Here is a 72,089-nt window from a genome sequence, read left to right on the forward strand (position 1 = left end):
CACAAGTGGGGAGGGAGGGAGGGACCTGGGAGGAAAAGTAGACAGGGGTGGGGGGATTGGCAGGAAAAGGGGAAACCTAATCTGGTATTGGGTGAGGGAAAAGGACTGAAGCCTTGGGGGCCAGGAGAAAGAATATAAACAGGAAACCTCAGGAGTTAGGAGGTTGGAGAGACCCTCCAGAATGTACCAGAGACCTGGGAGGTGAGAGATTCTCAGGACTCAAAGGGAGGGACCTTAGATGAAATGCCTGACAGTATGGAGAGGGAACCTATAGAGCCCACCTCCAGCAGAAAGACACGGCATCAAATGAGGGAGGGAGTTGCTATCTCATAATCAAAACGCTCACCCATAATTGTTCCTGTCTGAAAGAACTACAGCATTGGAAGTGGAGAGAAGCCTAAGGAAAAGAAGGTCCAGCAATAGGCCCATGGTGGAATCCATCTCAAGGAGAGGTTCCCAAGGCCTGACATTATTCCTGAGGATATGGAGAGTTCACAAAGAGGGGCATAGCATTATAGCACTCTGACAAGACCCAATGACCAGCTGAAAGAGTCAGATACAAATATTTGCATCCAACCACTGGACAGAAGCTGCTGACCACTGTGGTTGAATTATGGCTGAAAGAAGCTGAGAAGGACAACCTTGTAGGAGAACCAGCAGTCTCAATTAATCTTGATCCCCAAGATTTCTTAATCACAGCCACCAACCAGGCAACATACACCAGCGGATATGAGGCCCATAACACACACAGTAGAGGGCAGCTGGGTCTGTGTTCAATCAAAGATGAACTAACCCTCAAGAGACTGGAGGCCCCAGGGAATTTAATATCTTTCCAAAACTGAAGAATACACTTCTATATTTCTTGCAAGGAATCTATCAACATGGCACTTGATAACAAATCAAAAAATAGTTCCTGTGAGTTAAATATCACCCTATAGCAACTGAGGATATAGAAATTCAGAAGGATTTGATAAGGAGTCACATGTGAAATTGGTAAAAAATCTTTTAAACAAACTTCATTTTGTTCTAAAATCAAAAAAGGAATATTTTTCTTCACATTTCATCAAACATAGGAGTTATGTGGAGAGACCTGAACCTGTTGAGCTCCTGTGATTTGCAACAATATAGATAGAACTTGAATTAATTGTGTTAATGGCACAGCCAACCAATGGATGAAAGTTCCCCTGGCATTACATGGACATCTAACAATTGGAATCTGAAAAGGTCTGTCTATGATAAGGAAGAGTAGAATGGTGGCTGCCAGGGACTTAAAGTAGAGGTGGCATAGGGCACCAAGGGTACCAAGTAGTAGACTGCCACAGTGTTCTTCAGAGCAGCCTGCTATGAATAAGAATCTAAGACATCTCTGAAAGTACACTCATTAGAATTTAATGGCGTATTATTTTTATGTACATACATAAATATGACTTGGTGTTTTAACTGATGTTAATCATAATGGTGTTATGTTTTAAACTAAAGGTAGCTGATTGTGTTATTTATTATTTTACATGAAGAACTTAATTAGCTTCTGTGACCTGAATGCCTCATAGGCAGCAACTTTAATTCAAGAATTTCAATATAATTTCTCCCCTCACAAGAATATGTTTATTGAAATTTAAACTCAAATTTAAACATACATGAAGCTAGAAAATATCTGAAAGAGTTTTCAACTCCCTGAATTTATAGAAATCCAAAGAAAGTATAAATTTTTTTTCCACAGTAATGAAACAAGAAAGGTTGTAAGGAAAAAAGACGGAGGATTACCAGAGGTGAGGAATAAACATCAGAACAGGGAAAGCCAGGGGGGATGTGCAGTCTAACCAATTTTCAGCCAGACCTAAACTTGAAATATCCAAAAAGACAACTCTATCTACATAAGACACAGGTATCTAGTGTTCCTGACTCCAAGGTTGTGCTGACCTCCTTTAAATGATCCACATTTCACACTCCTTCTCCGACTAAAATTCATCTGACTAAGCAGCAGTGACCTTAATTCTGTTGCCCTTTGTTTTCCTTTATAAAACCTCAATAAAGGGGACACGTATATGGATTGAAATCAGGGGTATGACATACCTTCTTTAAATTCTTTATCTGCATGAAGTCCATCTTCTTAGACGGACTTCAGTAGTTTGCTGGCTTGCATCCTTCTGACAGTTTTCAAAGGATGGCGTTCTTATCAAATGAGGTGAAATCACTTCTCACAGGGTTACAGAGCTAAGCAAGGGCCAAGGGCCAGGTGCAAGCCTAGAGTGTGGCTCTAGTACTCACATACATGGACATTTGAACTGCTGATCCCAATAGAGCAGAGCAGTGACAGCAGCTGTCATTTATACACTGCTTGCCAACCACTGTTGGCTAACGAAAATGATGCATACCTCAATTTTAAATTGTATATAATTATCCCCAATTTACCGATACTAATTTATAGAATCTAATCTTAATATGGTTCAAATAACTAAATCCGAACTAAGTATCAGAGTCAGATATGTCTAAACACTGAAAATGTTTTAGCAACAACAAAAAATTAAAAATAAACTAAAGTCCTAATTGTAGCTTAATCTGTGACAGTACGACTAAAAAGCATCACTTAATCTTCAATACTCAGCTCATCTCTCTTGTAAAGGAGGAATTTCCTACCAGGATTAATAGTAATAAGAAAACTCATGAGAAATGCAGGTAGCTGGGACCCTGGAATGAATGAAAATGGAGACTGAGCTGAGCTCTGATTAGTTCGTCGCTTTCTGTTCCTGACTATGAATGTGATTTGAGCGGTTGCTTCAAGTTCCTGGAACATTTGTGTCCGAAAATTGATTGGCTTTAACCTACAAGTGGAAGCCAAATGAACCCTTTCACCCACTAAAATAATACAGAAAAAAAGAAACATGCTTCTTAAATTGGAATACTTTGAAGCTTCGATGGTAGGATGTGCTATATTATAACATAGCTATTCCTCACATCAGGCCCTCCAATATGTGATTTCGTAGATATGATTTGACGATCTAATTGGTAACCCAGAGACTACCTTTGATTTGTTTTGTAACGACTTTAAGTAAAACTTGACAATAACGTTAGATATTTAAATGTAATAGATTTAAAATTTATCTGACTTCCTGAACTTCTGGACGCAGAGAGTTGGACTAATTACATGGTCGATGGAAAAGGTCTCTTCTTTCTCATGCCTCCAGATTCATCATGCTTCTGTGGATCTAGCTCATTAACCTATATACAGCATATTTGATTTTAATTTTTTCATTGATAAATGTAGCAGTAACAAACACATTCGAAAATCTTGGTGTAACTTCAACTTTCTTATGTCCGTGTTGCCTATTGTAGTCCAAACATCTCTACTAGTAGCCTTTAATAGGTAGATGTTGTAAATTAGAGTATATTTTCATCAGGTCTGATATGGGTATTTAAAGTGATATTACTTTTTCTCTATAAATATTATCTCTTCTCCTTGTGGAAATATGCATAGCCTTTTCCTTGGCCTCCACATGCTTCTACATTATTTTTACAGTGGGTTGTGTAAAGTTTGTAATAAATATTAGTTTAATAAATTAACAAAACATTACATTTCACTTTATTTCATGAAGTTTTAAAATGATTCAATGAAAAGCGATGCATATGACAGTTAGCTTTTCTGTACTATGACAAATCGCCTGAGAGAAATAAACTTAGATAAAATAGTTGAGATGAATGCCCATTTCAGAGTTTTCACCCTAGGATCATCTTGCCTCATTGTTCAGGATCTGTGGTGAATCAGAGCTTCATGCAGGGAGAAGGCACAGTGGAGCAGAACTGTTGACCTGATTTCAGATGTGGAGAGAAAAGATGAAAAGTCTGGGGACAAGATGTTACATTCAAAGTTACTCGGTTTTAATTCAATTTCTGCAACAAGACAACATATCATATAAAAATAAAGTTATCTTACAATGAATCTATCATTGAAGCAATTTATTGATTAAGGTGAGGCCTTCAACTTCCGATAAGTTTTCAAATCCTTATTTCAGAGAATTGTACTAAGGTCAAAGCCTCCAACACATGAGCCACCCCCATAGGAAATACCATTTTGAAATTTTTCTGCAGTCTTATTTTAAAAAAATATGTGTTGTATATCCCTCTATTTGTAAATAATCAAGAAAATGAAAATAAAATTAAAATAAAATAGACTTTCTTGACATCACCCAATTAGATTATATTCATTGACATTAGAAATGGTATCTTGGTGTGACTCTAACCAAACAAGTGAAAGATCTATATGACAAGAACTTCAGGTCTCTGAAGAAGGAAATCAAAGAAGACCTCAGAAAATGGAAAAAATCTTCCATGCTCATATTTGGCAGGATTAATATAGTTAAAATGGCCATCTTGCCAAAAGTGATCTACAGATTCAATGCAATCCCCATTAAAATCCCAACTCAGTTCTTCACAGAGTTAGAAAAAGCAATTCTCAAATTCATCTTGAATAACAAACAAACAAACAAAAAAACCCAGGATAGCTAAAACTATTCTCAACAGGAAAAGAACTTCTAAGGGGAAGAAGTATCCCAGACCTCAAGCAATACTACAGAGCAATAGTGTTAAAAACTGCATGGTATTGGGACAGTGACAGGCAGGTAGATAAATGGAATAGGATGGAAGACCCAGAAATGAATACACACACCTATGGTCACTTGATCTTCGACAAAGGAGCAGAAAATATCCAGTGGAAAACAGATAGCCTTTTCAACAAATGTTGCTAGTTCAACTGGATGTCAGCATCCAGAATACTGCAAATTGATCCATTCTTATCTCCTTGTAATAAGGTCAACTCCAAATGGATCAAGAACCTCCATGTAAAACCAGACACACTGAAACTAATAGAAAAGAAACTGGGGAAAATCCTTGAGGACACGGGCACAGGGAAAATGTTCCTGAACAGAACACCAATAGCTTATGCTCTTAGATTAAAAATTGACAAATGGGACCTCATAAAATTACAAAGTTTCTGTAAGGCAAAGGACACTGTCAAAAGGACAAAACGGCAACCAACACATTGGGAAAAGATCTTCACCAACCCTACATCCGATAAAGGGCTTATCCAATATATACAAAGAACTCAAGAAGTTAGACCCCAGGGAAGCAAATAACTCTATTAAAAATGGGGTACAGCTCTAAACAAAGAATTTTCACCTGAAGAAGTTCGGATGGCTGAGAAGCACTTTAAGAAATGCTCAACTTCATTAGTCATTAGGGAAATGCAAATCAAAACCACCCTGAGATTTCACCTCACACCAGTCAGAATGGCAAAAAAAAAAAAAAAACAGGAGACAGTAGAGTAGGTATTGGCGAGGATGTGGAGAAAGAGGAACACTCCTCCACTGCTGGTGGGATTGTAAGATGGTACAACCACTATGAGAATCAGTCTGGAGGTTCCCCAGAAAACTGGACATGACACTTCTGGAGGACCCTGCTATACCTCTCTTGGGAATATATCCAGAGGATTCCCCAGCATGCAATAAGGACGCATGCTCCATTATGTTCATAGCAGCCTTATTTATAATAGCCAGAAACTGGAAAGAACCTGGATGTCCCTCAGTGGAGGAATGGATATAGAAAATGTGGTTTATTTACACAATGGAATACTACTCAGCAATTAAAAGCAATGAATTCATGAAATTTGTAGGCAAATGGTTGGAAGTGGAAAATATCATCCTAAGTGAGGTAACCCCATCACAAAAGAATACACATGGAATGCAATCTCTGATAAGTGGATATTAATTAGCCCAGAAGCTCTGAATACCCAAGGCACAATTAGCATAACAAATGACTCCCATGAAGAAATAAGGAGAGGTTCCTGATCCTGGAAAGCCTTGATCTAGCATTGTAGGGGAGTACCAGGACAGAGAAAAAGGAGGGAGGTGATTGGAGAATGGGTGGAGAGAAGAAGGCTTATGGGACATATGGAGAGGGGGGAACTGGGAAAGGAGAAATCATTTGGAATGTAAACAAAGAATATAGAAAATAAAAAAAAATGAAATGGCTGCTATGGCCCATCTATCCCTGGATTCATTCCTTCAGAATGCATTCTCAATATTTCATCCAATTAAATGCTAATGTTTCAATTTTACATTTCTAATAATCAAAATATGTAATTGTTCTCTCTAGTTCCTCCTATATTATGAAGGAACCTATATTTCTCACATTCGGCTGTTGTTATTCTTTTTTCTTTTTTTTCTTTTTTTTAATATTTTTATTTTCTATATTCTTTGTTTACATTCCAAATGATTTCCCCTTTCCCGGATCCTCCCTCCCCATATGTCCCATAAACCTTCTTCTCTCCATCTCTTCTCCAATCACCTCCCTCCTTTTTCTCTGTCCTTATATTCCCTTCCCATGCTAGATCAATCCTTTCCAGGATCAGGACCCTCTCCATACTTCTACATGGGAGTCATTTGTTATGCAATTTGTGCCTTGGGTATTCAGGGCTTCTGGGCTAATTAATATCCACTTATCAGAGATTGCATTCCATGTGTATTCTTTTGTGATTGGGTTACCTCACTTAGAATGATATTTTCCAGATCAAACCATTTGCCTAAAAATTTTGTGAATTAATTGTTTCTAATTGCTGAGTAGTATTCCATTGTGTAAATATACCACATTTTCTGTATCCATTCCTCCTTTGAGGGGCATCTGGGTTCTTTCCAGCTTCTGGCTATTATAAATAAGGCTGCTATGAACATAGTGGAGCATGTTATTCTTATTAAAGTTATCTCATCTGTAATTTGTCTGCTTTAATAGAATATATAGGCTTTAACTAGAATTGGCATTCCAACTACTATATAAATGGTTGTGTCATTACCCTGTGTTCTGTTTTTTTTTTTTATGTCTGATTTATACTTGTTCTTATTCATTGGAATTATCTTATCATTTGATATCAATTTCACTGACTTTTATGTAAAACTATTTCATATAATTTTTTTCTGACCTATGAATGTATCATCTTTTTTGTTTACTTGTTTTTGGGGTTTTTTTTGCCTTTATTTTTTTTATTTCATTCGATATAATTTTTATTTACATTTCAAATGATTTCCCCTTTTCTGGTCCTCCACTCCCCGAAAGTCACATAAGCCCCCTTCCTCCCCCTATTCTCCCACCCACCCCTTCCCACTTCCCTGTTCTGGTTTTGCCTTATACTGCTACACTGAGTCTTTCCAGAACCAGGGGCCATTCCTCCGTTCTTCTTGTACCTCATTTGATGTGTGGATTATGTTATGGGTATTACAGATTTCCAGGCTAATATCCACTTATTAGTAAGTGCATACCATGATTGATCTTTTGAGACTGGGTTACCTCACTTAGTATGATGTTCTCCAGCTCCATCCATTTGCCTAAGAATTTCATGAATTCATTGTTTCTAATGGCTGAATAGCACTCCATTGTGTAGATATATACCACATTTTTTGCATCCATTCTTCTGTTGAGGGATACCTGGGTTCTTTCCAGCTTTTGGCTATTATAAATAGGTCTGCTATGAACATAGTGGAACATATATCCTTATTACATGTTGGGGAATGTATCATCTTAAAAACAGATCCCCAACTGTGGTAGCAATGCTTTTCAGCCTTGTGGCCATGTATCTCAAGCAATATTTCTTAATCCAATAGAATAACTGACCCGACTTGAAACCTATGCCATGGGCAGTCCCCAATCCATGACATTATTAATGATACTCTTTTATGCTTTCAGACAGGAACCTACCATAACTGTCCTCTGAGAGGCTCTGAGCTGACTGAAACTGAAACATACCCATGGTCAAACATTCTACAGAGAGGTCTGGATTCTTACGGAAAAGTAAGCAGAAGGATCGATGGCCCTGAAGAGGATGGGAACCCCAAAGGAGGCCCAATAGTGTCAACTAAACTGGACTCCTTGGAGTTCTCAGAGAATGAACCTTCAACCAAAGAATAAACACAGGCTTGAATGCGTCCCCTGGCATATATGTATAATAAAAAGCAGTTCAGTCTCCATATGAGCCGCCCCCCAACAACTGGAATAAAGGTTCTCCCTAAAGCTGTAACCTTACCATGGTATCTTTTCCCCCAACAGGGCCAACTTGTCTGGCCACAATGCATCCACTGAGGCACATATCCTGTCAAAGACTTGATGAGCGAGGGTTGGGGAATGCCTACTCTCTCAGATAAGTGGAAGGTTTTGGGGTCTAAAGGGGTAGTCTGTGATGTAAATAAACAAATTAATTTAAAAAATAGAATAAAATCAGAGAAAAATTAATACACTCTAAAAATTAGTCATTACAGGCTATACCTGGGTGCTCCCCAAATATAAATGTTCTTCCCCATTACTGATAAATATATACATGAATCTCTCCTTAAGGTTTAAAGCAAGTTCCAAACTGAAATTTAATTTTTAAAAGCTGGGAAGCTAGGCTCTACAAAAACGAAATACAGAATTATTCACATTACAGAAACTCATTAAGAGCTTGCCTGTGATTGATTGGCTGAAATGACTCTCAATTAACATGTACAATTAATGATAGGAAATTAGGTCCAGTGTTCAACACAATAATTGTATTGCTTCTACAGCTGTATATTGAAAGATCATTCCCCTAATTATTTAAAACCTAAAAGGAAGAATTTAGGTTACAAACATATGATTCATTTAGTATCACTAAAACTTTCCATTACTCTAGTTTGTAAATTTAATCCCCTCTCTAATGAAAAATCAGCTCCAGTATCTATAGTTGACAGGAACAGGAAGGCTAATGTGCCTGCATTAGTTCCTTAAGCACTAAGAAAGAACAGGATTGAAGGCTGACCTAATACATTTTACTTTAATGAGTTTTAGATTCGGGGCTTTATTTCATTTTGCCATAAACACTTGGATACATTTCCTCCATAGGATTTTGTGTAATTCGAGCTTTTTAAAATGAGTAATTAAATTGCCCAACTTCAGAAACAAACTGCCATTGATGGCAGAATTAATTGAGATTAACTTCCAGAAGCCATGTGGTTTTTAGTTCAATAGCAACATGTGGATGAGGCTGAAGATATGGCAATGCTGTAATTGTTAATTCCTGAGCAGTTAGAGACACAGCCAGAAAGGGAGCAACGTGAATTAGTGGCGAAGTGCTCTGCAAAGTCACATGTGGGTATGATCAGCATTGCCAGTCCCTGTCTGCTTTACCTTCCAGGTTTTCTTTATACAATTCAAATGATCTTTTTCTGATAACTCTATTTAAAATGATAAAACCTTAAGGTGTGCAGCTGCAAAAGAAACAATGGGGTCTTTTTCCCCTCTCTTTATGGGCCGAGAGGGAAAACCCAAATCAATCTAGACTAAATATGAACATCACAGACAGCAGTATCAAAGGCATCAAGCAGACATGCTCGAGAGGAGGCTAGACTAACAGTGACCACGAGGGCACCCATGACCAGCAGAAAAGTTGGAGAGCATGTCCAAGCTGGGCGAGGGGGAAATGCACGCAAATCGCAGGTCCTATGTGACTTGAGAATCTGAGAGCCATAAAACCTTTGCAACTGAAAGCTGGGGGCCTTAGATCAGCCCTCTCTTTTCACAATAGAGAAAATTGAATCACAGGGGCTCTTTGTTGTGTCTTTCTGCTTTCAATAGCTGCTAGCAGCATTACAGAATCAGGCGGATGTGCTAGAGAACACCATGCATTCTGTCCTCCATGTGCACCTTTTCTGGCACTTACTTGGCTCCCTCTTTATTTCTCACTTTTTTTTTTTACTATTATTTCTTTCCTTTTATTTGTTAGCACATTACACCATTAGTGTCTGCATTTTTTCAGACATCCTGGAGACTGCGATACGTGATTCTCATTTTCAGGAAGTCTATAATGCAATGGATGACAATCGAAATTTAAAATTAATAACATTGGTGATGTAGCCGTAGATAGAGGACCTGCTTTGAGTTATAAGCCTAGAAGTACAAAACTATGAATACTGATGATGAAATCTAACCTAAAAGGAAATCAGTTTGTTATACTATGAAGAATGTGCTATATACACATTCTTCCTAACTTAAATCATGAGTATCTGTTGTTGAGATTTTGGTAAAGAATGCCCAGTTGTATCACTGGGCAGTTTTATTATTCAGCAATGTTATATAAGTGAGGGAATAGAAGAAAAGGGAAAGATGTGTTGGTATTAATATTATATACAGTAGAAAAAGTCCAATTCACTATTCTTTCTTTCTATCTGTATTTCTCAATGTCCTCACTACCTGTTCATTTTTGAATGTTTTATACTGGTGGATGACAATTCTACTGTTTCTTAATACTGACTTTTCAATTTTCTATATCCCAATAATTATTCCACATCTATTTAGTAGATTTAGATGAATATGTATAAAAAAACTCACAGTGAGGATGTTAGTCCCTTTCCCAAATATTTCATCATGCAAAGAGCATCTACCTGCTCAGGCATATACATCATAGTCATTAGAAATTCCTCTTTCCCTTTACCTAGGTTTTTACTGTATCTTAAAAGAATAGCCTTTGTTTTCCTTCATTTCTGGTTACACAGATACTATAACAGTATTTTCATAATTTAAAACCACCCCGCCCCCTTGCCACCAGAGTTACACGCTCACAACTGGAAAGTCCATTATAGAAAGTACCTGGGATAAACACAGGCTTTTCTTATCCATCTTAATGTTGGTAGGCTAGGGAAGAGAAATAAATGCATCAACTTAAATTATTAATACTTTAGCATTAAGCCTTTAATTGCATATTTTCTTTCCGTAATAACGCCTTCAACTGATTCTCAAAAATATGAGCTTCCTCAACTGGGAAAAAGAAAGGTCTGTTTTGTTTAAAATGTGAAATGGAAGCTGGTGTAGGGCAAGAGAGGAGCCTCAGGGCTCAGTTCAAGCTTGTTGAGCTAAGCATGAGCACTGGAGTCGAAGTAACAGAAGGAATAACCCAGTTGACAATGTTTATCCTCTGACTTCCACATGCATATTCTGTCTCAGTCACGCACACACACACACACACACACACACACACACACCATTGTATATTGTTAAAATAAGCTTTATTAGTGTAAAGAAAGAATGTGGTCAGCAAGCAGTATAGCCACTTTGCATATGTGATTTTGTCACGTAGAACAGCAAAAGACTTGCCTGAAGAGTGATAATCCAGATTAGAGCAAGGAAACTGAACTCATGTCTAGGGTTCCTAAATATTTCTATCTGGAAACTATAAATTAAGTCTACCTCATATGTTTTTTATACAAAAACACTTTACAAACTTTAATTTTTTTTTTCACATTTCAAATGCTGCCTCCCTCCTGGTACCCGCTCCAAGGGATCTTCACTGCAACCTTCCTCCCTTTGCCTCTGAGATGGTGCTCCACTTGTATCCACCCCTGCCCAGTTCCCCTCTCCCCAATGATTTGGCTTCATATATGGCAAATAGCAACCATTTTCACTAGAACCAAATATGAAATGTATTGAGGCTTTAGCTACACATTGATGTTTCTACTAACATTCTTATATTATTTACCTCATATGTATTCCGGGTAAAGTTAGTCATGGAGGGTCTACATTAGCATAATACAATTTTCTCAATTTAAAAATAAAATCTCTAAAGGACATGGTGCCACACCTTTAAACACAGTATTGAGGAAGCAGACCTAGGCTAATCTCTGGCAAATCTAGACAAATATAGTGTACATAGAATTTTCCAGTTTAATCAAGGGTATATAGGGAGAACCTGTCTTGAACAAATAAAAAAAAAATTAAAATCAAGAACAACAAAATTAAATCCATAATTTATCCTACTACAAATATCATTAAGCATGTTCTTATTTTTGTTAAGGTCTTATAGAACTGTGGTATCAGAAAATTTCAAGAGAGTTCTATTTTTCAATACTTCTCAGAAATGATTATAAAATGGAATTATTGAAGTCTATTTCTTGGCTTTTATTTTCGGTCTGAAAATTAGCTATGATAAGGAAAGAAAGTAAAAGTACTTATTCATCTTTGGACATTGCCTGCCTTATTTAAAATATCAATGGATATTCCAAATTCTATATTTTATATAAAATTCTAGCAAAGGAATACAATAAGAACTCATTAATATTTCATGTAAAGAAGCCAGAAGAAACTGAGAGGAAGCAAACAGTTGAAAGGCAAGTGATGGGGAAGTTTGATCCAAATGAGCAGGCAATTATTGAGAAGTCTTGCTGGAGTAAGACACAGTCAACATTGTGGGGGGCATGAGTTGAACTAAGGAATGAGCACTGATTAGGAACAGCTGGCCGAGGGGGGAGATGAGAAGAGCATAATCACCCGAAGTGAATTCAATATAATTGATTTAGATTATCCAGTAGTCTTAGCTACATTCAAGCTCCACAAGGCACTGTAGAAATAGAATGGAATCTTTCAGTCCTTAATTTCCTTGATGTCCTATAGAATAATCCTGTAGATGCAGAGATGCAGTCTTTGTGAGGAAATATCCAGATTCATCTGAAAATAATACAGTAAGAAAAAGGACAACTCAAAACAAATTTCCAACCAAATGAGAAAACTTCATCTCCCCCTTCTTTAGCAAGAAAATAACTGAAATTTTAAAATGAAAGTCTGGAAAACATTACTATTATTATATGTTGTATTTTTAATACATTTTGTCTTCAAGAGCTGCAGTTCATTTTGTAATCAGAACTTTATTGATCTCCATAACTTCTAAAATAAATAAAATATGTATTTTTAATATATAAATATTTATTATATATAATAAATTAACAATGTATATTAAAAATAAATAAAATTACCAAAAAAAAGATCTGTGACATGACATTATGTGACAAGGAACCTCCAAAGCATATGGTCTCCAAGGGAGCAGCCCAATGGAGCAGCTAGAGAAAGGACCCAAGGAACAGAATGGGTTTGCAGCCCTATAGGAAGAACAATAATAATATGAACCAACCTGCACTCCCAGAGCTCCCAGGGACTAAATCACCAACCAAAGAGTACACATGGAGGGACCCATGGCTCCAGCTGCCTGTGTAGCAGAGGATGACCTTTTCAGACATCAATGAGAGGAGAGGCCATTGGTACTGTGAAGACTTGATGCCCCAGTGTAGGGGAATGCCAGGTCGGGAAAGTGGGAGTGGGGTTGGGAAGCATCAGGAAGGAGGATGGGATAGGGTGTTTTCAGAGGGGTAAAAAGGAAAGGAGGTACCTTTCCTTTTACATTTGAAATGTAAATTACATTTGAAATGTAAATAAAGCAAATATCTAATAAAAGAAAAAAGAAAAAGAAAAAGAAATCGAGAAAACAAATGCATCAATGAAATTATCCTTAATGACATTCTCAGCACTTGAGGTCCTAGAACTGAGAGAAGAGGGCAGATGTCCCCATCCCTACCCAGGGCAACCTCTAATTGACAACCACTGGCAGATGAAAAGTTAGTTTCCTCTAAGGGCTTCTCAATGAGCAGTGAAAACATTCTGAAGGGTGTGCTACGTGCCCATCGGTAGACTGCCTATGGAAAATAAAATGCATATTTTATATTAGTATATTCTTAGTCATTACTAGGATATTAAAATCCCGAATTGACCTGTTAAGTAATGTGGCTTATTACCTCAGCCACACATTTGTGTCATACTCACTGTCTACCAGAGGACAGAACATTGCAGTTTCCAAAAATTTCAAAAGTCCCTAAGCCAATTTCCATATAGGAAATTCTATGCTCGTAGGCATTTACTCTTATTGGGATATTGCATTATATCATATAAAAACCTATGATAAAAAAACATTTGTTCTTCTGAACACTTAGGCTTAGTTTTATATAATTTCACCTTTTCATTAACAACTAGAAAAACTAAAGATCAAGATAATATATGATGCTCTGTTACAAGGCCCCCAAAATGAGACTACTAGGCTTATTTTGCCTTATTATCATAGTTGAATGATATCTTAGTCTATGCTTTCCCAAGAAGCCCCTTAAACTGTAATATGCAGAGCCTCAAACTGTAGCTTCATCACACATTATCTTCACAGGCAAACAGTGCTGATGTTGTTGCATCTCAGTCACATTGTCCAGAGCAATCCTTTGGATGTAAGCAGCTCTTGATCTTTTCTTGTTAGAAAACTTCATACAGAAGTGGGAGAAGCCAGGCGGTGGTGGTGCACACCTTTAATCCCAGCACTTGGGAGGTAGAGGCAGGCAGATTTCTGAGGTCGAGGCCAGCCTGGTCTACAGAGTGAGTTCCAGGACAGCCAGGCCTACATAGAGAAAACCTGTCTTGGAAAAAAAAAAGAGAAGTGGGAGAAACCATTCATTACTTCACATCAAGATGAATGCTATGGTGTGCTGACAGACAGGAGCCTAGCATGGCTGTTCTCCAAGTAGCCCAACAAACAGCTGACTGAGACAGATGCAGATACTTACACCCTATCATCCCAACCATCGGACTGAAGTCCAAGACCACTGTGGTTGAATTATGGAAAGGCTGGAAGAAGTTGAGAAGGAAGGCAACCCCATAGGAGGACTTTAGTTTTAAATATTTAATAATTTTGTATCACACCACCAACCTCTGTGCCAAGTCCCAGCGGCTCTCACTCACCTCACTCACCTCAGCTCTCATTGTCCCAGTCGAGCCAATCTTTCCCAGCTAGCTCTCACAGTATCCCAGCTGTGTTTCCGATCCACCATCTGTAAATGGTGGGAATCCCACACTGCCCCAGCACCCACTCCTTCCAAGTATTTGGTAACACATGACTCTTAAACTTGAATAGTTAAACCAATATTTCTAACCTCTTTAAAACTCCAGAAATACATCTGAGGCCATCTGGATATCTGCATCTCCCTCTTTCTCAGTTCCTGTCGTCCCCTGAGCCTCTCTTTCTCTCCTCCTCTCACTTCTCTTAGCAACTACTCCTCTCTCCTCTCCAATCACTAGCCTCTCCCCACTTCGATGTGAATGGATAGGAAATATCTTGTAACAGAGAACCAGCAGTCTCAATTAACTCAGACCCCTGAGATCTCTCAGACACTGAGTCACTACCCAGGCAGCATACATAAGCTGGTCGGAGGCCACCAACACATAGATAGCAGAGGACTGCCTGGTCTGGCCTCAGTGAGAGAATATGTGCCTAACTCATGAGAGACTTGAGGCCCCAGGGAATAGGGAGGCCTGGTTGGCGGGATTTGGGGGGGGGGTATTTTCAGAGGCAGGGGTGAGGAGGAATGGAATGAGGAACTGTGGGAGAGGGAACCGGAAAAGGGACATTGGCTGACAGTAAACAAATAAAAGTAATATTAATTTTTAAAATGCTAAAAAGAAAAACCTAGCAAAATATGGTATTTGCCATCTGCTGCATACTACAGCATGTAGTTAGGTGGAGCAAAACTTTTATTTTGCCTGTTACCAACCTTGAGTTTGCAAAGTCTCTATGAGGCATATATCTAAATTGCCTAAAAATATTGACCCTTTGTTTGTTTGTATTAATACAATCCATTATATTTACAAAATAGAAAGAAAACACAGATGTTAGACTTTGATAGAGAACTTTGAAAGATATAGTTAGGGATTAATAAATAAACAAATTTATAACTGCCCCCCAAGAAGACTGTTCTCTGGTGTTCATACCATCAGCCAATTTAAGAAATGAAGAAGAGTTGTATCTAATGACTTTCTTATTATTGGATGTGATTCAGATACCTTCTATTTTATCATTAAACTAGAGTACACCCCAACAAGCATGTAACCATAACAGGAAGTGACATTAATGAAGTTAAGCGTGAAGATGCCACATTACAGACTATTAGCTTGGTCATTTTATGTCATTCTCTATCAACTTCACAAATACAAGTGGCAAATGAGACTTGGTTGTAAATTTCCTTAATTCCCAGTTCCTACTGTAATGTTAATGTGAATATTTCAAGATGAGCTATATTTTTGAGATGCTGTTAATTCTGAATATGTTATTTTTCTTCATTTTTATCAGGCCATGACTTCAATTGAGTGGAATTAATTTCAACACTTGTTCAAAATTCAACAAATATATAAATGTTCTATAATCAATAGTATATGATTCTTGTAATCTATTCATATCTTTCCAGATATCAAAATGACTGGATATTGTCTGCAATGCCTAGCCATGCTATTGATCCTTGCACATATATCAGCAAACAAAATTCCCACTGAAAGAATCAACACTACCATAGGAATGGATTCATAGGCTACAGAAAGTCTGAAAATGTGAAGTGTATACTCAGATAAATATGGATTATGGGGTAGTGAATAAATCAAAATTATATGAACTCACATACTGATTGTAATTGCTGGCCTTTCAACAATTCAATCAATGCATTCATATTTAGGAAAGCACAAAAATAGCCAAGCCTAACTTTCAAGCAAATGACAAGGATTCTTTCTTCCTATGACCTTGATTTATGTTCTATGTTGTCTTTAAATCCCTAAGAAAAGTAACATCTGTATCTGATGCACTATTTTATATATATATATATATATATATATATATATATATATATATATATATATATATATATTAGAATTTTTTTATTCGATATAATTTATTTACATTTCAAATGATTTCCCCTTTTCTAGCCCCTGACTCCCCGAAAGTCCCCTTCTCTTCCCCTGTTCTCCCACCCACCCCTTCCCACTCCCCTGTTCTGGTTTTGCCGAATACTGTTTCACTGAGTCTTTCCAGAACCAGGGGCCACTCCTCCTTTCTTCTTGTACCTCATTTGATGTGTGGATTATGTGTTGGGTATTCCAGTTTTCTAGGTTAATAGAACTGAACTGTAGTAAAATGAAGGAACTCACAGCTCTGTGTTCATACTCTGATCACTTGCATATAAAGAACCCAGAAAACCAAAGTGCCAAAAAGTATTCCTGAGAATCCAAAGGTACATACTCCAGCTTGGAGAACAGTAAAGAGATATCGAAACAGTGAAAGAGAAATAGAAAGTCAAGCAAAGCAAGCAAGCAAACAAACAAACAAAAAACCCAAAATACAGCATGAGATATTCTCTCAGGATAGCTTTCTTTAAAGTGAGCAAATTCAGAAGACTGTGCTAATTAACGCTGAGTCATTATACATATACATATATATATATGCATATACATTATACATATGCATATAGGAGTAATTTATTGAATGAATTAAATTACACAATCATGTACACTTTGGAGTCAATGTACTACTTGGAAAACATAAGTTAAATAAAATAGCACCAACATTAAAATATGGAAGAACTCAGCGTAGTAGCCTCTTGCAAATGGATTCCTGCATACCATTTCTTAGGCTCTTTGATTTTTGATATCTATACTTGGCTAAGGGTGCTACTCAGGGGTCAAAGGTAGAAATTATACAGGCAAAAACAGCAAGTAAAACTTAATTTTTAATATTTGACATCTAAAGCTACAAGCTTATTTTACTAAGGTAAGGTATTAGCCTTTGTAGTGGCTATTCCTGGTTGTCAACTTGACTATATCTGGAATCAACTACAGTCTAGAATTGGAAGGCTCACCTATGATCCTAATTTGGAGGCTCAGAGATAGAAGTTTCTGACCTGGATCTTGGTATGGAGATCTTGAAGAATAGTGTCTAAAACAAGGAGATCTCCAAGTTCAAGATCATTTGGGATTAAAGGCATGTATGCACAGGCCTTTAATCTGGGCCACACCCTCTGCTGGAGAACTACAGCCTTTAATCTGGGCCACACCCTCTGCTGAAGACCTACAGCCTTTGATCTGGGCTATACACTGGCTGGAGATATATAAGGACAATGGAAGAAGGAAGATTTACTCACTCTTCCTTGCCTGCTTGCCTCGTGGCACTGAGAAACTGCTAGATCCTTGGACTTCCATCCACAGCTGCTGCTGACCATTGTTGGGGAGTTGGACTATAGACTGTAAGTTATCGACAAATTCCCTAACTATATAAAGACTATCCATATGTTCTGTGACTCTAGAGAACCCAAACTAATACAGCCTTAGATAGACCAAATATCACATACAAAGCTTTTTATGTCTTCAAACAATATGTTCACTTTAATGTTGAATTAACAATGTTTTATGTGAAGGTAAACTGAATAAAGAGAATCTCTTTTTTTCTGCATGTTTTGCTCAATTTTAATTGCCCAGTTATTTGGAGTTGCCTTGCTCATGTGTAACAGGAACATCTAGCTCAGTTGGTAAGCACAACGTGGTGACCCCAGATGCTTACTCATTTGCAACTGGAAAGCGAGTTACAGTAGGATCTTCATAAGCAATATCATAGGATGAGCAACATCTAAATACCTAAAAGTAATGGCCAGACAGAGACATTAAGACATTTTGCTCATCAGTCCTTAAGGATATTTTCAATATTTCCTCAAATAATCTGTTAAGAACACATTCATTAGTGGTAATTTGGAAAAGAGACATTTTTTTTTGTCTAAGATAGCTTCTTGAAAATTACTACATCCTGTGGAGAGACGTACTTCTTAAATTCTTATATTTTATGGTTGTGAGCCTAGCCTTTAATGGCTGAGCCATCTCTCTAGCCTGTACTTCTTAAATTCTACCAACATAAAGAAACAAGTATGTTAAAGTAGGACAATTGACTATAGGTTCCTTTCTTTTATTGGAGTGGGAGGTGAAATAATCTATAAAACATAAAATAAATATATAATGATATACAAGTAACAAACTTGTGGTACAATGTTCTTCACAAAGTTGGTAATATTTTGTTATTACCATCATCGATACCATTTCAATCATTATATTTCTCATTAATGAATATCACATGAATCCAGATACTTTGATTAATTAGCAGATAATATTTAGGAATTGAGGTAGGTATATAATTCTATATGTTGATAAATTTATATCTGTATCTGTTTCTGCATCTGCATCTGGGTCTACATCTATGTCAATTTCTATATATAGAAAGATAAACATATATAGATATGTATTTACACATATTTTTATATGTGTATTGCACATATTTTTATACTCACATATATGGCTATATACATATATCTGTATATATATAGACAAAGCTATCTCATATATATATGATATATATATCATATATATATATTTTTTGTCCTGATGACTTGATTATATTCATGTGTATATATACATTTACCACTTGTGATTTCAAAAATAGTATAGAAATGACTTTTTTTCAAATAAGAGAAATATTTAAATAAAAAATGTCAAAGATAAAATGATTCATAGTGTGGTCAAAATAAGTCACAGATACAAATGAAATGTTAAAACATGATGTTTTGCCTGGCAGGGGTGGTACATGCCTTTAATCCCAGCACTTGGGAAGCAGAGACAGGCAGATTTCTGATTTCAAGGCCAGCCAGGTCTACAGCGTGAGTTCCAGGATAGCCAGAACTACTACACAGAGAAACCAGGGGGCTTACGGGACTTTCGGGGAGTGGGGGGGGCTAGAAAAGGGGAAATCATTTGAAATGTAAATAAATTATATCGAATAAAAAAAATTAAAAAAAAAACCCAAACCAAACCAACCAACCAAACAAACAAACAAACAAACACAAAATGATGTTTTAGTGTTTTAAAAAGTAATTTTTACTACATTCATATACAAAGGCAATGCAAATTTAGCATATCAGAAGCATATAATCAAAGTTAAATAATAATAATCAATAGCAATACTGTGAAATTCTTTAGGTTTCACAATTATTAGATAATACATGTTATGTGACTGATAACTAAAAAGTGAAGGTTGTATTAATGTCTTGTTTGTACAAAATCTGAGAGATAAAAGCAAAAGCTATGAGAGAGGCAGCGGCTGCAGCAGCAGCTTGTCCAGCTGAAGGACCATCAGCAGTGGAACCAAGGTGACAGGGTCCAGGCAGGCCCTACGCCCACTACCACTGACCTTCGCTGGCTAGCCGGGCTGCAAGCGGTGATGGATTTACAGTGCCTTTCACAGCACTGAAGCTACATCAGAACTCTGCCTCCTGCCAGTCAGTTACACGGGACTCTCCTCCATCTTGGCTCTCGGACACCAGAGAGAACCAATAGCCTGAGGTACACAGACTTAGCCCGAGGCCAATATCACGGGGGTCTAAGTCTGACAGGTGCCTGCACCCAGGCCCTGGGAATTTGGGGGGGCCATCGGGGTGCCAACCAGGCAGGAGGTTGTTTGCCGCCATTTTTCCTACTGGATGCCAGAGAGTTCTAGCAGGTAAAGCTAGCTAAAAGGCATAGCCCTAGGCTAAAATTGATCAAGCCTAAGCCTGTCAGGCTTTTGCCTAGACTCAGGGCCTGAGCAGCTAAGCTAGACTTGTGTGCACCAACCTGAATGGGGGAGCGGCTGCCCTGCAGTGATCAGCACTCTACTGATTCCTGCAGAAAAGGTCCCCGCAGCATACACCATCAGCATTCCCTGAAGGAGCAAACTGGCACCACCTGGTTCACAGACAAAATCTGGGGTAAGGCACACTAGGGCTCCAAGGGCACCCAAGATGAGGGCAGCACATCAGCAATCTGTGACAGGCGAAACCCAGCCATCCAGTGTTGCATAAATAGCCCTACAGTCTCACAGGAGGTTCAAACATCAACCAGAGACAAGACCAACTAACTTCAGAGATAAGAAGGTGACAAAGGACAAATATAAGAATGCTACTAAAAGAAATCTAGGCAATATAGCAGCATCTGAAACAAACTCTCCAACATCAGCAAGTCCTGGATACACCAACACTCCAGAAAAATAAGATTTGGATTTAAAATCACTGGTCATGGTGTTGCTAGAAGAACACAATAAGGACATAAATGATTGTCTTAAAGAAATACAGGGGAACAGGAATAAGCTAGAAACCCGTATAATGAAAACACAAAAATCTCTTAAAGAAATTCAGGAGAATAAGGATCAAGTGATAGAAGCCAATAAAAAAGAAACACAAAAAAAGACTTAAAGAAATGCAGGAGAAAGTGAGTCAAATGGCAGAAGTCATGAAAGAGGAAACACAAAAATCTCTTAAAAAATTAAAGGAAAACACAAACAAACAAATGAAGGAACTGAACAAAACCATCCTGGATCTAAAAACAAAAGTAGAAACAACTAAGAAATCACAAAAGGAGACAACTTTGAAGATAGAAAACCTTGGGAAGAAATCAAGGGCCATAGATGCAAACATCAACAACAGAATACAAGAGATGGAAGAAAGAATCTCAGATGCTGAAGATTCCATAGAAACCATTGACTCAACATTCAAAGAAAATGCAAAATGCAAAAAGCTTGTATCCCAGAACATCCAGGAAATCTAGGACACAATGAGAAGACCAAACCTAAGGATTATAGGTATAGATGAGAGTGAAGATTTACACCTGAAAGGACCAGCAAATATCTTCAACAAAATTATGGAAAACTTCCCTAACTTAAAGAGAGAGATACCCATGAATATACAAGAAGCCCACAGAACTCCAAACAGACTGGACCTGAGCAGAAATACCTCCCCTCACATAATAATCAAAACCCCAAATGTACTAAACAAAGAAAGACTATTAAAGGCAGTAAGAGAAAAAGGCCAAGTAACATATAAAGGAAGACCTATCAGAATCACACCAGACTTCTCACCAGAGAACATGAAAGCTAGAAGATCCTGGGCAGATCTCATGCAGACTATAAGAGAACACAAATGTCAGCCAAGACTACTATACCCAGCAAAACTTTCAATCACCATAGATGGAGAAAGCAAGATATTCCATGACAAAACCAAATTTACAAAATATCCTTCCACAAACCCAGATCTACAAAGAATAACAGGAGGAAAACTCCAATACAAAGAAAGAAACTACACCTTGGAAAAAGCAAGATAGTAACCTTGCTTCATCAAATCCAAAAGAAGATAACCACTCAAATATAAAAATAACATCAAAAGTCACTATTCCTTAATATCTCATGGATATCAATGGACTCAATTCCCCAATAAAAAGACATAGACTAACAGACTGGATAAGGATACAGGACTCTACATTTTGCTGCATACAGGAAACACACCTCAGTGTCAAAGACAAAAACTACCTTAGAGTAAAAGGCTAGAAGACAATTTTACAAGCCAATGATCTCAGGAAATGAGCTGGAGTAGCCATTCTAATATCAGATAAAGCTGACTTTCAACCTAAAGTCATCAAAAGAGACATGGAAGGACACTTCTTGCTGGTCAAAGGAAAAATCCACCAAGAAGAACTTTCAATTCTGAGCATCTATGCGCAGAATGCAAGGGCCCCCTCATTTGTAAAAGAAACTTTACTAATGCTCAAAGCACACATTGCACCTAACACAATAATTGTGGGTGACTTCAACACTCAACTGTCCTCAATGGACCGATCAGGAAAAAAGAAACTAAACAGGGACACAGTAAAACTAATTGAAGCTTTGGACCAATTGGATTTGACTGATATTTATAGAACATTTCACACTAAAGCAAAAGAATATACCTTTCTCTCAGCACCTCATGGTATCTTCTCCAAAATAGACCATAAAATTGGTCATAAGACAGACCTCAACAAATATAAGAAGATCAAATAATCACATTCCTCCTATCAGATCACTATGAAATAAGAGTGGTCTTCAATAGCAACAAAAACAACAGAAAGCGGACATACACATGGAAACTGAACAATACTCTATGCAATGACACCTTGGCCAAAGAAGAAATAAAGAAAGAAATCAGAGACTTTTTAGAATTTAATGAAAACAAAGGCACAACATAAGCAAATCTTTGGAACACAATGAAAGCAGTGCTAAGAGGAATACTCATAGCCCTGAGTGCCTCCAAAAAGAAACAGGAGAGAGCATACTAGCAGCTTAATGGCACACATGAAAGCTCTGGAACAAAAAGAAGCTATTTCACCCAGGAGGAGAAGAAGACAAGAAATCATCAAACTCAGGACTGAAATAAATCAAGGAGAAACAAAGAGGACCATACAAGAATCAACAAATCCAGGAGCTGGTTCTTTGACAAAATCAACAAGATAGATAAACCCTTAGCCAGATTGAACAAAGGACTCAGAGAAAGTATTCAAATTAACAAAATTAGAAATGAAAGGGGGGATATAACAACACAAACTGAGGAAATTCAAAGAATCCTCAGATCCTACTACAAAAGCCTATACTCTACACAACTGGAGAATCTGGAGGAAATGGACTATTTCCTAGATAGATACCAAATACCAAAATTAAATCAGGACCACATAGATCATTTAAACAGTCCCATAACCCCTAAAGAAATAGAAGGGGGTCATAGAAAGACTTCCAACCAAAAAAAGCACAGGACCAGATGGTTTCAGGGCAGAATTCTATCAGACCTTCAAAGAAGACCTAACCCTAATACTCTTCAAACTATTCCACAAAATAGAAATGGAAAGAACACTACCCAACTCCTTCTATGAAGTTACGCTGATACAAAAACCACACAAAGATCCAACAAAGGAAAGAGAACTTCAGACCAATTTCCCTTATGAACATCGATGCAAAAATATTCAATAAAATTCTTGCCAACCGAATCCAAGAACACATAAAAACAATAATCCACCATGATCAAGTAGGCTTTATCCCAGGGATGCAGGGTTGGATCAATATACGGAAATCCATCAATGCAAACCACTACATAAACAAACACAAAGAAAAAAACCACATGGTCATTTCATTGGATGCTGAAAAAGCATTCCACAAAATTCAGCATCCTTTCATATTTAAATTCTTGGAAAGAACAGGAATTCAAGGCCCATACCTAAACATAGTAAAAGCCATATACACCAAAGCGGTAGCCAGAATCAAACTAAATGGAGAGAAACTTGAAGCAATCCCACTAAAATCAGGGCCTAGACATGGCTGCCCCCTTTCTCCTTATCTTTTCAATATTGTACTTGAGGTACTAGCTCGGGCAATTAGACAGCATAAGGAGGTCAAAGGGATACAAATTGGAAAGGAAGAAGTCAAACTCTCATTATTTGAAGATGATATGATAGTCTAACTAAGTGAACCAAAAGACTCCACTAGAGAACTCCTACAGCTGATAAACAGTTTCAGCAAAATGGCTGGTTATAAAATCAACTCAAACAAATCAGTAGCCTTCCTATACTCAAAGGATAAACAGGCTGAGAAAGAAATTAGGGAAATGACACCCTTCACAATAGCCACAAACAGTATAAAGTACCTTGGGGTGACTCTTACCAAACATGTGAAAGATATGTATGACAAGAACTTCAAGACTCTGAAGAAGGAAATGGAAGAAGTCCTCAAAAAATGGAAAAATCTCCCATGCTCATGGATCAGTAGGATTAATATAGTTAAAATGGCCATTTTGCCAAAAGCAATATACAGATTCAATGCAATCCCCATCAAAACCCCAACTCAGTTCTTCATAGAGTTAGAAAGAGCAATTCTCAAATTCATCTGGAATAACAAAAAAAAAAAAAAAACAGGATAGCTAAAACTATTCTCAACAACAAAAGAAAGTCTGGGGGAATCAGTATCCCTGACCTCAAGCAATATTACAGAGAAATAGTGTTAAAAACTGCATGTTATTGGTACAGTGACAGGCAGGCAGATCAATGGAACAGGACTGAAGATCCAGAAATGAACCCACACACCTATGGCCACTTGATCCTTGACAAAGGGGCTGAAAACATCTAATGGAAAAAAAAATAGCCTTTTCAACAAATGGTGCTGGTTCAACGGGAGGTCACCATGCAGAAGAATTCGAATTGATCCATCCTTGTCTGCTAGTACTAAGCACAACTCCAAATGAATCAAGGACCTCCACATAAAGCCAGACACTCTGAAGCTAATAGAAAAGAAACTTGGAAAGACCCTTGAGGACATCAGTACAGGGCGAAAGTTCCTGAACAGATCACCAATATTGTATGCTCTAAGATCAAGAAATGACAAATGGGAGGTAATAAAATTACAAAGTTTCTGTAAGGCAAAGGACACCATCAAAAGGACAAATCGGCAACCAACAAATTGGGAAAAGATCTTCACCAATCCTACATCAGATAGAGGGCTAATATCCAATATATACAAAGAACTCAAGAAGTTAGACCCCAGAAAACCAAATAACCCTATTAAAATGGGGTACACAGTTAAACAAAGAATTCTCACCTGAAGAACTTCGGACAGCAGAGAAACATTTTAAAAATGCTCAACTTCATTAGACTTTCAGGGAGTGGGGGTCCAGAAAAGGGGAAATCATTTGAAATGTAAATAAAAAATATATTGAATAAAAAAGAAAAAATGCTCAACTTCATTAGTCATTAGGGAAATGCAAATCAAAACAACCCTGAGATTTCACCTTACACCAGTCAGAATGGCTAAGATTAAAAATCCAGGAGACAGCAGGTGTTGGCAAGGATGTGGAGAAAAAGGAACACTCCTCCACTGCTGGTGGGGTTGCGAACTGGTACAACCACTCTGGAAATCAGTCTGGAGGTTCCTCAGAAAACTGGGCAAGTCACTTCTGGAGGATCCTGCTATACCACTCCTGGGCATATACCCAGAGGATTCCCCAGCATGTAATAAGGATACATGCTCCACTAAGTTCATAGCAGCCCTATTTATAATAGCCAGAAGCTAGAAAGAACCCAGGTGTCCCTCAACAGAAGAATGGTTGCAAAAAATGTGGTATATATACACAATGGAGTACTATTCAGCCATTAGAAACAATGAATTCATGAAATTCTTAGACAAATGGATGGAGCTAGAGAACATCATACTAAGTGAGGTAACCCAGACTCAAAAGATCAATCATGGTATGCACTCACTAATAAGTGGATATTAGCCTAGATAATTGGAATACCCAAAATATAATCCACACATCAAATGTGGTAAAAGAAGAACAGAGGAGTGGCTCCTGGTTCTGGAAAGACTCAGTGTAGCAGTATAGGGCAAAACCAGAACAGGGAAGTGGGAAGGGTTGGGTGGGAGAACAGGGAGAGGGAAGGAGGTTATGTGACTTTCGGTGAGTTGGGTGGCCTGAAAAGGGGAAATCATTTGAAATGTAAATAAAAAATATATCTAATTAAAAAAAGAAAAAAAAAGAAAAAGCTATTATAAAGAAGAAAGGAATGCTAGTACTTGAAAACACACTCTGAAATTAAGCACACACATTCTTTTCTATGCAAGTTCTAAATCAGAATCTTCAAATGTCCTCAGCTAAAAATTATTAGGAAATAAAAGTCTTTATTTTGTCCACATATTACAACAATTAAGGATGGCATTTGCCTTGTCTCAGGTAGAGTAATAATGCAAAGATTCTTTGAACAACTTAGAATGTGAGTATAGTGTACGGGTTTATAAGCTGTATTTATGTAAGAGTGCCATGCAAGCAGACTTTTGTGTTAGTGGTTGTCCTGGAGCACATGCCCATAGATATTGCTGAACAGCTTCCCTGACAACTGATCTTAAGGGATGGGATTATAAGAAGATTTATCAGTCTTAGAGAAAATGCATAGAAATTATCCAACATAAAGAACAGGGAGGGAGGAGTCAAAGCCAAAATACAGTCTTGAAAAGAAGGTGTTTTACATCTTCATGAACGTAGAAGTCTAAAAGAACAGAAATTATGCTGGGGAGAATATTCTGTAGTTGAAGTTTTCCATACACACTGGATTTTGACAGTCAAATTAAATCGAAATAAATCCAAAGCAATCTCTGTTAAGGTACATTATATTACCAATACTAAACACCAAAGAGGAAATATTCTCCAGAGTTTTCAGAGAAAATAATATGATAAATGCAGAGGAATAATGATATCAATTAGACCAATTTATTTTCAGAAGTAAAGGAGGCCAGAGGTAATAAAATGTGACGTTGAAATAGTGGTAAGATGCCTACCCAAAAACATCTATGTGCTGGATAAATATACATCAAAAGTGAAGCAAGACAAATAGTTTTAGAGGAATAAAACAGAGACATTTAGTGTCAGAAACCTGCAATACAAAAGATCATAAAATTCTCAGTCTTGGCAAAAAGTATCAAATAGAAATTCTGTTATATTTAAAGAAGAGAGATAAAATGAAAATGAAAATAGATATTTAGAAATGTTTTCATGATTTGTAAAAAGATCAATATCTGTTCAAAGGAAAGAAAATCCTAATGTGTATGGGTTATAGTATATCTAGGATTTTCTCACATTTACATTGTGGTATGTAAAGAATTAGATGTGTACAAATACACTATAAATTTAAGTAGACTGAGAATGATACTAATAATGCTTAATTCCTACATCAAACAATTTAAAGGGTATTAAAGTGAAAACAAGGTAAAAATCTTCATGCAGGCTACTATTTGGCACTGTTATGCATTAATAGTTTTTGCTATGTGTTTAAGATTTACCTATCAGTTTAACCAGGTGTATAGAATTCTCAGTTTGCACATTGAGTTTGTATTTCATTTTTAAGATTATAATACAATTATATCACTTTCTCCTTCTCGCTCCTCCCTCCATAATCTTCCATGTAGCTTCCCTTGCTTTCTTTCAAATCCATGACCTCCTTTTTCATCAATTGTTCTTTCATGAGTACATGCAAAATAAGATACAAGTTTCAGCCTACATATGTATGCATTTTCATAAGTTTATGACTGGGTGGTTGACTAAAGAGGGGGCTAAGATCACCATCTATAGTTGGATTTCTTGAACTGTGTTAAAATTTGTTCGGTGTCACTTATTTATTGTGCGAAATCCAAAGAAAATTTACAAAAGTTTTCAAAGTTTTCTATAAATTGTTCCATTAAACATTAAAAGTAACTTGCTTTTTCAATTGTGTTAGCAAAGTTAAATAAACCTTTATGTCATTTTAAATTAATGTGTGGCTTAATTGGTATTGGTTTTCTTAAATTACTTTTCCACACAAACTTTTTAACATTGAAAAATGTTAGGAATCTTACACTAGAGTGGTCCAACTCTTATGTGTTATCCAAACATGGAAAAATATCAGAACTTCTCTAGCCCTTCTCCGAGTAAATCAGCCACATGTGATGTAAAAGTGAACAAAGATATGCTTATATAAGTTTTATTATGAAACTATTTTCAGTGAAGAAATCCTTAGCATTAACAGACATCACTGGAAGAATATTTGTTAGTTTTCAGGATCTATGCTATTTATTATTTTTGATATGGGCTGTAGAAAACAGCTCCTACATATGTCACCTTTGCCATATGAAGGGTTTAGATTCTGACATATTCATCAACTGTATTAGCAGTCCAGCATACTGCAGCTAACAAGAGAAAAGTTGAGATGAGTTGTATTTAAAACAGGGAAAGACATATATTGAGCTTGAGGCAAAGAATAGTCCCAAAGTACAATATGTACTTACAATAAGTTTATTTAATGACTGATTTAGTGAAAACTAATAAGTAAATTCTCCTTCACTCTCAAAGGTCAGATATAAATAAGGAAAAGCTAAAAGTAATCATCATTTCCCACTGAATTGCCACAGTCAATGCTGTGCAAACAGGCGGTCACTGAGGGAATTCCTACCAAGCAGCACCAGAGGCAGAAATGAGACTAAAAGGAAAGGAGATCTCATGAGAAATGTGTGAATATATAAATGATTTTGAAGCTTGACGTGTAAAAGAAAAATGTGATGAAAAGAAGAAGACAAACGAAAGGAAGATTGCAGAGGCTGTTAAGACAAATAATAAGACATTTTTCAGACATGAAGGGAACAAAAGGTCAGTGACAGCATGAATGGAGTTTCTTACAGATGGGCAGAACAATTTACTGACGAAAGAGGCAGGCTTTGCTAAAACAAAAAATCAAATGAGTTCATTGCCTTTCTAGCCTCTCAGAGGACTTGGGGAACAGAATCAGAAATAGACATACATCTCAGGGGAATGAGAAAAAAATATCAAGAAGAGACTGGGTTATGCTGAACAAGTGCCTAAAATAAGACCAGTTACTTTTTTTAAAATTCCAGGAGCTAAAATCACTCATAACAAATATATTGTTATATAATTTGTAAGGAATATTGGAGCAGAGTCCTAACTTTCCCAAGTTGTGATTTAAGTGACTGAAATTGGGACAGTCATGAGACAAGTAACAGCTCCACTCAGAAACCATGTCTACTGCAGAAAATAGCATTTGGAAATAGCTTCCCTAGTATTTGTGTAGCCTCTGTGTAGCAGTTCATATGGTGGGAGTCAGCAGGTGGTGGGTCTACTCCCTGAGGTTATCATCACTCTACAATGCAGAAGGAAGTGGTACCAGCAAAAATTGCTTCTACAGCTGAGCCAAGACTAAACATAAAAATAGATTTGGACATTGGGACCCATAACGTCTCTTTCACAATAATGTTAGAATAATTGCACCTTGTTAGGTCAAGCTCTCTGTTCCCATAGCTCAGCCTTCTGGTTCTCTGAATTGACCATTTAAACATGTAGCTCATTGTTAATGCTAAACACTGAGACATGACTTTATAGTGAATTCAAGTAGACAAGGAAAAGGCCATTAAAAAGTTTGTAATATTATTTGAGGTGGGGAAAGAAACATAAAATAAGAATAAAATAGAAATGCAGGATAGTCTGAATTAGACTTATGAACAATATATATAAAGGAGGCGTATACTTTTCCTAGTTTCAGAAAAGTACGATTTGTGGGATGCGGTAGCAAGAAACAGACCATATTAAAAGCCATCAGATCTTGTGTTTTGTTTTGTATATAATAACAAGAGTCATGAAATAGCATTTTAATATAATTTGTTCAGAAGGCTACAACTTCATAAACACCTCCATTGATGACATAAGGGCTAAGTTTTTTGTAAACTTGGTGGTATATTTTGATGTCCAGGTATTTGACCAAGATTATTCTAGATGTTTCCATAAAGGTGATTTTTTAAAGAAGGATAACCATTTTTAAACCCATGTACTTTGAATGAGGCAGATTATCCCTTGATTGATTTCCATCTAGTTGATTGAGAGACACTTACAAAGCAAAATTGTCTCTTCTGAACAAGTAGAAAATTAGTCTATAGACTTCCTGAGAGTCCAGTTTGGAACTTGGTCCTTCAATTCATTGGTTTACAGAATCAAATCATGATATCACAAAGCCTAACATGGACACAATTCCTAAATTTAATTCCTCTTTTGTAGCTGTCTGTACATCTGTAGTAAAATTTTAACAGTTCTAAATTCTGCATATTGTGATTGGAAATTATGATGCTTGTATTTTGTGTATTTTCTAACTTTTATACAAATCATGATTAGAAGGAAATCAGTTGAGAGGCATGTGTAGCTGTTGAATCATTTGAGAATTTATTCAATTGAATAAATTGTATAAGAAAATGAAAAATTGCAAAATATATTCATTAAAATTTCAGTAAGATGAAAAATTTGCTATAATGTTGAGGGTACTCTGCATCCATTTTTTCATTTGAAGATTAAATTCTGGTTCATTAAATGTGTGACTTTTAAAGGGTCAAGGCCAGCAGCCAACGTCTCTCAGCAATCTGCTCCAGGTACTTCTCTTCAGTGTCTTCTACCTCTTGGCCTAAAACTGCCCATCTTCTACAGGCTTTCACTTGTTTATTTTAGTGACTTACTCTTTCTGAAAATACATGAGCATTTGTTTTGGAGGGCATGTTAGGTAACATGACACTGGATAATATTGTCTGATAATCAGTTTCTTATGCTCTTTGTTAAGGTGATTTTTAACAGCGCACTTGTGGGAATCATCTTCCTTAGGGAGACTGACAAGTATATGAAGACTGTTGACTCTTTTGGACCCCAGTCAGTAGTATCAACCAAAATAGAACTTTCTCTCCCATGAAAGGCAAACTGACATCCAAATAGACCTGTGCTTTCTCTGTCCAGTTATCCTTGGTTTGCTAACACATATCACTTACTTGATACCAAGTACATCCTCTTCTGAATCACGAATTCCTACTTTATTGGAAAGCCTTTTTTCATCATTCTTACAGCTAACTTAGACATCACAATCTTTGATTTATTTATCTACAATATCAATCACAACTTCTGTGTTCACTTATTTCTGCATTCAATATTGCATTTCTGTAACAATATTGCATTCAGCACCAACTTCAAGGAGCTTCTGACAGTTGGTAATTGGAAACTGTTATTCAACTTCATATACTTTCTTTTCTCTTTCCTCTGACCCTCCCTGTCTCTCTCTGTGTCTCTCTCTTTGTGTATGCGTAAACATGTATGTGTATATGCATGTATGTGCATGCATACTTCTGAGTAAATATGAATGTGTATTTTTGCATTTCTGTATCAGTCCTAGGTTGGTGACAACATTATTTCTCAATCTACCTTCCGTATTGTTCTCGAAGGCAGGGTATCTTGATAAAATCCAGTGTTCATTAGTATTGCTAGTCACAATAGCCAGATTGTTCCTGGGATGACCTGCCTCCTCCTTTGAACCTACAATTACAGTTCTTTTGACCCTACAATTACAGTAGTGTCATATCCACAAAGCTTTTATCTGAATTCTGAAGTTCCAAACTCAAGTCCTCTTGCTTGATGATAAGCACATTAAATGCTGAGCCATCTCTGTAACCCTCAGCTTCATTTTGATGAAGTTGACTGTGTACAAGGCATCAGAAAAGGAGCAGGAATTCTAAAAAATAATTTTGCTGTAGGATTGTTTATAAGAGATGAGATGTTTAAAAAAAAATTCTGCATCAAATAAAGAGATCACTGTCAAATAAAAGAAAGGATCCAATCCAACTTTGTTCTGAAAAACTGTTAAGTTTCTTATAGGATTTTTCAAGAGTAAGAATGAATCAAATGTAACTCTACCAATGGGAAATGTCTAGATAACTTATGTAAACTACCTTTAGAATCCCAATTGTGACATAGATGACTCAAAAAAGCTCTGCTATCCCAGAGTTTTTTGAACAGCTTATAGGCATGTACATTCATGTATGTCCTGTCTCCAGTCAACGTTCAACACTTTTATAGCCTCAGTTTTATAAGAGGCTTTGTAAAGTTCTGATGAAATGTTATATGGCTCCACAGTCTGATCTGTAGAGGAATTTTAATCCAGCAACATGGCTATGCTGGCAAGGATTCACATCCAAAACTCTAGGTCGGTATGATCCAGCAAGAATGCAAATTCACCACACATATTTAATCCCTCTCGGTGCAGTACAGACATGCCCTTTGTATACACATTTAAGGTAAAATCAGTTTCTAGCAGAAAGAAGCCATGATTGAATGTGACATCTAATTGAATGGCAGACAAAGAGAAGAATCAGAAATATTTGACACAATGAGTAAGAGATAGGAAACAACATATACCTACTCTCTGGAGATGATATGTAACGATTTGCATATTCTTTTTAATTGATATATACTGCCACAGGAAGGGACAACTTCCTGAGCATTAATAGTACATAGCCAGAAGACTCTCTTTCTTGATTTAAGGTTACGTTGTCACAATGGAAATGTGTACATTTATACCTGTGCTTTAGAGAACACACTTTATAGACACAGAATTCAATAATGGGTAGAAATGCTTGTCTACCTTATTCAAGTCTTAAAGGATCAAAATTAAAAATTGTAATTGCTTCTTACAAAAAGTTGATAGTAAACATGGAAAACAGGAGTGTTCAGCTCTGAAGGAAATCCATAGCAAGTCATTTGCTAGAAGCTTCTTTTTAGGTCAGTACTTTGCAAACAGTTTATCAAACTTCTAGTTTTAATGTAGTTTTTAACAGTAAATAAAGAACAGTCCAAATATGACCATTTCTCAAATATATGATACCTTTAATAGCTATTGATTTATACAAATTTCAGAAATCCAGGGTTTTTATTTTGCAATTATCAGTTTATATGTTATAGCAAAACACAGTTATATTTGAATAAAACAATTTATTAAGAATCAGATATATTTTGTTTTTGCAATTCCAGCAGGAAAAATGTGTCATACAAGTGAATAGATGTTCATTACTCTTTTACAAGACATGATATTCACTTACAAGCAAAAACTAATATATACATGCATATACATGATTTTTGTGCTTGGTTTATTTTTTGTCCACTATCACACAGAAGCAAAATGCAATGCCAATAATGTAATTGTCTTTGGTCAAAACAATGTGAAATATCTATGGGCAGCTACAGTGTTTACCTGTTTGATGAATAGACTGGCCAATATTATAAGATAGGGCTTGATAGTGGAGAAAAATTAGGAGTTTATAAGGCTATTTCTTATCACAGAAGAATAGAGAATATTACATATGAAACTTGGCATGGCCGTGAATTTAGAGACAAAATGCAATAAGATATAGGTTCAGGTTATTAAGTATGAATCATACTCAAACTATAACTTAATGACTGAATATCAATGAATAAAATTCTTAGAATGAATATAATATTTAATCTCTATGAAATTTTTAAATTAAGTTAATATAGTGTTTGAAATACTGTTCACTATGTTCATATTTGAATATGTACATTTTATTAATATATCTTCATATGTACGTTTGTGTGCTTGTAGAAGTTAAAAGATTAATGTCAAGTAAGAAATTGGAATCCACCTAGTTTTTCATCCATCTCAAATATGATCAGTATCTCTATGAAAAGATGAAACATGGACAAAGATATTTACACAGGGGAAACAACTAAAAATATCAAAAGATCACTACCTCTGGTCAAGCATGAAATCATAAAATTTATCTTTACCACATGCAGATATATGTATGTACTACATGTATGTATATGTGAATATATTTTTATCTTTCTTTTATTTTTTCTTTTTCTTTTTTTATTCAATATATTCTTTATTTACATTTCAAATGATTTCCCCTTTTCTAGACCCCCCACTCCCCAAAAGTACCATCAGCCCCCTTCCTTCCCCCTATTTTCCCACCCAACCCTTCCCACTTCCCTGTTCTGGTTTTGCCCTATAATGCTACACTGAGTCTTTCCAGAACAAGGGGCCACTCCTCCATTCTTCTTGTATCTCATTTGATGTGTGGATTATGTTTTTGGTATTCCAGTTTTCTAGGTTAATATCCACTTATTAGTGAGTGCATACCATGATTCATCTTTTGAGTCTGGGTTACCTCACTTAGTATGATGTTCTCCAGCTCAATCCATTTGCCTAAGAAGTTCATGAATTCATTGTTTCTAATGGCTGAATAGTACTCCATTGTGTATATATACATTTTTTGCATCCAATCTTTCTTTGGGGGATACCTGGGTTCTTTCCAGCATCTGGCAATTATAAATAGGGCTGCTATGAACATAGTGGAGCATGTATCCTTATTATATGGTGGGAAATCCTCTGGGTATATGCCCAGGAGTGGTATAGCAGGATCTTCTGGAAGTGAGGTGCCCAGTTTTCTGAGGAACCACCAGACTGATTTCCAGAGTGGTTGTACCAATTTGCAACCCCACCAGCAGTGGAGGAGTGTTCCTCTTTCTCCACATCCTCGCCAACATCTGCTGTCTCCTGAATTTTTAATCTTAGCCATTCTGACTGGTGTAAGGTGAAATCTCAGGGTTGTTTTGATTTGCATTTCCCTAATGACTAATGAAGTTGGGCATTTTTTAAGATGCTTCTCTGCCATCCGAAGTTCTCCAGGTGAAAATTCCTTGTTTAACTCTGTACTCCATTTTTTAATAGGGTTATTTGGTTTTCTGGAGTCTAACTTCTTGAGTTCTTTATATATATTGGATATTAGCCCTCTATCTGAAAACCTCAAAGCACACATTTCACCTTTATCTTTCCTTTAAGATAGGTCAATATTACATGACGACCAGTTTTAATTGCTAATTTGTCACAACCTTAAGCTATCAGGAAAAAGATTTTTAATGAGTAATTATTTAGATCAAGATAACTTTTGGCATGTCTCTAGGGAATTACCTTGATAAATAATGTTAGTTAATATTCATAGTTCAGTCCACTCTGAGCAGTACCATTCCTTAGCAGGTAATCAAAGGTTGTGTTAATATAGAAACTGGTCTAAATACATATAAACACAAATATATTCATTTCTTCTGCTCTTGACTATAATGTGATGTGGTGAGCTGTTTGAGTTCCTTTTATCTGGACTTTCCCCACACTACTGGACTGTCTCTTAGAATTCTAAACATAAATAAATCCTTTCTCCCTTAAGTAGCTTTTGATCAGAATGTTTTATTACAACAATGGAAATAAGAATAGGGCAATTTATATGTGTGTATATGTGCATGTGTGTTTTTGTGTGATTTGAGTACAACCATATATACTCATTTCTCTACATGAACATTTACATGAATTTTCTCAGAAGCCTCTAAGTTCATTTCTGAGATTCCAGACCACATCTATACTCATCCTCTTCTCTTTTTTTTTCTTTTTTTTTTATTCGATATAATTTATTTACATTTCAAATGATTTCCCCTTTTCTAGCCCCCCCCCCACTCCCCAAAAGTCCCGTAAGCCCCCTTCTCTTCCCCTGTCCTCCCTCTCACCCCTTCCCAGTTCCCCGTTCTGGTTTTGCCGAATACTGTTTCACTGAGTCTTTCCAGAACCAGGGACCACTCCTCCTTTCTTCTTGTATCTCATTTGATGTGTGGATTATGTTTTGGGTATTCCAGTTTTCTAGGTTAATAACAACTTATTAGTGAGTGCATACCATGATTCACCTTTTGAGTCTGGGTTACCTCACTTAGTATGATGTTCTCTAGCTCCATCCATTTGCCTAAGAATTTCATGAATTCATTGTTTCTAATGGCTGAATAGTACTCCATTGTGTAGATATACCACATTTTTTGCATCCACTCTTCTGTTGAGGGATACCTGGGTTCTTTCCAGCATCTGGCAATTATAAATAGGGCTGCTATGAACATAGTAGAGCATGTATCCTTATTACATGGTGGGGAATCCTCTGGGTATATGCCCAGGAGTGGTATAGCAGGATCTTCTGGAAGTGAGGTGCCCAGTTTTCGGAGGAACCGCCAGACTGATTTCCAGAGTCGTTGTACCAATTTGCAACCCCACCAGCAGTGGAGGAGTGTTCCTCTTTCTCCGCACCCTCTCCAACACCTGCTGTCTCCTGAATTTTTAATCTTAGCCATTCTGACTGGTGTAAGATGAAATCTTAGGGTTGTTTTGATTTGCATTTCCCTAATGACTACTGAAGTTGAGCATTTTTTAAGATGCTTCTCCGCCATCCGAAGTTCTTCAGGTGAGAATTCTTTGTTTAACTCTGTACCCCATTTTTTAATAGGGTTGTTCGGTTTTCTGGAGTCTAACTTCTTGAGTTCTTTATATATATTGGATATTAGCCCTCTATCTGATGTAGGATTGGTGAAGATCTTTTCCCAATTTGTTGGTTGCCGATCTGTCCTCTTGATGGTGTCCTTTGCCTTACAGAAACTCTGTAACCTTATGAGGTCCCATTTGTCAATTCTTGCTCTTAGAGCATACGCTATTGGTGTTCTGTTCAGAAACTTTCTCCCTGTACCGATGTCCTCAAGGGTCTTCCCCAGTTTCTTTTCTATTAGCTTCAGAGTGTCTGGCTTTATGTGGAGGTCCTTGATCCATTTGGAGTTGAGCTTAGTACAAGGAGACAAGGATGGATCAATTCCCATTCTTCTGCATGCTGCCCTCCAGTTGAACCAGCACCATTTGTTGAAAAGGCTATCTTTTTTCCATTGGATGTTTTCAGCCTCTTTGTCGAGGATCAAGTGGCCATAGGTGTGTGGGTTCATTTCTGGATCTTCAATCCTGTTCCATTGATCCTCCTGCCTGTCACTGTACCAATACCATGCAGTTTTTAACACTATTGCTCTGTAGTATTGCTTGAGGTCAGGGATACTGAATCCCCCAGATTTTCTTTTGTTGCTGAGAATAGTTTTAGCTATCCTGGGTTTTTTGTTGTTCCAGATGAATTTGATAATTGCTCTTTCTAACTCTGTGAAGAATTGAGTTGGGATTTTGATGGGTATTGCATTGAATCTGTATAGTGCTTTAGGCAAAATGGCCATTTTAACTATATTGATTCTACCGATCCATGAGCATAGGAGGTTTTCCCATTTTTTGAGGTCCTCTTCCATTTCCTTCTTCAGAGTCTTGAAGTTCTTGTCATACAGATCTTTCACATGTTTGGTAAGAGTCACCCCAAGATACTTTATACTGTTTGTGGCTATTGTGAAGGGGGTCATTTCCCTAATTTCTTTCTCAGCCTGCTTATCCTTTGAGTATAGGAAGGCCACTGAGAAATTTTCATATTTTGCTGTTTGTGCATATTTTGTTGTCTGGACTTACGGTCATGCTTCCCTTCCTCTACCTCACTAGTCAATAATCTTTAGTGGAAGCATGGGATAAGCACAGTCAAACTCCCTGTGTTCCACCTCATGAAATGCCAATGAATGGACATGGGCCCAAACCTCTATATAAGGCCTCACCCAATGTCTTTAAAATATTTTTGCTAGTTGTTAGGAGGTGTAAGTTCTTAAATATGAACAATCCTCCACAGTGATACCTGAGTGTCTTCTACATATTTTAGTTGACTACTATAAATGTAAATTATCTGAAAACAAAAATAGCCTACAATATTTCCCGTGACTAAGCTCAAAAGACATGGTGTCTCATCTTCAAAACCTTAGTACAATTTAGGCATAAGTCACTTCTATGTAGTATGCGGAAAGACTAAAGATCCCCTGAATGTTAGAAAGGAGATCACTGTAGGATATCATCAAGGCAGTGGAAAAACTTAAAGCACAGGGGCAGGAGAGTTGATTCAGTGTTTAAGAGCAATTGTTTATTTTTTTCAGAGGACACATTTTCCATTCTCACGATCCACATGGTACTCACAACCATTGGTAATTTTAGTTGTGAGACAAGAGTTGACCTTTTTTGAATTCTGTGGACAATATTTATGTATGTGATGTGTGTACATATGTGCAAGAGAAACACTCATATACATAAAATAATTTAAAAAATCTAAAAACAATTAAACACCAATAAGGGTTATTTTCATTTGAGTGTATATCAGAGAATACCCTGGATTACTCTGTGCTAATCAGGGAAGACAAATACCTTTACCCCAAATCAAAACTTCCTTCAATGATGTCAAACTTTTAAATAAAAGTGGTAAGTATTGATCATTATTGTAAACTTGAATGAACAGAACACTACATGTACACTACATTTATTTTCTTTAAAAATAAACAGTTTAGCTTGTGAGAAATCCTATACTTAAAGCAAAACTTAGATGATCTAAGAATTCCACTGGGCTTCAACTCTGTCTTCCTTCAGGTGGGAAAGATGACAAACTGCTTATATCTCTGGGGACTGCAGTGAGTACAGACGAGATTATTGATGAGAAGCAGCAATGAAGCATTAAACAACTATAAAAAGGTGGCATGTCTTCATTAAGTGATTTGCAGACTTGCCTCCTAAATGCCATTTGAATATCTGCTGTTGCTTAGCATGTATTAAAAACAAATAATAATTAACAGAATCATTGTGTGAGATTAATTTTAGGTGACCTCTACCAAGGGAAATTCATGTACTCATCATGTAGCTCATCAAAGAACCAGGCTGACAGTGCCTTTCGTAATGATAGTATTGATCTTCAGATATTATTTCTCCTTGTTAAAGATCAGAGCTAGCATGCTCATACAATAGGAAGCAGTCTGGCAATGTATATAGTCACAAATGTTAGATGTCAGTGCAGTTAAGCTCTTCTTAAATGTCAATAGAAGGTGCTAAAGGTAATGACTTAAAAACATTTTAGGTGCCCCCAAATTTCAATTTGTGAATGCTTGTTCAAAGAAAAACAGTATGGCTACTACAATTTTATAATGACATTCATCAACAATAAGTGGTATAAGACTGGGCACACAATAGGGTGACTATTACCTAAGCAGGTGCTCAAGCTCTGTGTAACAGATTATGTGTTGTTTTACTATGGATCTGGGTTGATTTTGTTATAGTCTCTGAAGTCAAGTCTCCATCAGAAAGAAAAGTTTGCCTCTACTAATTAGTACTTCTCTGAACTACTCCTGAATGTATTCTATAAAATATGTAGCGACTTGTCATTAAGAACCACACTAAATCTTTTATGAGATGGGGACTTAATGCATTCTGTCTTCAATTTTGTTTAGAGCAATATAAGTAGAAAATCATTTGACCTGCACAAAGGATTGGCCACCTACAACTTAAATTATTGCTTTAAATCTCCATTTTAGCTGCACAACTCCATATAATAGGTTTGATAGAGAAATAATTATGCAAATATAGAGAATTGTCAAATTTAAAATGTGTTTAATTGCTTGAAGCATTGTGGTGATTGACAAGGTAACTAGTATTAAATCTTGACAAAAATTGATTCAGTGAAATAGTTATTAAGATAGTCCTCATCAAATCTTTGGAGAAAGATTTTGTTGAAACAGGAAAATAAGATGTAAAATAGAGTTTTAGTAATCTGAGGTGAAAATAAGTATGAGAAAAATATTTTAAGAAATGTTGAGTATTTCCAAGAAATTAAAAGGAGTAAAATAAATAATACAAGAAGTGAAAGGTATGAAAAAAGCAATTGTCTTAATGCCAAAAAGTAGAATACAGCTTTGAAATTTGTAAAACTATTTGAGTTTAAGAATATGATGTTCATTCTTTCAGTTATGAGATTCTCTGCATAGATAATGTATTAAGAACACAATGACTGTTTATGTATACAAAACTGTTCTAAGAAAAGAAACAATAGTTATTCTCTCATCAAAGTGTCACAACAGAAAAATTCACAAAATTATCTTAAGCATTTAATAGTGAGATTTGCAGAGACTGTTAAAGAGAAGTTCGTATCTAGGAGACAGAACAATCTTAAGAGTCTCATTGACTTATTAGTACCTGGGAACAGTGAGGTGCTACACAGATAAGAAGCTCTCTGGAGGGTTTCACAGAACTATTCAGTATATGGAAGCAAAGGTATAAGGTTATAATTGGTGGCTTCTTTGACTGAAACTTTTTTTTTAAACAGTCTACCAGTAAGAAGATGCTTTGTTCTTAAGGTGGAATACAACTCAGACAATTCAATTTAGTTATTTTCCGAAAGACAACAGGACAGGAAAATGCACAGAGCAACTTTAAAGTAGGAGGTATTTTCTCCAGAAAGGAGAGATGGGTATCTTTCCTGGGGAAATCATACTCTTTCCAGGGGTAGTGGGATTTCACTGTCATCAGCCACAAGGGAATCTGAGTTGGTGTTGTTTTTGTGTCCCCATTCTGTGTACAAATGCAGGTTTTGATGATTCTGACATGATTTTTAATAATATTAGAGTGTAGGATAGAGGCCCTTTGTTTTGTTTAAAATTGTCACAAGAATCAGCTAAAGGACTAATATCAATGTTTATCTTTCATTGTCCCTGATAAAGATACATTAAGAGAGAAGTACAGAGAGGGTCAGGAAGTTGAACAGATATACTTAATAGTGGGGGATGGGGAATTGGTGATAGTCACTATGAAGTCCCTAATGCCAGGGAAGCAAGATAGTCCCAGCACCCAACAGGGAGAACTTTAGCCAAAATACCCAACAAAGAGGAGATAGAACCTGTAGATAGGCATAGACCCCAGTTGAGGGACAGGGCCATCCACCTATCTCAAAATTTTTGACCCAGAATTGTTCCTGTCTAAAGGAAATGCAGGGGTAAAAATGGAGAAAAAACTGAAGGAAAGGCTATCCAGAGACTGCCCCACCTAGTGATCCATCCCATCCCATCTTCAGTCACCAAACCCTGACATTATTACTGATGCCAAGACGTGCATGCTGACAGGAACACAAGATGACTACCTCTAAGAGGCTCTTCGAGAGCCTGACCAATACAGATGTGGATGCTCACAGCCAACCATCAGACTGAAGTCAAGAGGACAGCAATGGAGGTGTTAGGGGAAGGACTGAAGGAATTTAAGGGTATTGCCACCCCATAGGAACAAAACCAATATCAACTAATAGACCTCTCAAAGTTCCCAGGGACTAAACCATCAACCAAGGAGTACACATGAAGGGACCCATGGCTCCAGCTACATATGTAGCAGAGGATTGTCTTATCTGGCATCAGTGGGAGGGGAGGCCCTTGGTCTTGTAGAAGATTGATGCCCCAGTGTAAGGAGATACTAGAGCTGTGCGGTGGGAGTGGGTAAGTGGGTAGGGGAGCACACTCATTGAGGCAAAGTTGAGGGGGGAATGGATGGGGGATTGCAGAAGTTAAACCAGGAAGAAGGACAACATTTGAAATGTGAGTAAATAAAATAACCAATAAGAGAGAGGAGAAGAGATCATGAAGAGAAAAATATGACTGGTTGTGATTTCTGAACTTACTTGAACAAGGGTGAGAAAATTACACTAGCAAAAGAATATACTGAATATTTGGTGATTAGAAAATGAGACTCTGAAAGTGGTTAATACAACTCACAGATAACCTCGACATTTCTTATCCAACTTCATGGCAGGAATAGAATTACAGTTGGTTTGACTAACCTTTTACAAAGAAATCAATCCCCATAAATGAATACCTGGTTTGAGAATTTTGTTAAAGCTTATACATAATAATGTCTACTCTAATAGAGCTTCCTTCCTTCAGTCATTGTGTTCCTATCTTTTAAGTGATGATAATCTTAAGAATTCATTTGTAGCTACAATCTCACACTACCTGCTCCCTAGGTGACCTCGCTTAATTTTATTGCTCCATCTATCAACTGTACTTTGGATTAATATTAAATTCCATACTAGGTTTCTTCACTGAATTTCAAACTCAAATATTTCATAGGCATTTCAAGCCCATCACTCCTCCAAGGTGAATTGATTATTTAATCTCTGAAAATAAGGTTATCATTCTAAATTTCCCTGTTCACTGAAAGTCACTGAAGGTCAAAAAAGTGCAGTTTCCCTACATATAATTAATTCTCTTTACTGTATATATAATTGTTCATCAAGTCAAGCCAAATATACTTACTAAATGATTCAAAAATGAATTTCTTATATTCTACCTCAACTTGTCCTTTACGTTGTCCATCATTTTATCACTTATTATACTATTAGGATAATTGAAAATTTTAATTCTTTAGAGAAAAATGAATACTGATAATTCATTTTAAAATAATCAAAAAATTTTATTGGCGATTTGAAGGAAGAAAATTGAAGAAAATTGTCTTAAATTTTCCTCACTTTGGAAAAATGGGAAGTATTTCAGGTACATTCTGCCATTTTCATTCATTTTATCTGTGTGTGATGTAACTTCTCTGCAGCATATCAAGGTTTCCTTAATAAGAAGTAACTTGAATTCACACAGGATGTTACGAGAGGCAGGACCAGGTAGGAACCCCTCTTTAATTAACAAAAACAAAAATGAAGAGATAGAGAGAGAGACAGACAGACAGACAGACAGACACAGAGAAGAAGATGAAGAAGTGGAAGAAAGAGAGGCAGGAAGGAGGGACGAAGGGAGGAAGGAAGGATGGGAGAAAGAAAGAAAGAAAGAAAGAAAGAAAGAAAGAAAGAAAGAAAGAAAGAAAGAAAGAAAGAAAGAAAGAAAGAAAGAAAGAAAGAAAGAAAGAAAGAAAGAAAGGAGGGAGGGAGGGAGGGAGTAAGGGAGGGAGGGAGGGAGGGACGGAGGGAGGGAGGAAGGAAGGAAGGAAGGAAGGAAGGAAGGAAGGAAGGAAGGAAAGACACCTATGCAACCAGTCAACCCTAAAGAAAGTATGGTAGGGAACAATAAGTGTCATTTGAGGTTCCAGGACTTCCTGTCAAGTAACATTTCAGTTTAAGGGAAGATAGTTTTCATTAAGATGATGCTTTTAAATATGTACTGAAACAAATATAAATAGTATTAATCTAAAACAAACTATCTAGAGGAATATTAAGAATCCCACTTTGTCCAAATAATACTGCGGGAATGAGTGCAAGGATGGAAATGAGAGAAAGAGGTTTAATGGAGGAGGGGTTTGTGAAGGTGGGACAGGGAGGAGAGGAAGGAGAGCGGCTGTAATCCGGATGGAGAGTAAATAAAAACATTATGGAAAGAAAAGCAATTAATTGAGCCATCTCCATAAGAAAAAATAGAATGTAGATCAAGACAGTAAGTACAGTGTAGCAGCAAAATACAACATAGTTATTATAAATGGAATCAAGAATTTTATGCATTGACATTTCAAGACACACATGTATTTGTCTATAATCAGGAAACAAACATATCATCAGCCTTTAGTTCTGCACAAAAGCATATTTTTTGATTACCAGGAAAACACTATTTTTTATTAAGACATAGATCAAGTCTCATAAAACAATACATAAATATATATTGATGTTAAATGTTGTTTTTCAACTCAAGAGCTCTGCACTTTCTAAAATATCAAGTATTGAGTAAAAAAATAAGTCATTTTCATTATAATTGGCAATTAGTTACATTAAAATAAACGTTCAAGCTCATGGCCTCAAATATTCAACCTTGTTCTCAAACATTATAACCTGTTTGACCAGTGCCCAGAGTATTAGAGCATATATCATATTTCTCTAATCTTTGTTAAATTAAGACTTAAAAGTACATGCAACAATGGGTAGGAAGACATACAAAAGTAGAGTTCCTTAACTAATAATAGGAAATCTGTGTGTTTTTAAATACCTATAATTATTTGATAAATCTATGGAATTTAGATACATTATAAACAAATAATTATAGCAAGTTTCAAATCATTTCTCTTAAACACACTCCAATATAAAGGAGAAATATTTAAATTTATAGAGCTTTTTCAAATAACTCAAACTTATTGCTTGTGATAAAGAAGCCAAACAACTTGGCTGATTATATGATACTAAATTTTAACTTTTGTGTTTAAGGAATTTTTCTCGATTATTTTAATATAGTTAGATGTTATTAGTAGAAATGAAATCCTTCTTAAAAATAAACTATGCACTTAAAGCATTATTTTATTTTTAAATTCACTGAAAGTGATTTAAATATTCTTGCTTTGGAATAAAAAGTGTAAAAGAAAAAAACAATCTGAGAGTCTATTTTAATTAGTTGTGTAATTAATGATGATAGACCAGATAGGGCTCTCAGCAAAATGTCCATTGGAAGCTTAGTACACACCAAGTGTTATATATGTAAAATAAGATAAACTCCTAAGAGAAATGAACTTTTTTCCTTTTTTCCTTTTTCTATTTTTTATATGTATTTTCTTTCTATGTTTTTATTAAATATTTTCTTTATTTACATTTGAAATGTTTTGCCCTTTCCAGATCTCTCCTTTGGAAACCCCCTATCCCATCATCCCTCCTCCTGCGTCTATGAGTGTACTCTCCCATCCACATACCCACTCCTGTCTTCCTGTCCTGGCAATCCCCTTCACTGGGGCATCAAACACTCTCAGGTCGAAAGGCCCCTCCTCCCACTGATGTCCAACCAGGCCAACTTTTGCCACATATGCAGGGGAGTTGTGGTTCCCTCCATGGGAACTCTTCGGTTGATGGTCCAGTTTGCAGCCCCATGGGGAGAGCAACAGTGTCAACCAGCCAGACTCCCTAGCCATGAGCTCCAGGGGACTAGAGCAATAGCCATGTCTTTAGGAAGTGCCTCTATTATCACGATGCTGAGATTATAGATATAGGAAGGGCCCTTCTCAGTATGTGACAAGCAAAAGAAAATATTGCATATATGTGTCTTTGTGCTTGTAGTCACATGTTTTATGATATAATTATATCTATATTGAAAGCCAAAGCAACACACACACTTAAAAATAAGAGGTAAAGCCAGGTAGTGGTGGTGCATGCCCTTAATCCCAGCACTCTGGGAGGAAGAGGCAGGCAGATTTCTGAGTTCGAAGCCAGCCTGGTGTATAGAGTGAGCTCCAGGACAGCCAGGGCTACACAGAGAAACCCTGTCTTAAACCCCACCCCCAAAAAGGTAAAGATAATATAATATGAAATATTCCATAATATAATTTTCCTGTAGACTGTTTTGTTTTCACTCATACCCTGTTGTCTTTTAACTTTTGCATAACAGAAAATAAGGCTTTAAAATTCTTCTTTTGTATAAATGTTCTTTCTCAATTGCTTCCTTTTTCTTGTATCTCAAGGGAAAGCCAGGGGAAGGGAAGTATAAGCTTTTTATCTTTGACTTTTCTTTCCTTCTCCTATAGAAGACACAAACAAAAGTATGGACTAAACCTTTTTCTTACTTCTATATATAGAATTGCCTCCCTGGGTCTTCTTCTAGATATATCATATTTCATATTTATTTATATTTGATTACTTCTCACATACATATATGTAAACATATATATATATAACAAATATCTTGTTATTAGGATCATACTTATATTAATACAACATATATACAAAATTATATGATCAAGGAGTATAGATGTATTTTGGTAGTAGAGGACTCCTTTAACAAGCACAAAGGACAGTTTGGTTAATTTTAATAGCATACACACAACTATAGATTGATTGATTTCTTCAGCCATAAGGACAGTGCTTATAATTTCTTATCCTTATGTGGTTTTATCTGTATTTGATTGACTGAAGAGAGAGCAATTAAGTGTTACCTAATTTGCTTCCATCTACAGTGTTCACTCTTCTTATTTTACTACTTAATAATTTTTTAAAAGTGAGGCCCCTTGTTCTGGAAAGACTCAGTGAAGCAGTATTCAGCAAAACCAGAACGGGGAAGTGGGAAGGGGTGGGTGGGAGGACAGGGGAAGAGAAAGGGGCTTATGGGACTTTCGTTGAGTGGGGGGCTAGAAAAGGGGAAATCATTTGAAATGTAAATAAAAAATTATATCGAATAAAAAAGAAAAAAAGTGAGTAAATTCATTTTGTTTGAATATTAAAAATCTTTTTGTATTGACCAATTATCTGAAGTGACAGTTCAATCAACTAAACATCACTGTGGATGTTTCCATAGTGATGCTCACAAAGAACTTAACTAGTAGATTAAAATTATTAAAAAGCATTCCACCATTTTCATTTAGTACTCATTGTGTTATCATCATGTCTTGCTGGGTCACTAAAACCCTTGTAATAATTGGCTCATCTTCCTTTACTGTTCCATGACTCTACCTTCTGTCAAATGCTGAAAGTGGTTTCTCAACATCACAAAGATATCAAAGAAGCAGCTAAGAAGTATGTCTACTTCTCACTTGTTTTTGGATGTTTTCTGTGGTTAATGCAAACCAGTTCTCCAGGTTTCAGATTTGCTGTCTATTAGAGTGGCGAGCAGAGAGCAGCAGGGTTTTTCTTTTATCCTTTCATTCGAGAGTCATTGAAGGCATATGGCCTTTCTCTTTTCCAGAATGGAATTTCTGGACAAATGATGTCTTTTATTTTACTGATGTTCTTAGATCTCACTGAGACACAGGTTTCAATAGTAGTTATAACATGCTGTGCTTTGAAGCACACTTTGACTCGGCATATCCTTTAATTTGGGTAGCTCATCTACCACGCATTTGTCTTTCACAAGAATCTTTGGGGGAGAAATGCAAATGTATTTCATAAGTCTCCAAGACCTTAATAGGCACTTTGTTGGACAGAACTGAGAGTTTCAACAGAGTACAGCTGAGATGTGAGTTTTCTTCAGTAAATATGATGATCAATTGGAGTCTAACTATATGGCAATGTGTCTGTCTTCAAATATGTATTTTTTCTATGAAGAAACACAATGTATCTCTGTAGTGATCCCAGAACCACTGATTTTGCCAAGTTAAGTCCTAGCCAGTCTGCTTTAAGATAAACTCATACATCTTCAAGGTAGTTTCTCTAGTTATGCTGCATGCAAATTGAAAACATTATGAATATAAGGCAAAAAATAAAAATACAATTATTAAATACTTTCCTTAAAGCAACATAGATAAGTCTTGCAGTTACTAAATTTAAAAACATGCGTGAATATCAAGTTGATATATGATGAAAATATTTTCATATTTTACTGTGAACTGTACACACATACACATACATGTGTGCATGTGTCATACCATTTTATGATTAGCTTTTCACAGCATATGTTCACTTTATGGCTTTCCAGGTGAAGAAGCTTTGGTTTGTAGCACTTGTCAACACCCACTATGTAAGTGCTCGCATAGCTACTGATTTCAAGTTACTGATACAAGTTCTTGAGTGTGCAGTAGAGAACAATTAAAATAAAATCAGACCTCACTAGCTGCTTTCTGCAGGTCAGGTTGAACCCTATGCAAAAAATATCATTTATAAAACTGAAAATATTTGGATTTTCCATATATGAACTATAATGTTCTTAATTTGGAAGTTAAATTTCCACATTCTTAGATGCTACTGTTCTTGTTCATTTGGTTGGTTTGGTGTATTGTTTTTATTTAGTTAGTTACTTTTGTTTGTTCATTTGTTTTTTAAGCTTAGACATATAATAATTACAGCCCAGAAACTGCAGATAAAAATTATGTATCCTCAACATCAAAAACAAATATTTCTTAAAGTATCTAAGAAAAATAGTGGAATGATACCTTGAGAACTGTAATCTAGATCCTCATAGAAATACTTAGGATGCATATATATAGTGTTATATAATTAAGATGCCAAATGAAGAAATGATAAAAGAATGCTGGTTTATGCATCACATGGCAGTAACCGAATTCACCATTCATAAAGATTTATTATAATTAAATTTTTGCTTCTGTTGGCTTTATATCTAAGAAAACTGAAATAAAAAGTTTCTAAGATTGAGAGAACTCCAGTCCCATTCTGCCATTGGTCAGCTCTGGAAATGTCTTCTTGAAATGATATTCAGCTTCTGTATGCATACTTTCCTCCAGTTATTCTTGTTTGACACCCAGCGGGTAAGCATAAAACCATCTGTTTTAGTCCTGTTCTTTGAAGTAAAGAAATTGGTTTGATGTTATTTAGTTTTTCACCATTGTTGTAAATCCTTTATTCTTCCTCGTCAAATTGGAAAGATGGCTTACTGGATAAAGCGCTTGTTACATAAATATGAAGGTACAAACTGGGACGTCCTGAACCCACATGGTTGTCAGGTAGGCATGTGGCCTTCCTGTAATTCTCTTGCTCCGAAGGTAGAAACACAGCATCGCCAGAAGAAGCTGACTAATGGACTGACTATATTTTTAAATTATTGTTCCATTCATTCATTTTTAATGTATGTGTATGTGTTGCATCTGTATATGTATCTGTATACAACATGCCTGCAGAATTAAGAAGAATGTCTCAGATGCAGTAGAACTGGAGTTACAGATGGTTATGAGTCATCATATATATTCTGGGAATCAAATTCAAGTCCTTTGCAAAAATGACAAGTTTTCTTAATCTCTGAGCCATCTCTCCAGGCTCTGACTAACTATATACTGTATCAGAGAGGTTTAGGTTCATTTGAGACACCTAGCCTCAATAAGGTGGAGAGCAAGAGTGGTTCAGAAAAACCTCTCAACATAAGCCTCTTGGTCTTCTATACACATATGCAAACATTTTGATAAAACTTTCACACATGAGACCACATTCATAAGCATACATATAGCACACACAAATACAAAAGGAGATTCCACTATCTGCAGAATATCACAGGTACACACACATACATGCACACACGCACACATGCACACACACACACACACACATACACACACACACACACTAACATACATACACACCCACACACAGAGAGACACATACCATAACACGTTTCTGAATATCCCATTTATATATTTCACAGATTGTGTCAAAAATTAATCACCATTTCCATATGTGATTTCACAAATAAATGGTAGAAACTGATATATCTCATAGGCAATTTATATGAATTGAGAAGAATATTAAGAAAATTAAGATGCAAATTGATACAACCACTCTGGAAATAAGTCTGGTGGTTCCTCCGAAAACTGGGCACCTCACTTCCAGAAGATCCTGCTATACCATTCCTGGGCATATACCCAGAAGATTCCCCAGCATGTAATAAGGATACATGTTCCACTTTGTTCATAGAAGCCCTATTTATAATTTCCAGAAGCTGGAAAGAATCCAGGTATCCCTCAACAGAAGAGTGGATGCAAAAAATGTGGTATATCTACACAATGGAGTACTATTCAGCCATTAGAAACAATGAATTCATGAAATTCTTAGGCAAATGGATGGAGCTGGAGAACATCATACTAAGTGAGGTAACCCAGACTCAAAAGATGAATCATGGTATGCACTCAATAATAAATGGATATTAACTTAGAAAACTGGAATACCCAAAACATAATCCATACATCAAATGAGGTACAAGAAGAACGGAGGAGTGGCCCCTTGTTCTGGAAAGACTCAGTGAAGCAGTATAGGGCAAAACCAGAACAGGGAAGTGGGAAGGGTTGGGTGGGAAAACAGGGGGAGGGAAGGGGGCTGATGGGACTTTCAGGGAGTGGGGGTCTAGAAAAGGGGAAATCATTTGAAATGTAAATAAAAAATATATCGAATAAATAAAATAAAATAAAAAGAAAGAAAATTAAGATCGGTATGGGGACTACTAATACCATTTATCACAAAGGTCTATATACTATCACACCTATAATAATAAACCAAATTGTAACTGACAGTTGCATGATTTGTTTCTACAAGAAAGTAATCATTGGACCCTTTCCCACTAGAATTAGAACTTTCCAACAAAGTGAATGTTTCTGACCTTTCTTTCAAATTTGTTTTCAGATATTACCCTATCAAATATGTGTCTTTCCCAAGTTCCCTGAACACTTACAATTTACTTTGACTTGAAAAAGACCTGTTAATGACTTCACATCTTCTATCCTAATAAATGCATCCCTTCCTAATTACATGTGAGGATATTTTTGAGGACTATATACTACTTGGGAAATTGTTTATGAAACAATGCTACACAAAATATTTGTCTGCTTCCATGTGTCAGTTAGTTAACATCATACTAAAAATGTACACAGGGTCAACTCTGTCCAGAATTCCTTTTTATTGCTCAATTGTTGGTGTTCTGGACAAGATGCCTGGCATGCAAACAAGGAAGCAATTTGTACTTCTCTAACATTTACTCCTGGGTTCTTTGCTCAATTAACCCTTTAAATGGTTCTCCAGATAATTTTTTAAATGATCATATGCATCTCTTTCAGCTTATATTTGAGAACATTTTGGATGACTACATATGATTAAAGAAACATTATAAATAATCCTACACAAAACATTTGTCTGCTTCTGCAAAGTCTCTGACAAGTTGCTCTAATATTTCTGAGTATGGTTATGGATATATGTGAGGGAAAACTGCAGTATGATTCTCTTTCATAATTTTATATGGAACATAAATCAAGAGCCTCTTAAGATAAGGATTGGAAACTTCTTTTCTTTTCTCTTTAATGTATGGGTAACATTAAGTGTAATTTCTCATTAGTTAAATTAATATGGAGTGTGAAATCCAAAATGAGAGTATCCCATATCATTGCTAAAAGACCTTATAGTTTTATTACCACATAAATCTGAGATTTCTCAAATGATAAGTAACACCATGTCATTGACCCATTGATGGTACCAAAAGTAAAGCTGTTACAGATCAAAATTTGACTGTGCCTCACATATATCCTGGGGAGGTAGCCTGCTATTGCTGCCAGTTTTCAGCCCGAATTTCCTTAAACTAGGCCTTAGCAAATTATAGCAGGGATTAAATTCTACATGAAGTGACAGCAATGCTAGACCATGTAATGAATCCATTTTACAGGATGAGAGGACAGAGGCATGTGCAGACTTTATTTTTCTGAGCATCTCTGACAACCACATACCTCAGCTTTTGATAAATCAAACTTTAATTCTGATTGCTTTATAGTACATTATCTAGTAATGTCCTCACAAGCCAGTTCTTTGAGATGACCTTGATTAGACACCAGAAATCACAACAGATTATCAAATGACCAGATGTAAATTAGTGCTCAATCCAATGCTTCCATATGGGGCTTGTCCAGTGTGTGACTTTGTATTCCTTCATTTAGACAGAAAATTTCATATTTCTACACAACTAATTCTCTTGTCACTTCTGTTCATCATATTGATTATAAATGTAAGTCTCAATCAATTTATTTATTATTGAGTTGGCATTCATATTTCTTAATGGGTTCCTAATTTTTAAGATTTTTTTAATATTTTTATTTTCTATATTCTTTGTTTATATTCCAAATGATTTCCCCTTTCCCGGATCCCCCCTCCACATATGTCCCATAAACCTTCTTCTCTCCATCCCTTCTCCAATCACCTCCCTCCTTTTTCTCTGTCCTTATATTCCCCTACAATGCTAATTCAATCCTTTCCAGAATCAGGAACCTCTCCATACTTCTTCATGGGAGTCCTTTGTTATGCGATTTGTGCCTTGGGTATTCAGGGCTTCTGGGCTAATTAATATCCACTTTTCAGAGATTGCATTCCATGTATATTCTTTTGTGATTGGGTTACCTCACTTAGGATGATATTTTCCAGATCAAACCATCTGCCTAAAAATTTTGTGAATTCATTGTTTCTAATTGATGAGTAGTATTCCATTGTGTAAATATACCCTATTTACTGTATCCATTCCTCCTTTGAGGGGCTTCTGGGTTCTTTCCAGCTTCTGGCTATTATAAATAAGGCTGCTAGGAACATAATGGAGCATGTGTCTTAATTGCATGCAGGGAATCCTTTGGCTATATGCCCAGGAGAGGTATAGCAGGGTCCTCCAAAAGTGTCATGTCCAGTTTTCGGAGGAACCGCCAGACTAATTTCCAAAGTGGTTGTACCATCTTACAGCCCCACCAGCAGTGGAGGAGTGTTCCTCTTTCTCCACATCCTCTCCAACACCTGCGGTCTCCTGAGTTTTTGACCTTAGGCATTCTGACTGGTATAAGGTGAAATCTCAGGGTTGTTTTGATTTGCATTTCCCTAATGACTAATGATGTTGAGCACTTCTTAAGGTGCCTCTCAGCCATCCGAATTTCATCAGGTGAAAATTTTTGGTTTAGATCTGTACCCCATTTTTTAATAGGGTTATTTGGTTCCCTGGGGTCTAACTTCTTGAGTTCTTTGTATATATTGGATATTGGCCCTCTATCAGATGTAGGGTTGGTGAATATCCTTTTGATGGTTGCTGTTTTGTCCTTTTAACAGTGTCCTTTGCCTTACAGAAACTTTGTAATTTTATGAGGTCCCATTTGTCAATTCTTGATCTTAGAGCATAAGCTATTGGTGATCTGTTCAGGAACTTTTCCCCTGTGCCCATGTCCTCAAGGGTCTTCCCCAGTTTCTTTTCTATTAGTTTCAGTGTGTCTGGTTTTACATGGAGGTCCTGGGTTCACTTGGACTGAAGTTTAGTACATGGAGATAAGAATGGATCAATTCGCATTCTTCTGCATGCTGACCTCCAGTTGAACCAACACCATTTGTTGAAAAGGCTATCTTTTTTCCGTTGGATGTTTTCAGCCTCTTTGTCGAGGATCAAGTGGCCATAGGTGTGTGGGTTCATTTCTGGATCTTCAATCCTGTTCCATTGATCTGCCTGCCTCTCACTGTACCAATACCATGCAGTTTTTAACACTATTGCTCTGTAGTATTGCTTGAAGTCAGAGATACTGATTCCCCCAGAATTTCTTTTGTTGGTGAGAATAGTTTTAGCTATCCTGGGTTTTTTGTTATTCCAGATGAATTTGAGAATTGCTTTTTCTAACTCTGTGAAGAACTGAGTTGGGATTTTGATGGGTATTGCATTGAATCTGTAGATCACTTTTGGCAAGATGGCCATTTTAACTCTATTAATCCTGCCGATCCACGAACATGGCAGATTTTTCCATTTTCTGAAGTCTTCTTCGATTTCCTTCTTCAGAAACCTAAAATTCTTTTCATATAGATCGTTCACTTGTTTGGTTAGAGTCACACCAAGATACTTTATATTGTTTGTGGCTATTGTGAAGGGTGACATTTCCCAAACTTCTTTCTCAGTCTGCTTATCCTTTGAGTATAGGAAGGCAACTGATTTGCTTGAGTTGATTTTATAACCAGCCACTCTGCTGAAGTTGTTTATCAGCTGTAGGAGTTCTCTGGTGGAGGTTTTTGGGTCACTTAAGTTATCATGTCATCTGCAAATAGTGATAACTTGATTTCTTCCTTTCCAATTTGTATCCCCTTGACCTCCTTATGTTGTCTAATTGCTCTAGCTAGAACTTCAAGTACTATATTGAAAAGATATGGAGAGAGAGGACAGCCTTGTCTTGTCCCTGATTTTAGTGGGATTGCTTCAAGTTTCTCTCCGTTTAGTTTGAAGTTAGCTACCGGTTTGCTGTATACTGCTTTAAGGATGTTTAGGTATGGGCCTTGAATTCCTGTTCTTTCCAAGACTTTTAGCCTGAAAGGATGCTGAATTTTGTCAAATGCTTTTTCTGCATCTAATGAGATGATCATTTGGTTTTTTTCCTTTGAGTTTGTTTATGTGGTGGATAGCATTGATGGATTCCCTTATATTGAATCATCCCTGCATCCCTGGATGAAGCCTACTTGATCATGGTGGATGATTGTTTTGATGTGCTCTTGGATTCGGTTGGCAAGAATTTTATTAATTATTTTTGCATCAATATTTATAAGAGAAATTGGCCTGAAGTTCTCTTTCTTTGTTGGATCTTTGTGTGGTCTTGGTATCAGCGTAATTGTGGCTTCATAGAATGAGTTAGGTAGAGTTCCTTCTGTTTCTCTTTTGTGGAATAGTTTGAAGAGCATTGGTGTTAGGTCTTCTATGAAGGTTTGATAGAATTCTGAACTGAAGCTATCTGGTCCCGTGCTTTTTTTGGTTGGGAGACTTTCTATGACTCTTTTTATTTCTTCAGGTGTTATGGGATTGTTTAGTTGATCTATTTGATCCTGATTTAGTTTTGGTGTCAGGTATATGTCTAGGAAACTGTCCATTTCCTCCAGATTCTCCAGTTGTGTTGAGTATAGGCTTTTGTAGTAGGATCTAATGATTTTTTGAATTTCCTCAGTTTCTGTTGTTATATCTCCCTTTTCATTTCTAAGTTTGTTAATCTGGATACTGTCTTTGTGCCCTTTGGTTAGTATGGCTAAGGGTTTTTCTATCTTATTGATTTTCTCAAAGAACCACCTCCTGGTTTTGTTGATTCTTTGTATGGTTCTCTTTGTTTCTACTTGATTGATTTCGGCCCTGAGTTTGATGATTTCCTGCCTTCTACTCCTCCTGGGTGAAATAGCTTCTTTTTGTTCCAGGGCTTTCAGGTGTGTCATTAAGCTGGTAGTGTATGCTCTCTCCATTTTCTTTTTGGAGGCACTCAGGGCTATGAGTTTTCCTCTTAGCACTGCTTTCATTGTGTCCCATAGATTTGGGTATGTTGTGTCTTCATTTTCATTAAGTTCTAAAAAGTCTTTAATTTCTTTCTTTATTTCTTCCTTGACCAAGGTATCATTGAGTAGAATATTGTTCAGTTTCCACGTGTATGTGGGTTTTCTGTTGTTTCTGTTGCTATTGAAGGCCACTTTTACTCCATAGTGATCTGATAGGAGGCATGGGATTAGTTCAATGTTCTTATATTTGTTGAGGTCTGTCTTGTGACTAATTATATAGTCGATTTTGAAGAAGCTACCATGAGGTGCTGAGAAAAAGATATATTCTTTTGCTTTAGGATAGAATGTTTTATATATATATCTGTTAAATCTAATTCATCCAAAGCTTCAATTAGTTTCACTGTGTCCCTGTTCTGTTTCTGTTTTCCTGATCGGTCTATTGAGGAAAGTGCAGTGTTGAAGTCACCCACAATTATTGTGTTAGGTGCAATATGTGCTTTGAGCTTTAATAAAGTTTCTTTTATGAATGAGGGTGCCCTTGCATTTGGAGCACAGATGTTCAAGATAGAGAGTTCTTCTTCTTGTATTTTTCCTTTGACCAGCAAGAAGTGTCCCTCAGAGTCTCTTTTGATGACTTTGGGTTGAAAGTCAATTTTATCTGATATTAGAATGGCTACTCCAGCTTGTTTCCTGAGATCATTTGCTTGTAAAATTGTCTTCTAGCCTTTTACTCTAAGGTAGTTTTTGTCTTTCACCCTGAGGTGTGTTTCCTGTATGCAGCAAAATGTAGGGTCCTGTTTATGTATCCAGTCAGTTAGTCTTTTTATTGGGGCTAACCTAAAGGGAGAGATGCCCATGAATATACAAGAAGCCTACAGAACTCCAAACAGACTGGACCAGAACAAAAATACCTCCCGTCACATAATAATCAAAACACCAAATGTACTAGACAAAGAAAAAATATTCAAGGCAGTAAGAGAAAAAGGCCAAGGAACATATAAAGGAAGACCTATCAGAATCACACCAGACTTCTCACCTGAGACTATGAAAGCTAGAACATCCTGGACAGATCTCATACAGACTCTAAGAGAACACAAATGGCAGCCAAAACTACTATACCCAGCAAAACTCTCAATCACCATAGATGGAGAAACTAAAATATTCCATGACAAAACCAAGTTTACCCAATATCTATCCACAAACCCAGCCCTACAAAGGATAATAGGGGGAAAACACCAATACAAGGAGGGAAACTTCACCCTGGAAAATGCAAGATAGTAACCTTCTTTCATCAAACCCAAAGAAGTTAACCAATCAAATTTTAAAAATAACATCAAAAATGACAGGATGTAATAATGACTATTCTTTAATATCTCTTAAGATTGTTTTATTCAAGTATACATGGATATGTGGAAAGGGTAGAAGAGGGCTTTGCATTTGCTGGGGCTGGAATTATATTGGGTTGTGAACAGCCTGTCAAGACTGTTCTAAAGTAGAATTGTGGGTTTTGTGCAAGAGAAGCAAACTCTCTTAGGAATGAATCCACTTCTCCAGCTCCTGTACTTCAAGTTTAATTTCTCCCCACCTGGGTCCTCAGTAGGACTGATACCATGCCAAAGCTGTGGGTCAGTTATCTCTGCCGGCTAAGAAATGTTGAAAATTACACCATTGGACATACCTACAGAGAGGAGGAAGAACGTGCCGTGAGATGCTTCATGTTCAGAGGCATACTTAAATATTTGTAGTGCTAATACTTTGAATGTGTTCATGTTTCAATATCAGTTTATTAAAAGCCGGAGAATCAAATGCTATATGACAATATCCTTAACTTTGATTTGTGTCATAGATATAAATGAAAGCGATCATCAAAGGAGCAATTTGAATGTCTTCTTTGGTGTTTTTAGTGCATAACAACTTTAGAACATTAGCAGCAGTTCACGAATATGAGTTTGCAAAGACAACTTAGTAGAAAGGAAATTAAATGTGATAAACTCCATGTATAAATTGAAAGAAGTGAAACAGACTTTATTTAATTGATATATAGTACTGTTAAAAATTCCCCTTTCTCCTGGATCTGCTCTCTCATGACATCACTCTTGTTCATTCTCAGCTACTATAATTGTCTGCACTACCCATGCGCAATAGTGCACCTCCTAACAGTCAGGCACATTTGGGGGAGGGACATCTGATGCCCTACTGAAATATTGGCTACTTATAGATAATGGGGTAGGGGGAGCCATTGTCCGCACTTATGTACCCATGAGTGGGCCATTGGGATCCATTATGCAGTTCTAAACTCATTGTCATACAGAAGTCTCTTGTTAAACTCATTGGGTCAGAAAGCAAAACAGAAAGACAAGAATAGGGAAATGGAATTTGCAGAGAGGAATCAGGCTGAGATGGAGATGGGAGGACGTGGGGCTGAGTAATCAGAATGTATTATATTTATGTATGAATATTTAAAGAACAAATTTAAGAAAATGCTTTCACATATTGTTTTTTACATCATAGAATTTAGCCTCAATTGAACAATGTGATTTTTACAAAAATGTTTCCACTGTTTGAATATCCAAGTTAAGAGTTTATTTACTTTTCTTTGAATAGTGTAAACAACTCTAGCTGAGCAACAGAAATGTCTTTCTGATCTTTTAACTACTTTGAAAGTTTGATAAAGATTTAAGCCATCATGGTAGAAGGTGGTAAAGGAACATATTTGAAATGCCAAATGTGCTCTAACATGTGCCAAAAAATTGTAATATTCTTGAGCCAGTACAACTCAAGCAGACCATAATAACCTGTTGGGGCTAGAAAAGTCGATGCCAGAAGCTGATGATTTCCCTAGAGCCAATCAAAATGATGGAAACATTGGTGCAAAATCACAGCTGAGCAGGTTCAGTCCTCTCCTCACAAGCTACAGATGGCAAGTAATTTAGGAATGCCCATTTGGTGGAATTTACCAGTTCCTCTAGAGATCACACATATGGGTTTGCATTTAAAAAGCAATTGCACCACGAATAGCTTTTTAAACAACAGATGTAAGTATTGACAGTAAAAGGTTGTCCAAAAGCAAAGTACGTCCACATAAAGGAAGAGAGTGCTTATGCTATATTTTGCATGGCCTTTTAACTTAAAAAATAACAGAAAGTGATTATGAAATCGATCCATAATCATTGCATGCCAAGCTTTCCAAATTAGAGAAATGAGACTCTATCTTCCTACTACATTACTTTCTGGTAAACTATCCCTTTGGCCACAGTAGAAGGGCACTGAAATGCCCAATGTGTACCAACTTAGGATGAGAGGAATTTGAAGTCTGTGTGTCAGTCTGTGCTGCCTGATTTTTCAAGCTGTGAAACTGATTCTCCCCCAGTTTCTGTTTCTGTCTCTATGTCTGTCTCGGTCTCTCTGTCTTTGTCTCTCTGTTTCTCTCTGTCTCTCTGTCTCTGTCTCTGTTTCTCTGTCTCTCTCTGTCTTTCTGTTTCTGTCTCTGTCTCTGTCTCTGTCTCTCTCTCTCTCTCTCTCTCTCTCTCTCTCTCTCTCTCTGTGTGTGTGTGTGTGTGTGTGTGTGTGTGTCTGTTTATGTGTGTGCACATGTTCATTTTCTCCTGACCCACAAGAAGGTCATAAGAATTCTTTTAGAAGCTCATTGCCATTTCAGAGGTAAATGTACCTGTGTGTTTAAATGTATCTGAAAGGGAGAAACTTATATTTGCAGATGTGTGCACTAGTTAGTGCAATTCGTGAGCTTTCCAATTGCCTGTCCTTTATTGCTTCCTTTAAAGAAGGAAATTAATTGTGTGAAATTGCTTTGCTGGTAGAATGATGCCAGATTGCAGTGGCAGCATTGACCTAATCTAGCAGTAAAACAGGCAATCACATCCTCAGTGAACACTCATAGAAATATTTGATTTCAGGAGGTGCAGGACCAAAGATTCCCTGGAGAAACAAGTCAGTAATTTTTATTCCTATATTCAAGGGTAGTTCTTTCGTGGATTTTGCTGTGATATTGAAAACTCTTCTTGATTTTATTGAAGAATAAACCTATCTAAACATGCGTCCCAGATGGAAACAAACTATAATTAAAAGGTTAGTTTGGGGCTTTTAGCCTTTGATACTGATTGTTTCTTAATGGGATAAAATACGAAACTACTTCTTCCATTCTTGAATGTACTGGTGTGCTGGGATACTAATAGTTATGCAAATGATGACATTAACAGGAAGTCCATTTTTCTCGCTGCTTATTACTAGCATCAGGTGAAAAATTGTGGAAGATGGTATTGCCTTCTTTTGGAGTTCAGTGATGGGTAATTTGTCTATCCCAGAAACCAAAGGAAAATGAAATTGCTTGTACAAAGGGATGAACAGATTCAGATTAGTTCTGAAATATTTATGACACCATTACATGGGTGTAGTGAGATTGCAGAATGTGGAATGCCCATAAAGTATATGTTCAAGAGAGTTCATAAGAGAAATGCTTTTGTTGTTGGCTTCACATTGAGCCTCGCCTTTGTACTGGATATTTACATAGAAACCACAATATTGCCCAAGTTGTGTTAAAATTGCATGCTAAATTAATTCACCTGTTTTTTCCTTTCACAGTGCAGGCTATATTAAAAATATAATGTTTATATATTACATTATATGGATTATAGACTCATAAATATAATTGATTATTGTGTTTCTGAAGTATATTAACTGCTACAGAACAAGATAAAAATTCTGATTTCAGAAATTTATGATGTAAAAATAATTAAATAATTCTTTCACATTAGATGCATATTATACATTGTTTTGTTAGATATAGAATGATCTGTGAATAATCATTCTATATAAAGAAATGTACACTACAGTGAGCTGTCAAAAAGAGAGAATGTTCTCAGGAAGAAAACAAACTGATAATTCCAGGCATGCAGAATACTTTCTTAGATTAAACACATAAAAATATTAGGGGGACAGTTATTCCATAGCATCCCATTTACTAAAGCAGAATTTTGTGAAACATTAAAATATATTAACTCTCCTGTATTACTGATCAGTACATTTCTTTCTCTTACTAAGAGCCACTCTGTAAAGCCAGAACTAGAGAGTGTATTGATAAATTTTTGAGCTGTAGATTTCACAGAAACATTTCATCTGTAAGAGAAACATGGAAACAATCAGACAGAACCAACCTTTATTTACTTACCTCTTCCCTTTCTCTGTGTAGAGGTTTGAATAGGAATTACCCCCTTATCCCAAACCCTCTCCAACTGTAGAACCATGTGTTTTAATACTCGGCCATAGGGGGGTGGCCTTGTTGGAAGAAGGATGTCACTGTGGAGCAGGCTTTGAGGTTATATATATATGCTCAAGCTATGACCAGTGGGGCATATGGTCTCCTTCTTTTGTCTGTGGATTAAGATGTAGAACTCTTAGCGCCCTATGTAACATGTCTTCCTGAACACTGCCTTACTTCCCACCACAGTGATAGAGAACTAAATTTCTGAAACAGCACCCATGCTCCAAATTAAATGATTTTCTTTGTAAGAAACAATTTAGTGTCATAGTATCCCTTTACAACAATGAAACCCTAAGACACTCTTCAATAGAAGAGGAAAGTAAAATTTATCTAGATGGTGACCTGTGCCCCTGGTAAAACATTAGATTATTTTTTCATTACAGAAGACATGCATTTATGGCAGGACAAGTGTGGGGTAAGTGTGGGCAGCCCATGGGATCTGCTGCTTAGAAAAGAGTTAAGAAGTCAGTCTTCTTTCCTTCATGATGTGTATTTGGTTTGAACAAAATGTGCTTTGAGCTAAGATAAGGACACCATTACGTAGTCCCAAAACTGATAACATACCACATAAATATTACAGAATCTAGATAACAGAGACACTGTTGATCAAATTTACCCCAAAAGCACTGAGGAGACCAACTGAGTTTATCTAGAGAAGAAATTACTTTAGTTATAGAAAAACATATTAAAGTTATATCTTGGGAAATGCATGGAGAAATCATGCTTTCTTCATAAATTAGTCAGAAAGTAAGCATTTTTTAAAATAGTCACGCTTACAATTACAAGTTAGGCCAGGGTGTGACACTGGTGAGTGAGAGGCAATTAGTGTGAGCTGTCTGTTGTTGTATAGTAATAAATAACAAAGGTCATAATAGAGAACACTACTAGTGCAAAATAAAAGATGACAGAAAATTGAAGACATTTCCAATGAGTTGTGGGAAGTTCAGGAAAGATAAAGGTAGCTTATAGCATAAGAATATTTGGATTGGAAGAGAAACAGAAGAAAGATATTAGAGAAATTAGGTTACAAACACACACACACACACACACACAAAACTGCTACCTGTCTTCCACTACACATATTAAACTCAGTGATCATTCTAATTATTGTCAAGGATAAATGTATATTGGCATATTGATTAACACCAAACATGATCAAGAGGAATTCTTCACACTTTGTTGCAATGCTGTTTTGAACTACATTGGCATTTGTTACATATTGTAGAGAACTTTCAGAATGTCAGGCCTCTTCTACCTTATGTCCGAAGCAGCTGTGTAGTCTTGACAACATATATGGTGCTGCTAAATGTTTTTAGTGGCAGGAGTAAAATTAAACCCATTGATTAACCCTAGATTAGTCCAACTCAACAAAGATTAACATATAACCTATAGTTACTAAGATGCCTTTTGTAGATAGAAGGGTTTATGTTGAACTTACCAACCAACAACCCATTAACCCTGCTTGTTCAATATGACACTGTGTACTGAATCCTACTCTGATTTAAGTTATATAATAGTAATTGCCATTCATTTCCAGACAAGTAATTATCAACTAGTTTTTATTAAAAATATGAAATAAAATTTGTAAACTTTCTTTACATTAGTGATAATTCAATATTATACTCTGATATTTTTCCCAGGGCCCTAATGATATAACAAGATAACATACATATATCTGCAAAGTAAAAGGTTACAGAGAAGTTTAATGATATATTCTTAAAATAGTAGAGTTGCTCCATGTCTTATTTTGTAGAATACAATGATCACCTTGAAGAATAAATTACTTAAAATATCACAAATATACCACTTATTGCCTGAGCCATATTAATCTTACTTTATTCAATTTGAGTAGACTCTTGACTAATACTTCAATTAGTTCCAGTTTGCTTGATTTCACAGTCCATAAAAGTTAATGTAACTGTGTCTACATAGGTAAACTGGAAATTAAGTGATAATTGCAAAAGGAGAAATATCAAATACATATTCTGTTGTTGAATAAAGGTGCCCTGATAAACTTCAACTACCTAAACTGTTTTCTGAATTCTGTTGTTTCACATAATACATCCCCATTCTAATTTGAGGTCACAATATATATTAAATGATAAAAAGGTTAGATAATCATTATTGACTGTTACTAGATATTATGTTAATCTCTTTGGAAGAAAGAAAGTGAAGAATAAATCAGACATCGCCTGACAGTTAACCTTTAAGTATCACCACTCTGTCTGTCAATTTCATAGGCAAATGAAGAGGGGAGAGTTGATTTTGGAATTCTCTGAACTGTGCATGTTGCTACGCTACCTCTGCAGTGTTAACCAGAATGACCACTGAGTTGCCAATTTATCCACATTTTACCTTCTAGCTCCCTGGCCTTTGAGAACAATACAACTGGAGTGATGACAGGGCATTTTATTTTAGTTTTTGGTTTTAAGAGTATTATAAAAAACAATAGCAGTAATGAACAACATCATGGTTTTAAGTCCACATGAAGGGCTAGTTTATCTCAGTGATACAGAATTTTCATAGGATTTTGATTATAGGTGATTTCATAGGATTTTGATTGTTAGTGATTGTTTGTTCAGCTTACACTTCTGAATCGTAGTCCATCCCTAGAGGAAGCAGGGACAGGCACTCAAGTAGGGTTGGAAGCTGAAGGGAGGAGCTAATGTGCAGAGTCTATGGAGGGGAGCTTCTTACTGGTTTACTTCACATGGTTTGCTGGGCCTGCTTGCTTTCTTATAAAACCCAGAACCCAGCCCAGTGATGGCACCACCCATAATGGTCCATTCCCCACGTATCATTTTTTTTTTTTTTTGGCTTTTTTGGATTTGGTTTTTTCAAGACAGGGTTTCTCTGTATGGCCCTGTCTGTCCTGGAACTCACTCTGTAGACCAGGCTGGTCTCGAACTCAGAAATCTGCCCGCCTCTGCCTCCCAGAGTGCTGGGATTACAGGTGTGAGTCACCACCCCACCACCGCCCAGCTGACATATCACTTATTAAGAAAGCATCTTAAGGCTCTCTTTGGCGAAACTGAGGACCTGTTCTCTCTGACAACCCCAACTTGTGTCAACTTGACTCAAAAAGAAAAACAGTCAGTACAACTGACCCCTTGTCAACTTGACATCATTCACACACACATACACACACACACACACGGGGGGGGGGGGAGGAGAGAGAGAGAGAGAGAGAGAGAGAGAGAGAGAGAGAGAGAGAGAGAGAGAGAGAGAGAGAGGTGAAAGACTGCTGCCTTAGGTGATTAGCACTTGTAGCCTAACAGCAGAGGATTAAGCAATGTGGTCTTTGTTCTGTCTCGGCAGGAACTACTGGGCTCTAACTTTCAGCTTGCTAATCAGAAGTCTTTGCAGGGAGAAAAATAGGATGTTTAAAGAAGTCATTAGTTTCCTGGAAAAAGCAAGATAGTAACCTTCTCTCATCAAACCCAAAAGAAGTTAACAAATCAAATTTAAAAAATAACATCAAAAATGACAGGAAGTAGCAATCACTATTCCTTAATATCTTTTAAAATCATTGGACTCAATGCCCCAATAAAAAGACATAGACTAACCGACTGGAAACATAAACAGGACCCTACATTTTGCTGCATACAGGAAACACACCTCAGGGTCAAAGACAAACACTACCTTAGAGTAAAAGGCAGGAAGACAATTAATATAGTTAAAATCTACATATTCAACGCAATCCCCATCAAAATCCCAACTCAGTTCTTCACAGAGTTAGAAAGAGCAATTCTCAAATTCATCTGGAATAACAAAAAACCCAGGATATCTAAAACTATTCTCAACAACAAAAGAAATTCTGGGGGAATCAGTATCTCTGACTTCAAGCAATACTACAGAGCAAAAGTGTTAAAAACTGCATGGTACTGGCACAGTGACAGACAAGTGGACCAAGGGAATAGAATTGAAGACCCAGAAATGAACCCACATACCTATGGTCACTTGATCTTCGACAAAGGAGCCAAAAACATCCAGTGGAAAAAAGATAGCCTTATCAACAAATGGTGCTTGTTCAATTGGAGGTCAGCATGCAGAAGAATGCGAATTGATCCATTCTTTTTTTTTTTACTGTGTTTTTTTTATTCGATATAATTTATTTACATTTCAAATGATTTCCCCTTTTCTAGCTCCCCCACTCCCCGAAAGTCCCGTAAGCCCGCTTCTCTTCCCCTGTCCTCCCATCCACCCCTTCCCACTTCCCCGTTCTGGTTTTGCTGAATACTGTTTCACTGAGTCTTTCCAGAACCAGGGGCCATTCCTCCTTTCTTCTTGTACCTCATTTGATGTGTGGATTATGTTTTGGGTATTCCAGTTTTCTAGGTTAATATCCACTTATTAGTGAGTGCATACCATGATTCACCTTTTGAGTCTGGGTTACCTCACTTAGTATGATATTCTCTAGCTCCATCCATTTCTTATCTCCATGTACTAAACTTCACTCCAAGTGGATCAAGGACCTCCATGTAAAACCAGACACACTGAAACTAATAGAAAAGAAACTGGGGAAGACCCTAGAGGACATGGGCACAGGGGAAAAGTTCCTGAACAGACCACCAATAGCTTATGCTCTAAGATCAAAAATTGACAAATGGGACCTCATAAAATTACAACGTTTCTTTAAGGCAAAGGACACTGTTAAAAAGACAAAACAGCAACTATCAAATTGGGAAAGGATATTCACCAACCCTACATCTGATAGAGGGCTAATATCCAATATATGCAAAGAACTCAAGAAGTTAGACCCCAGGGAACCAAATAACCCTATTGAAAATTGGGGTACAGATCTAAACAAGAATTTTCACCTGAGGAAATTCGGATGGCCAAGAGGCACGTTAAGAAGTGCTCAACATCATTAGTCATTAGGGAAATGCAAATCAAAACAACCCTGAGATTTCACCTTATGCCAGTCATAATGGCTAAGGTCAAAAACTCAGGAGACAGCAGGTGTTGGAGAGGATGTGGAGAAAGAGGAACACTCCTCCACTGCTGGTGGGGCTGTAAGATGGTACAACCACTTTGGAAATTAGTCTGGCGGTTCCTCAGAAAACTGGACATGACACTTCCCGAGGACCCTGCTATACCTCTCCTGGGCATATACCCAAAGGATTCCCGGGCATGCAATAAAGACACATGCTCCATTATGTTCATAGCAGCCTTATTTATAATAGCCAGAAGCTGAAAAGATTTCAGATGCCCTCAAAGGAGGAATGGATACAGAAAATGTGGTATATTTACCCAATGGAATACTACTCAGCAATTAGAAACAATGAATTCTCAAAATTTTTAGGCAAATGGTTTGATCTGGAAAATATCATCCTAAGTGAGGTAACCCAGTCACAAAACAATACACATGGAATGCAATCTCTGATAAGTGGATATTAATTAGCCCAGAAACCCTGAATACTCAAGGCACAAATTGCATAACAAATAACTCCCATGAAGAAGTATGGAGAAGGTCCTGATCCTGGAAAGGATTGATCTAGCATTGGAGGGGAACATAAGGACAGAGGAAAAAAAGGAGGGAGGTGATTGGAGAATGGATGGAGAGAAGAAGGTTTATGGGACATATGTGGAGGGGGGATCCGGGAAAGGGGAAATCATTTGGAATGTAAACAAAGAATATAGAAAATAAAAATACTTTTAAAAAAAGAAGTCGTTAGAGTTATATATATATATATTATATATTAGCCCTCTGTCAGATTTAGGATTGGTGAAGATCGTTTTCCAATCTGTTCGTTGACGTTTTGTCCTTTTGACAGTGTCCTTTGCCTTACAGAAACTTTGTAGTTTTATGAGGTCCCATTTGTCAATTCTTGATCTTAGAGCATATGCTACTGGTGTTCTGGTCAGGAACTTTTCCCCTCTGCCCATGTCCTTAAGGTCCTTCCCCAGTTTCTTTTCTATTAGTTTCAGTGTGTCAGGTTTTATGTGGAGGTCCTTGATCCATTTGGAGTTGAGCTTAGTACAAGGAGATAAGAATGGATCGATTTGCATTCTTCAGCCTGCTGACCTCCAATTGAACCAGCATCATTTGTTGAAAAGACTATCTTTTTTCCACTGGATGCTTTCAGCTCCTTTGTCAAAAATCAAGTGACCATAGGTGTGTGGGTTCATTTCTGGGTCTTTAATCCTATTCCATTGATCGGCTTGCTGGACATTGTACCAATACCATGCAGTTTTTATCACTATTGCTCTGTAGTAAAGTCTGAGGTCTGGGATACTGAATCCCCCTCAAGTACTTTTACTGTTGAGAATAGTTTTAGCTATCCTGGGTTTTTTGTTATTCCAGATGAATTTGAGAATTGCTCTTTCTAGCTCTATGAAGAACTGGGTTGGGATTTTGATGGGGATTGCATTGAATCTGTAGATTGCCTTTGGCAAGATGGCCATCTTAACTATATTAATCCTGCCAATCCAAGAGCATGGAAGATTTTTCCATTTTCTCATATTAAATGATGTCCAAAAAGATCGGAGGAGTGGGCCCTGGATCTGGAAAGACTCAGTGCAACAGTATAGGGAAATACCAGAACAGGGATCTGGGAAGAAGTAGATGGAGGAACAGGGGGAGGGAAGTGGGCTTATGGGACTTTCTGGGAGTGGGGACCCAGAAAAGGGGAAATCATTTGAAATGTAAATAAATAATACATTGAATAAAAAAAGAAAAAAAAGGGAAAAAAAGAAGTGGTTAACGAGTTTATTACTAAGTTGTAAAACGTTTCCTATGTAAAGCTATCTAAGAGGAAAAAGTAGAAAGATCCAAATGTGGGGAAGGAAAAAGTTTTTCTAATTGGAGAAAAGTGAGTGAGAAAGTGAGACAGAGAGAGAAGGAGAAAAAGGCGTGCATGAGAGAGAAAGGGGGGATAGTAGTAGTAGTAGTAGTAGTAGTAGTAGTAGTTGTTGTAGTGGTAGTCCCTATCGCTTTTTCTTCAATACTTATACATCTTTCAGAATGCATGATCACGTTACAAAGTTCATCACAAGTTCACACAAAATACCAAGTCATAAATTGAAATAGAAGTTTATAACAGAAAATGTTTACATGCATATCCATTTGGAGTAATTATCTAGCTATCATTTGTCTTCTCTACAGGTTCCTAGAAAGTTTAAACCATAACTAAGTTATAAGTGAAGCTTTGTATGGATAAACCCAGTCAATAGATTATCTTCTGTCCTAATACCTATAATAAATTGTTAGTTCCCTTTTTATGACCTTAGGTTAATTGTTTACAACCTGTTGTAATGTGCTCGGAGTAGGAGAAAGTCTGGTTGCCATCCAAGAGCAATAAAACTGTGACACAGGAGACTGGAAGAGTTCTCATTGCAGTTTGACTATTAGAAAAGAACCTAGTAGGAGTCCCATTATAAAAGAACTTAATAATCATAAATATAATTTTAATAATTCTTATAGGATCATCATTAAAACTTACGTCATCTATTTGTCTACATAGCATCACTATAAGACAGTACATCTTTGTGGATCTGCAGAGATCTGCTCTGAAGGTGTGTGTTATTACTATTTGATTATTATAAACGTATAATAATAACAACAGGAAAAGCATACAAATAGCAGGAATCCTTCCTAAAATTAATCCCCCACAGCCTTGCTGAATGGGGGCTCACCTGTCATAGATTATATATTAACCCGAGGCAGGCATTTCAGGATGATTATCTGCTAGAATATAAACTTGTCCCATTATGGCTCCTGACAAATAATGGACTGGAGAGATGACTCAGCAGTTAAAAGCACCGACTACTCTTCCAGAAGCCCGGAGTTCAGTTTCTAGCAACTACATGGTGGCTTAAAACCATCTGTAATGGGACCTAATGCCTCTTTTCATGTGTCTGAAGACAGCTACAGTATGCTCATATACATTAAATAGTACTTTAAAAAACATAAATAACTTTAAAAGTCCCACAGTATTTATATATTCAAGTACATTATAATTCAATCCATTTAAAATACCCTATCCTTTTTCTCTCTTTTTTAAAAATATTTTTTATTAGATATATTCTGTATATACAATTCAAGTGATTTCCCCTTTCCTGGTTCCCTCCCAAAAATCCCATAAGCCATCTTCCCTCCCCCTCTTAGCCAATCAACCCTCTCTGGCTTCCCTGTCCTGGTATTTCCCTACACTGTAGCATCTAGCCTTTCCAGGACCAAGGGCCTCTCCTCCATTTGATGTCCAACAAGGCCATCCTCTGCTGCCTATGGGTCTGGAACTATGGGTAACACCATGTATACTCTCTGGTTGATAGTTTTGTCCCTGGGAGCTCTGGGAGTACTGGGTTGCTCATATTTTTGTTCCTTCTATAACACTGCAAACCTCTTCAGCTCCTTGGGTCCTTTCTCTAGCTACCCCATTGAGGACCCTGTGTTCTGTTCAATGACTGACTGAGAGTGTTCCCCTCTGTATTTGTCATGCACTAGCATAGATTCCCAGATTTCAGCTATATCTGGCTCCAGTCAGCAAGTATTTGTGGACATTGATAATAGTGTCTGTGTTTTGTAACTGTGTATGAACCCTATCCCTTTTTTTAATCAAAGTTTTATGATTCAGTCTCTTAACTATGGGGTCCAGTAGAATACTATCTTCCTTCAAGAAAAAAAGAAGAGGGCTAAGACACAGTCAAGTCAAAAAATAATCAAATTCCAACAGCCAATGTCTGGAACCTGCTCATGATCTTCTGCACTTGTCCAAATGGTCATTTCTCCAGCTCTTTCCTCTTGTAGCACACAGCTTGTCTTCTAGGCTCCAGCTGGCTAAACTTCACTGCTGCTGTGATTCATGCTTGTCATCCATGGGTATTGATATCTCCAAGACACTGGGATTCAGATGTAAAACTCTCAGCTATCTCTTCAGCACCAAACTGTACGCACCTTTATGAGGTCACCTGATATGGCCAGGAAGACTTAAATCAGGCCAGTTGATGGGGTGACAGCACAACTGAGGCTCTGACAATTTTATGGAGAACAATCAGAAGGTTTCTGGGGCTAAGAAATTAGAGTTTTTTTATGCATTTATTAGAAACAGAATATAGTGACAATTGCCAGGATCAATAAAGTGGTAGCTGCCAGTATACAATGATGTTTGCAAGCTATACAGGGTACACAAGATTAATGTCTAAGACTGATTTTCCTGTCAAATTTCCATGCTTCCTTGACTACTAACAGAATGTATATAGAAACACACGAAAACCTGAATGTTTCACTGCCTGAGAGAGGAAATCGGTCTCTCAGGAACCTGAAGACTCATTGTGCCACAAGAAGCATGAATTCTAACCTGAAAAGCCTATGAGGCAGACCTCTCAAGGCAGCAAGGCCAGGCTACCTCCATGCATACCTTCCCTGCATACCATGTCTGCCTCCCGGCTGCCATTGTTCCTGGTATTATAATAAGAGACTAAACCTCTGAACTGTAAGCCAGCTCTGATGAAATGTTTTCCTTGATAAGAGTTTCTAGGACCTGATATCTCTTCACAGCAATAGAATCCTAAGATAGAAGATACTGGGGTATTGCTGTGATGTATCTGGCCATGTTTTGGGGAGGATCATGGAAGGACTTTGGAATTTTGGGTTAGAAAATCCATTGAGTGTTGAGACTTCAGCAGGATATTCTATGTGGGCTTAGAAGATAAGAATGTTGAGATCAGTGCAGAAGATGGAGAGGCCTGGTTTTTGAAACTTCAGAGGGAGAGTAAAGACACTATCGGGGCTGTTTGCTATTTTGATTTAAGATTCTGTGGTTCTGGTTAGCTGGAGGTAAAGAATCAGCTCTGATTAACAAAATACCTAAACAATCAAAGTAAAACTTTTAAGTTCCTGGGATGGTTGTTGCTGATTAGCTGGGGCTAAGAAATTCACGGTGATTAAGAAGAGACCAGTATAAATGAGGTGAAGTCTTCTGGCAAGTTTTTTCTGAGAGCCCAGAGAAGCTGCTGAGTTCCAGGGAGAGCCACATTTGTACCTCCTATTGGGCAGACAGACTTGGTAACATGTAAAGGTCACCCCGAAGGTACTGGTTTTGAAAACATGTAGGGGTCTCAGAGAGCAGCTAAGGCTAGGTACTGTTGAGAAGCAAGGAGAGGCCATTGGTGAAGGTACAGCTTCAGTGGCAGTTGAACACCCAGGGCTTAGGGTCCTACAAGGTTCTGCAAAGAAATTGAGACTTGATACTAGAAAGAGACCCTATGAGAGGTTGTGGTGAAAGTACTGCCCAGTTGCTGCAGTGGACCCTAGCATTTTGTGGATGCAGGTACCGTGGGATGACTATTAAAAACAGCAATAGCAGTGGAATGGAGCTAGCTAGAGACTAGGAGACACCCTGTGCTCTATATGAATGCAGAGCTGGAGAAGTATCCTAGCCCTTTAAAGGAGTCTAGACAATCATGAGTGGGACCCAGATATTATCAGTTGGCGTTTGATTCTGTTTTGATTTTTTTGTTGCAGGATTAGAAACCCTAACCTGAAACAAGAAAGTCTTTTGCTGGAGTCCATATTTATGTGATTGAATTTTTAAAAATTTGGATTTTAAAAGAATAGGTACTTTAAGTGTACTGAAATTTTTATGTATTTGAATTTGTAAAGACTGTGGGACTTTTAAAGTTATTTATGTTTTAAATGTGAGATCTTAGGAATGGAAAAGGAAGAAAAGTTGTGGCTTCATAGTGATGAATGTATGCCAGGGTGATCAGGGCTCAGTTGTACTACTTGATTTTTGGTGTCAACTTAACACAAGCTAGGGTCGTCAGAGAGAGTAGGACCTCAGCTGAGGAAATGCCTCCATGAGAGCTTAAGGCATTTTCTTAATTAATGGTCAATGGTGAAACCCAAGTCCTTTGTGGGTGGTATCATCCCTGGTCATGGTCCTTAATTCTATAAGAAAGCAGGATGAGCAAGCCATGTGAAGCAAGCCAGGAAGTACCACCCCTCTGTGATCTCTGAACTGAGTTCCTACCTCCAGATTTCAACCCTGCTTGAGTTCATATCCTGACCTCCTTCAATGATGTAACATGATCCATAAGTGTAAGCCTTTATTACCCAGGTTCCTTTTTGGTCTTTTTTTTTTCAGCAAGAGAAACCTTAACCCTAATAATGACATATGGCCAGCTCAGTCTTGATGAGTAACACACATATTTCTTAACATATATCTGCATCATGTTGGATTTGTTTTTAAGTTTGGTAGGTAATATCTGATTGGAGTGACTAGGGAAAGAAGTTGACTAGTATTAGAAAACAGATAACTCAACCTACCTTATCATTAATTTCCCCATTATTAAGGCATATTCTGGTGGGTCATTCACATCACAAATCAATACAGTAAATGTGGAAAACTCTTTTAGAGGTTAATAATTATAGGAACCCTTCCCAAGTTTCTTCGTAATTAATTTTCCACTGGTATTACTTCAAATTCTCAGTGCGTCTTACTATTGTTATACTTGCTATTATGGTCAGTATAAAATTCATATCTATTTGCAATGTACATTTCCCATTACCAAAAAAAAAAACCTAAAAAGTGCTGCCACTGAACAGATTAGTCTTTATCACGTGATTATGGAGCCCAGGGATTCTCATGAATGGCTGTCTACAATATGGAAAGCTCATGAGAGTATGTAATACAAGACTTCAAGACTGAGAAATAGTTTATGATGCTGTCAGTCCTGGTCAAAGTTTGTTGACCAGACAGTGCTGGAGCTACAGAGCCATAAAAGACAGGCACCTCCACTTAAAAAAAGAAAAAGAGTAGATCTATATATACTCTTCTTTCTTCTACTTGGGCCCTCAAGGAATTGGATAATCACTTCATGAAAGCAATCTTCTACATCCAACAGTTCAGTGAAAGCACTTTTCTTCAGGAATCTATTCAAATGTTAATCTCTTCAGGAAATGCTCTCACATATATACTTTATACCAACATAAATACTTTTTACCGGCAGTCTTACCTCACCTATCCCAGGCAAATTTGTAAATTAAATTAATTCACAATTGGGAAGAGACCTTTAAAGGGAAATTATATAAGTAAGTAGATGTGTTAAAAGACTGCAATGTAGCACAGTCTGGGAGTAGCCATGCTTCAATTTGAAATGGGTGACTAGAAGTGTATGGAAAAGAGAAACTTAGAAAGAAAACCGAAAAGGTTCCCTGGCAGTTTGCTTGTGGACCTGAAATTGAAACAAAATCCAGAACAAGGCACGTGGTTTTGTTTTTATTTTTTTTAATGAAAATGCATTTTCCCATAGAATATATTCTAATTTGTTCTGCTCCTCCAACTCTTCCCAAATTTTCCCATTTGCAAATCTACCCAAATCCACATCATCCCCTTTCTCCCTCATAGAACAAAAATTGGCATCTAAATAATAATAATAATAATAATAATAATAATAATAATAAATTTGAAAGGCAAAAGAAATTGCTCAAAAACCAAATATGGGTACTTAGACACACACATTCACACATAGAAAAACACCACAAAGACTCAATTGACAACCACAATATATAAGGAAAAGATCTGCTACATGAAGAAGGAGGAGAAG

This window comes from Apodemus sylvaticus, chromosome 8 (genome assembly GCF_947179515.1).
Source record: "Apodemus sylvaticus chromosome 8, mApoSyl1.1, whole genome shotgun sequence".
NCBI classification, from domain to species: Eukaryota; Metazoa; Chordata; class Mammalia; order Rodentia; family Muridae; genus Apodemus; species Apodemus sylvaticus.